The 72,089-nt window shown below is 35.0% G+C and overlaps 2 protein-coding genes and 1 non-coding gene across 3 annotated transcripts; 2 read left to right on the top strand and 1 right to left on the bottom strand.

Annotated features, from left to right (window-relative positions):
• Positions 1-23,976: 23,976 nt before the first annotated feature.
• LOC113698227 (uncharacterized) lies at positions 23,977-42,198 on the bottom strand. The gene is made up of 15 exons (XM_072056723.1): positions 41,933-42,198; positions 41,575-41,799; positions 38,055-38,594; positions 35,662-36,846; positions 35,225-35,552; positions 34,431-34,686; positions 34,125-34,341; positions 33,430-33,782; positions 32,798-33,334; positions 30,431-31,631; positions 29,783-30,136; positions 29,393-29,630; positions 25,493-28,236; positions 25,210-25,352; positions 23,977-24,517 (listed from the first exon to the last, which is right to left on the bottom strand). The coding sequence occupies exons 2-15, from the start codon at positions 41,692-41,694 to the stop codon at positions 24,202-24,204; spliced, it is 8,532 nt and encodes a 2,843-aa protein (XP_071912824.1). The 5' UTR covers positions 41,695-41,799; positions 41,933-42,198; the 3' UTR covers positions 23,977-24,201.
• Positions 42,199-48,494: 6,296 nt separating this feature from the next.
• On the top strand, positions 48,495-48,618 carry LOC113700284 (U6atac minor spliceosomal RNA). The gene has a single exon (XR_003450626.2). It is a non-coding gene; the product is annotated as a U6atac minor spliceosomal RNA (small nuclear RNA).
• Positions 48,619-63,667: 15,049 nt separating this feature from the next.
• On the top strand, positions 63,668-68,952 carry LOC113698614 (uncharacterized). The gene is made up of 2 exons (XM_027218493.2): positions 63,668-66,524; positions 68,442-68,952. The coding sequence occupies exons 1-2, from the start codon at positions 63,863-63,865 to the stop codon at positions 68,900-68,902; spliced, it is 3,123 nt and encodes a 1,040-aa protein (XP_027074294.1). The 5' UTR covers positions 63,668-63,862; the 3' UTR covers positions 68,903-68,952.
• Positions 68,953-72,089: the final 3,137 nt, after the last annotated feature.

The following is a 72,089-nucleotide window of genomic DNA, read 5'->3' as shown; positions in this document are numbered from 1 at the left end:
AATTGAGATAAAAACACAACTGAGAGCTTCAAGCATCCATGCTTAAAAAACTGAAATTTGAAGGAAGAACATAGCTTACAAAGCTCTGTAGGTGACGATTGATGGCGATGATGGTTGCTGATTCCCGCTAGTTCCAGCCTTGCTACCTTCTCGGTTCTCCACTCTCTCTAAAACCTCGTCGTCACTTTCTCAGCCTTTTTGCTCTCTGTTTTTCTGACTTTAGCCACAGATTTTCAGCCGTCCTTCCTCTGTTTCTTTTTCTCAATCTAGCCGTCAGCCTCTCAAGCTCTCCCTTTTCCTTTTCAGTTTTTCCCTTTTCCTCGGCAGATCTCTCTTTTCTCTTCATCAGCCGCTCCACTCTACCCCCTCCTCTTCGTAGCTTTCTATTTATACCCAAGCTCTACCTTAAACCCTCAACCATCTCCACTTATTTGCAGCTAAGGGGCTGCTCGGTCCTCCTTTGCAAAGCTGCAAAAAAATACAGCTTGCATGCCGCGACTTTTTTTTTTTTTTTAACTTAATTAAACAAAGTTGAAAATAATAAAAATAAATAACAAAAACAATTTAATTAACATTGGATGAAAAATAAATAAACTAGAAACAACAAAATGCAATTTCCATTTCCTTTTTTTTATTTTCCATTTTTATCGTTTTTCTCGTTTTTTCCTTTTTTTTTAAAATTTTTTCATTTTTTTTTATTTTCATTTTTAAATAATGAAACTAAATCTAAAACAACTAAAACATATTTTTTGAACGCTTTTCTTTTTCCTTTGAGAAACTCTACGCTAAAATGGCTAAAATAACTAAAATTAAAAGTAAATAAAACTAATTGTGACAAATAAAAATAGAACAAATAAAAAACGAATAGCACATAAATAAATAATAAAACACCAAAAATTTGGTGTCTACAGTTTGCCTCTCTTTGTCTGAGTTTTGAAAAAACTTGAGACAAAGAAGTAGACACCAAATACTTACCTGTGTTATTTGGCGGTGAAAACATCCAACGATAACTGCCCTTGAAACAAGGACTGACCTCTTTATCAAAATGTTGAAATGGGATTGACCCAAACAGAAAATTAAAACGGGACTGACCCGAACAGAAATTGAAACGGGACTGACCCGAATAGGAATTTAAAAACGGGACTGACCCGAACAGAAATGTAAAACGGGACTGACCCGAACAGGAATTTAAAACGGAACTGACCCGAACAAGAATTTCAAACGGGACTGACCCGAACAAGAAATTTAAATGGGATAGACCCAGACAGTAAATGGGATAGACCCGACTAAGCTTTTAATCATGGGACTGACCCGAATAAGCTTTTAATTATGGGACTGACCCGAATAAGTTTGAAATCATGGGACTGACCCGAATAAGCTTGAAATCATGGGACTGACCCGAATAAATCTTAAAATCATGGGACTGACCCGAATAAGCTTGAAATCATGGGACTGACCCGAATAAAGCTTAAAATCATGGGACTGACCCGAATAAAGCTTGAAATCATGGGACTGACCCGAATAAACTTGAAATCATGGGACTGACCCGAATAAAGTTTAAAATCATGGGACTGACCCGAATAAGCTTGAAATCATGGGACTGACCCGAATAAACTTGAAATCATGGGACTGACCCGAATAAGCTTAAAATCATGACTCCACTGGGGAAGTTTAAACAATGAATTGAGTTATTACCTCGGGGTAGTTCAAATTTTGTACCAAGAGGGAGATTTGATCTCTGTGGCTGAAATGATAGCTGATGTTGTTTCTTATGATCATGTTTTGCCAATAACATTATCACTACGTTTTTGCTTGTTGTGGAGCTTTTCTGACATCGATTTAGGTGTGGAAAGGAAAGTGGCTGCTTTTCTTTGTAAATGCAACGTTCCTGCAAGAAAAGAAGAAATAATGGACTTGCCACCATCATTTGATCCAATTTGCCTTGAGAATCGCATAAACATGAGTCTTGTGATGCTTTTGCCGACTTTTGCGGTGGCATCTGACTTGGTTGGATTTGTCACTTTCAAACTTTTCTGCTTTTCCCAAATTGACCGGGTATGCATTTTGCCATATTATGAAGCTTGTGTAACTGGCTTTGTTGAACCTTAACCCTTTTCAAAAAAAATGATTGAATCCAAGTATGCTTCGAATAAACCACAGGGATTGTTATTCACCAAAATTTAGTGACCAAGAATGAGGTATGCAAGGTAACTTCATATGTCATGCAGGAATGAATATGCACAAGAATACAAACGTAACCATTTGTGTTTTAAGCCTACAAAATGCCATGAATGCAAGCAATTTGGAAAAATGAGCTTCCTAAAAAATGTATTTTGCAAAAAAATATTTTACAAAAATGACACAGCTTTTGGCCAACAGATGTCATGTTCAAATCTCTGGACATCTTTATTCTGGAATCCAACATTGGTAGAAGGATGACAAAATGAGGAGAAATCCAAATGAACCAGGTCGCCAGCCGTTCCTCCTCGTACTCGCTTGCTGCAAAAACCCTACCTTGGTGCCCTTTCGGGTTTTCACCAAGGTTGCCCCCACTCTTTTCTATTTTGTTTTGTTGTTTTTTTTCTCTTTTTTTTCCGTGTTTTTCTCTTTTCTTTCTTTTCCTCCTTTTCTTTTGAGGTGTCCTTTCGGGTTTTCACCTAAGGAAGCAAATGGAAGAGCTCAACCATGATCGACTCAGAAATGTAAGTTGAAAAATTGCTGACATCAGTAAAATGCGCTTCCCTTATAGACTTAAACGAAGGCATCATGGACATCACTTGTCAGTTGATTAGCAAACTTCCCAATAGAAATACAACAAGTGACGAAAGCCAGGACTTTGGGCTTTTGTAATGAGGTCAGGTGGGGTGTTTTCAAGAAAAGTTGAGGCTTAAAAGCAATTTGTGCTTATGAGAGGTGAAATAACCTGAGAGTGCATCATTTTGAAATTATCCCCAATTTCTGAACAAAATCGAGGAAATTTGCCCCAGTCCGATTGGATATTTCTTTCTTTGCATTTTCATTGCATATTTCTCGCTTTTGCAGTTTTCTTCAAAACTAAATTTGCCCCAGTGTGGGGTTCCTTCTTTTCCATTTTTCCTTCTTCTTTTTTTTTTCAAAAATAAATTTGCCACAGTGTAGGGCTTTCCCTTTCTGATCATCTCTTTTCAAAATGAATTTGCCCCAGTGTGGGGTTTGCAATCCTCAGGAGCTGCCAAACGAAAAAATTATTGTTCTGATAGCTCAAAAGGGACGACTAGGGATGAAATATTTTGATTGGAAAGGAAGATGGCCTGACTTTTGCCTCGTCTCTTATATGATTTCCTAGAAGGAATTTGCATAATCAAATAAAGAATTTCTTACACATGTCTGAGTTGATAGGTTAAGAGAAGGTCTGTCTATCCATGAATGCTCCGCCAGGTAATACCTTTTGAACACCCAATGAGCTTTGCCAATTTGAAGCAAATTTGCCTTCGACTTCATCTTTCATTACTTTAGCCCTTTGTTCCCTTCTTCAGAAGATCGGTGGCGGCCCCTTTTATTATGAACACAGGCCATGCATTTTGACAAAATTGATCATGGTACATAGCATTCAACTGCTTTTCATTAATCAGAATCAATCGTTGATGACACTGCTTTAACCAATCAACTTTCAGCCTGGCCGGAAAGGGATTTTCTCAAATGAAGGGATTTCTCAAATGAAGGGATTTTTCAATGTATGGTTTCATCGGATTCCAGAACAATGATATTCAAAGGGTCACGTAATTTCATCTTTGGCCATCTTAAAGAATTAAAAAAAAATTCAGGACATTAATCAAATAAACAAATAAAACAAATTATGCATTTTGTGAAACTCCACACCAAAGACAAAACTCAATTGCAAAAGACGCTTTCATTAAGCTATTCACATATGCAAGAAAAAGTTTTCATGAACTTTAGTAAATAACAACCCTTAGATTTACTGAAACTCCCTTCGAGAGGGAAGATATTTGGCCATCCAAATTGTGCAAAGACCCTTCAGGATTTTCAAATTTCGTCATTGGAGGTGGATGCCTCGAAGGTATCCTGGTGCTTGGGAAAAGGGTTTGTACTTATACTCGGACCTTGTTCACCTTTTCCTCTTAGCACTATTTCCCCTGCCTCGATCATGTCTTGAACTTTGTGCTTAAGGGCTTTACAAGCAGCGGTTGAGTGACCAGGTGCTTCCGAATGATAGGCACAAGTAGACTGTGGATCGTATCCAGCTGGCATGCCATAAAGGTAAGATGGAGGGGGAATCATGCCTATTTTGCTGGCAGCCTTCAATTTCTCATACAATTGGTCCAAAGGCTTGCCTAGGTTGGTGAAGGTCCGAGTGCGGCTTTGATTGTAGGTTTCAGTGGATTGGGGATAGCTATAGGTAAGTCTATTTGGTGGGGGAAATTGTTGATTATAGGGAGGTCGGGGTCGAACTTGTTGGGAGTTAGGTTGGGATATTTGAAAAGGGACCATAAGCGAGTTGTTGTAGTTAGGGCGAGGTCGAGGGTGAGTAGTATTGGTATGGTAAACAGGACGAGAGCTTGAATAGTAAGGATAAGGGTTTGAGTAGGTAGGGTATTGTCGAGGTTTGAGTCTTGGAACAGGGTTTCGATTCCAGACAAAAGCAGTTTCCCCCTCTTGCTTTTTGAATTGTTGCTTTCTCCCATTACTACCTTGGCTTTGCAAGGCATCCAACTGGGATTTGAGAGCAGAGACATTAACAATTTTTTCAGCTTTCACGAAGTCATCGAACTCTTCAAGTTTATTGACAATTGCGGCAAATGAGCATCCAGTCATGCGGAAAATTTCTTCAAAGTACGGCGGATCATGTGCCTTAATGAAAGTGCGTATGATTTCGTCCTCCGTCATTGGTGACTCGACTTTTGCAAATATTTTCCTCCATCTTTTGGCATAAGTCTTGTGATCCTCGGAGGGTTTTCTCTTTATCCCTTCCAACGTGGTTCGTGTCGGAGCCAACTCGCAGTTATACTCGTATTGCCTTACAAACGCATTGGACAAGTCAAGCCAGGTCTTCGCTTCTTCGGGTTTCAGTTTGGAATACCAGTCGAGTGCATCCCCCTCCAGACTTTCTGGAAATAGCCTCAAAGGCAGATTTTCATCATCTGTTGGCCTACCCAACTTGTTGGCGAACAATCGGAGGTGTGTCTTGGGATTGCCTGTCCCATCATATTTGTTAAACTTCGGAGTTTTGAACCCCTCAGGCAATTGTACATTTGGGAAGAGACAAAGCTCATCATAGTCCAGCACTCCTTGTTTGTTCAAACCCTGACTCCTCCTCATAAACTCATCAAAACGGTCAAGACGTTTGAGCAGCTTTATATCAACGGGAGCGGAAGATTCCCCATTTCTGGCTTGGTTTGAACAATATGGTTGGGTAGGAATGGCTCAGCAGCAGTGTGATAAAAAGTACGTAGCTCTGGTGGTATGTTTGAAGTAGCTTGGGGTTGTGGGCCTTGTATGTGAGTAGGAAAAAATGAAGAATTAGGAGGGTAAGTGTATGGATATGTGAAAGTTCCTTCGGGTGGAATAAGGAAATGTGGCGTAACGGTGGTTTGAGTCGGAGGGATGACAAATGGCTCTGGCTCAGGCTGCCTGTCAGGTACAGGTTCAGGTTGAACTCCGCTGCTAATTAGCTCATCAATCAACTTCCTTTGGGTTGCCATCTCGGTAGCCATCTCACCGAACTTAGTAAGCATTTCAGTCAACTGAACCCCCAAACTCGTAGTCTCGGGTTGGGCGGTAGTAGTAGACCTATCTACTTGTTCCGGTTGTGAACTCATGTTTACACGACTCCTCTGAGCTTGACTACGGGATCGTGTTATGATGGGGCTTCGACGAGAAGTTATGTTTAAATATTACCTGAGAATTTTGAAAGGAATTGCCTTTAGATTTAACCCTCGTTTAGTTATTCCAAGAAAATAAAGAAAAGGAAAAGAAAAAGACAAGAGTTAGTAAATATCTAAAAAAAATCGGATGCATGTCCTATGGGTGAGCCCTTTTGTGCCAAGGGTAGGCCTAGCATGAAAATGCAATCCTCTAGGGTAGGCACTATACCATACCTGATGGATCCGATCAACTTATTGAGTGAAAAATAAATTGAAAAATTTGTCCCATTGGAATGAGAAGAGACATTGGTCAAAATGAGGACCTCGTCCGAAGGGATTGATCACTTTTGATCGATACAAGAATTTGCAAAAAACGTATGGGTTTGACCTTGACGAACTTCCTATCGAAGAGATTGGAATTCGTTGACAAATTTTCTCAGTGAAGCACGGGTCAAAACCCCAACTGATCAAATGTCTGGAGGATTTTCTCAAAATTGACTAGGTTTCCTCATTTGAAATTGACATTGAAATCCTAATTGGTCAAACGGGTTGAATGAAGTTGACAATTTATTTAAAATTGACCGAATTACCCTAAAAAAGGGAAACGGGTCAAATGAATTAAGTGAAATTTAAAAACTTAATCAAAATTGACCGAATCATCCTAAAAAAGGAACTTAATCGAATGCAATTGAGAATTTTATTCAAAATGGACCGGATCATCCTAAAAATGAAATCGGTCAAATGAATTGAATGAAATTGAGAATTTATTCAAAATTGACCAGATCGCCCTAAAAGGGTAAATTGGTCAAATGAATTGACGATTTATTCAAAATCGACCAGATGACCCTAAAAAGGATAAATTGGTCAAATGACCCTAAAAAGGGTAAATTGGTCAAATGAATTGACGATTTATCGAATGAATCGGCAAAATGGATTGGTTGAATCGTCCGACCATTGGTTAGTTCAAAATTATTGAAGTGCATTAGTCTATGACCTTCTAAAAATCAAATTTTGGCCTCAATTTATTTATCGTTTCAATAGGAGGAATCATTTGTGAATTTCTTCAAATTAATGTCCTTTACGCAAGGGATTTTACCAACTTTGATAAAATGGCCAAAAAGTGATTATTAGACGCTCATATTCCAAAAATCGCTCTTATGAAGACAATCGGATCCTACCTTACCTTGTGCACTACCCCTTTGGATGGTACAAAATGTAAACGTGCAAGTCTCCTTGGATTAAGTATCCGAGACACAAGGTGGCTTATTCCTAACACGGGATCCCCTAAATGGCATTCCCTTTCTAGGGTTTAATGCATGATGCCATTTATTAAAGCGATGTAAACATGTGACAAATATGGCCTAAAGGACATGAATGATGCATCGGGGGGAAAAGGTCTAAAATGAAATGTATTTATTGAAAATTAAGTGTACTGACTGAAATTGAAACATGTGAGTTATCTAGTGGGTAAGTCACTAAAAGAGTGCCAAAGAGACCTCTTATTTGCTAAGGCAGATGAATGCAAGCCAAGAAAACAAAAGAATGGTTAGTGCAATTGATAGTACACATAACATATTGGGAGCAATTAAGAAAAGAAAAGCAAATAAAAGGGGTGGAACCCCTTCCCTCGTGCCTAATGTGCTTAAAAGAGGGTGAGGCTGGCTCTAACCTAGGAAAATTCTAACATGGATGCATGAGGCTGGGGTTCACTAATGCGACTAGATTCGATAAGGTTTAAAAGGTCCCCAAGCCTTCAGACCCAAAAGCCAAGGGTCATCACTCCCAAGGCTTTCGATCGGTGGCTCAAGTGATCCCTTAGGTAGCGCTATGGGCGCAGTGCACACCATCCGCCTACCCAAGGCAATCAATCCTAATCCTACAAGGCGGTGTGGGGTAGTGCCCACGAAAAATAAAATAAAATGGGATAACAATAAGTAAACGTGCACGTATGAAGTGTTCCCTATTTTGAGGGAAAGGGTTGAGAACCATGCGAGGCTCTAAAGGTGACACACACCCCCCCAAATGCAATGCAAGCGCTAGATAAACAAATAAAAATACATCCAATCAACCAATCATACATGCGTGAGTGAGGGAGTAATTAATACGCGCGAAACGCAAAATCCTAAAAAGGAAAAATGCAACCCTAAAACACCCAAATGTGATATATGAAAAGGTTAAAAGAAGAAAAAGGTTGATTAAATCAAATTTGCTCGGACTCTCAAATTTCCCCAGTGGAGTCGCCAACTGTCGCGCCCCATTTTTAGATAAATAAATAAATGGTTTGAAAATGTATTTTTTGATTCAATTTGTGATTGGAAAATGAATTGTGATTTAAAAGAAAAATGGGTCTAAATGGGGGTTTGAGAATGTGACGATTTGACCCAAAATTATAGTTTAAAAAGGGTTTTTGAAATAAAAAAATCGGAGTCGCCACTTGGTAATGAGTTAAGGTGTACCAAGTCACCTAAAAATGAATTTTTTAAAGAAAAAATAGGTAAAAGTAGTAAGAAACCCCTTTTAAACGACTTCTAGTCCACGTAAACCAACGAAAAAGGTTCGGGAGTCACATTTGACGAAGGGGAAGGCAAGGATAAAAATCCAAGGCACCCCTTCGACCTAGCCAAGGCTAGTTGCGAGATTTAATCAAAGATTTTCTTGTTCTAACCAAAGAATTTATTACATTTGGATGTACTACATGAATGCAAACCCTAGACCTAGGGGTATTGGGGGAAATTTCTCTTCAAAGGTTGAGTGGTGCCAATCACATTAATTGTGAAGCCCAATAATGATCCTTTGGAGAGGTCACACATAATCCTAAATGACGTAAAAAATGAGTGGAATGCATGCCATGTGAAAATGTGAGTTTGTGTGAAGTGAGAAAAAGTAATAATAAAAATAATAGGATGTAAGTGGAGGTGTGCAAATGTATTTACAAGGTAAGGTGAGTAAAGAATGATGATGTGAAAATAACATAAAGTGCATGTGTGCGAGTGATATGGTATAAAATGTGAATAGTTAAGTGAAAACGTCCAAAAATAGTATGAAGTGAGAAGGTGGAAAAAGGGTTAGAATATAAAGTAGAAGTGTATGTGAATGAGTGAAATGCATGAATCCTATAGGAATGCATCAAGATGGGAACGGGGAGTCCTAACTTTGTGACTTTAATTTTCCTTTCGATTAGAAAGGAGAACTAGCGTGCTAAGGCTATTTTGTAGCCACACTCGCTCGTTTCCCTTATCGAAAGGAGACTCGTCAAGCAAATGTCCCTATAACTAGCATGAGATACAAAACCTAAAATGAAAGGGAAAGGGTTAGAGGAGCATGCCAAATGATAAAACTAAGAAAAAATGCATGAAATGAAGTGACACATGCAAATATGGACTCACGGGAGAAATCCCTAAGGGTCTAGCGTTGGACTAGCCCATTCTATAAATTCCTACTAGCGTTGGACTAGTGGAAACGTACATTCATCCATCACATTCATTCATAACTATGGAAAGCGAGTAGACATGTCCAACACTTATAAACACGTAGCACATAACACTTAGCATGCTCGACTAGATGCAAGAGCCTAATAAAGCAAATTAACACATAGTAACTAAGCATGCAAGACACATAAAGCAATTAAAGCCCTAACTATTACATTTGCTAGCTAGGCACATGTCTTCAACAGGTCTTCATCGAATGCTCCTCCAAGCCCTATCTATTACAAGTCAAGAGATGTACACATACCCCATAAAGAACAACTTAATGAAAACAAAAGTAAATGACATAAATAAAAGGAATTAAGGAAAAGCCAGGAAAGCAAATTGGACATGCAAATCTCACTTAGCACGTTGGATCACATAGGAGACACAAAAGGGATAAAAGAAATTATACCGTCCCCTTTGAATGGTGTCCAAATGAAAGAAAAATGGCTTCAAAATAATAAAAAGGTCACGGTACCTCAAATAGTAAAGTATAACAAAGTCACCAAAACTCTCTTAATTGCAATTTAAATGAAATCAAACTATACATAATTTCCAATAAAGGAATCCACCAAGGACCCAAATGCAAGCATTAATCAACCATTCAAAACCAAATGAAACATTTTAGAACTCAAGAGGTCCATGAGCATGAAAAAGTCAATTAATCAACTTATTTAGGGAAATTAAAGAAAATGGGTCACCACAAGTTCATTTAGTCACAAGGTTCACAAATCCATGCATTAAGCATCACCTTAGCAAAACATGGTAACCCATGAAGGCCAATAAGCAATTGAATTGAAACATTAATACTACCAAAGACTCAACTGTGAACACTAACCAAGCATTCAAGCTTAATCAAAACACTTTTAGGAACTTCAAGGGTCCAAGGGCAAAGGGAAAGGCAAATAATGGTTCGAATGCAAATATCTTAGGACCTAATTGCAAGAACATGGAATGTAATTGGGCCACAGTGCAACAAAGGGAGACTTGAGGGGTCAAAATGCAATTTTCAAGAGCATTTACATGCATGCTACGTAGAAGAACAATTTCTGCGAAACTGAAGCTTTCTACAACAGAAAAGAACGTCTACTGCAATTTCCTCCTCACTTTCAAATACTAAAAATCAGATTTGATCTCACACTTTAAACAAAAAACATGATCTTGGCATCTAAACAAACAGAATCATGAAAGAGAGATCATGCAAATACTGAAACAAACTTCATGCAAAAAGACTGGAGAAGCTTTTGATGACAAGAAAAACTGCTGCAACTTTCCAGCCGCAGCCCTCTATTCATTTCAGCATGTCAAACAGGTTTATTCATACCAAGATTCAACCTATCCATCATCCACTAAACATACAACTTCATCGTATGATTGAATCAAGAAAAGGGAGATGATCATCAAGGGTGGAAGGAAAACCAAACGGCAAAAGAAAGAAGAGGCTTGCTGTGACTGAAGGCTTCGGCAACTGATGAAGCCTTCAGCACGATTCTGCCGCATAATTTTCATGTACAAAGGTCTGCAATTTCAGCAAAATAGACACACACAACAGCTTTGAAGTTACTCCAATCAAACATGGCTGAAAATTCAAACAAACAAGGAACATAAAAAACCACTGATGCAAAATTCTGGGCAAGATGTTCATATGAAGAGATGATTTAGCAACCCGCAATTCGTTTTTGACATGGCTTATCAGCAAGTATTCAACATGATTCAAGCCTTTCAGCCCCCCCAAGCATGCAAACCTGACCCCCCTTATCCCATTCCTCTCAACCAGCACTCCAAAACCCAAAACGTGCAAACCCAACCTGCAAAAATGGATGACCGAAACTTTTGTCTTGCTGCAAAAAAGAAAACAGCAAAGAGAATGCAAAAGCTTTCTATTTTGCTGCAAAAATTGCAGCTCATACTCACGCAGATAGTGTTACGCAAAAATTCAACTAAATCCATCAACCACTGCTCGCATCAACCTCAAAAATAATTCGAGTTCATACACAAGGAAAAGTAAGAAGAAGAGAAACAGGAAGGATGCAAAACAAGCCCATCCGAACCTTTCAAAAACTCTGCTTTCTTCCATGAAAATCCACTATCTTGACAAAAATGAAACTTGCCGACCGTGTCATTTTTCTCACACGCAAAATGCAACAAAGTCATCTTTCAATTAGAATTCTTAGCGGGGCAGTCTATCAAACACGGCAAGTCCTCAAAAATTGTCAGGAAAAACTAGAAACTTCAACCCAATCAACAAATAAAGCATTAATCTTTCAGAAGAACGTAGGCAGTCCCCCAGAAAATTGAGATAAAAACACAACTGAGAGCTTCAAGCGTCCATGCTTAAAAAACTGAAATTTGAAGGAAGAACATAGCTTACAAAGCTCTGTAGGTGACGATTGATGGCGATGATGGTTGCTGATTCCCGCTAGTTCCAGCCTTGCTACCTTCTCGGTTCTCCACTCTCTCTAAAACCTTGTCGTCACTTTCTCAGCCTTTTTGCTCTCTGTTTTTCTGACTTTAGCCACAGATTTTCAGCCGTCCTTCCTCTGTTTCTTTTTCTCAATCTAGCCGTCAGCCTCTCAAGCTCTCTCTTTTCCTTTTCAGTTTTTCCCTTTTCCTCGGCAGATCTCTCTTTTCTCTTCATCAGCCGCCCCACTCTACCGCCTCCTCTTCGTAGCTTTCTATTTATACCCAAGCTCTACCTTAAACCCTCAACCATCTCCACTTATTTGCAGCTAAGGGGCTGCTCGGTCCTCCTTTGCAAAGCTGCAAAAAAATGCAGCCTGCATGCCGCGACTTTTTTTTTTTTTTAAACTTAATTAAACAAAATTGAAAATAATAAAAATAAATAACAAAAACAATTTAATTAACATTGGATGAAAAATAAATAAACTAGAAACAACAAAATACAATTTCCATTTCCTTTTTTTTTATTTTCCATTTTTATCATTTTTCTCGTTTTTTCCTTTTTTTAAAAAAAAATTTTTCATTTTTTTTCATTTTCATTTTTAAATAATGAAACTAAATCTAAAACAACTAAAACATATTTTTTGAACGCTTTTCTTTTTTCTTTGAGAAACTCTACGCTAAAATGGCTAAAATAACTAAAATTAAAAGTAAATAAAACTAATTGTGACAAATAAAAATAGAACAAATAAAAAACGAATAGCACATAAATAAATAATAAAACACCAAAAATTTGGTGTCTACAGTCACTTCGTTAGGGCATCAACTCAAGGGAGGTATAATTTCTTTTATCTTTTTTGACTCTCACCTATGTGATCCAACGTGCTAAGTGAAAATTGCATGTCTACTTCGCTTTCCTTGCCTTTTCTTAATTCCTTTCATTTATTTCATTTACTTTTGCTTTTATTTAAGTTATTCTGTATGGGGTATGTGTACACCTCTTGGCTTGTAATAGATAGGGTTTGGAGAGCATTTTTGTCTATTTTTCCCCTTCCCCTTTTGTTTTAGTTAGCAAGTGTAATAGGTTCATTAGATTGATTGCTTGCTTTTGTTGCTACGTGTTGATTTGCTTTATTAGGCTCTTGCATTTAGTCGAGCATGCTAAGTGTTATGTGCTACGTGTTTATAGGCGATTGGCATGTCTACTTGCTTTTTATAGTCATAGATGAATGTGATGGACGAATGCACGTCACCACACTAGTCCAACGCTAGTTGTGGCTCATTGTCCCGTTTTCCACTAGTCCAACGCTAGTAGGAATTCATAGATATGGGCTAGTCCAACGCTAGACCCTTAGGGATTTCCCTCGCTAGTTCATACTTGCATGTTTCACTACATTTCATGCATTTTTCTTAGTTTTCTAGCATTTGGCATGCTCCTCCAATCCTTTCCCCTTCATTTTAGGCTTTTACATCCTCATGCTAGTTATAGGGTACATTTGTTTGAGAGTCCCCTTTCAATAAGGGGAACGAGCGAGTGTGGCTACAAAATAGCCTTAGCACGCTAGTTCTTCCTTCTAATCAAAGGGAAAATTAAAGTCGTGAAATTAGGAGTCATTCCCATACCCGACTTGATGCATACCTCTAGATTCATATCACTTCCTCACTCTTTTATCCACATTTTCTCACAACTTATATTTTTCTCAATCCACATGCTATGTTTGCACATTTTTCTTCTTTTATCGTTTATTTTCGACCTCACAAATTGCACTCAATTGCACTTATATGCATTTGCTACTATTTATACCATATTTTCATCCACTTGCACACAAACACCTTTATTTTCTCAATTTGCACACAGTGCACCTTTCTTACATTTGCACACATTGCACCTTTCTTACATTCGCATACATGCACGTTTTTTTACATTTTCACACTTGCACTCATACTTGAGTCTTCATTTGCATCATTCGCGACCTCTATGAGGACTTTCCTTATTGGCCACCACAACTCATGTGGTTGGGACCAAAAAGCCTCATAAGAGACATTTTAGATTTAGGATTGCATTTTTCTTTTTTCTCGCATCCATTAGTCATATCCAACATGCAATACATACTTTGGGTAGAAGAATTAGGAAACGTGGGGCTAAATCGCGCAACTAGCTTTGGCTAGGGTAAGGGAGTGCCTTAGGCTTTGCCTTTGCCTTCTCCCTTATCAAATGTGACCCCGATCCCTTTCTTTGATTACGTAGACCTAAGAGTTCTTAAAAAGGGGTTTGTTTACTTTGCTTTTCAAAAAATTCATTTTTGGGTGACTTGGTACACCCTAACTCCATACCAAGTGGCGACTCCATTTTTCATGCAAAAAACCCTTTTTGAACTCTGTTTGGCCAAATCGTCGCATTTTCAAGTCCCACGGCCTTTTATTTTCATTTTTCACATACGTTCACATACACACTACTTTCACACACACCATATCAAAAAGTGGGGCGCGACAATTATAACATCACCTAATTGGAGTTTGCCATTCGAGTTGATTTGTGATGCTAGTGACTTTGCGGTAGGAGCATGTCTTGGACAAAAGCGAGAAGGGAGATTGCATGTTATCTATTATGCAAGAAGACTACTCTATGAAGTGCAACTCAATTATGTGACTATAGAATAAGAGATCTCGGTAGTTATTTTTACATTAGATAAACTTAGATCCTATCTAATGGGATCTAAAGTTATCATTTATACAGATCATGTAACTTTGAAATATTTAATGAGCAAGGAAGATGCAAAACCAAGGCAATTCATTGGATTTTATTATTGCAGGAATTTGACTTGGAGATCAAGGATAAGAAAGGATCGGAGAATCTAGTGGCAGACCATCTTTCTCGTCTTGAATATGTTTCACAGAAAGATCAAACTCCCATCAAAGAGGAGTTTCCAGATGAATTCTTGCTAGCAGTCAAAAAGTCACCTTGGTATGTCGATTTTGTTAACTATGTAGTTAGTGGAATAATACTGAGGGAATTGAGCTATCACCAAATGAAGAAATTCCTTCATGATGATAAGCATTACATCTAGGAAGAGCCATTCTTTTACAAATACTGTGCCAGTGGGATGATAAGAAGGTGTATTCCAAAGGAAGACGTACATGGTGTTTTATTGTATTGTCATAACCTTGAAACTGGAGGATACTTTAGCATATCTAAAATGGTGCCAAAGGTGTGGCAATGTGGATTTTATTGGCCTACTATGTATCAAGATGCTAGAAATTTTGTCAAAAGTTGTGATGAATGTCAAAGAACTGGCAATATTTCTAGAAAAAATAAAATGCCTTTGACTATCTCCATGGAAGTGGAAATATTTGATGTTTGGGGTATAAACTTTATAAGACCCTTTCCTATCTTTTATAATTATAAGTACATACTTGTAGCAGTGGATTATGTGTCTAAATGGGTAGAAGCTATTGCATCGCCCACTAATAATGCTAAAGTTGTACTTAAATTCCTTAAAAAGAGCATATTTTGTAGGTTTGGAGTTTCAAAGGCCATTATAAGCAACGAAGGTAAGGATTTTTATAACAACAATTTGACACTTTGTTGCTTAAATATGGTTGCAGGAATAAAACTTCACTTGCTTACCACTCTCAAGCAAATGGCCAAGTGGAGTTGGCCAACCCTGAGCTTAAACTTATCTTAGAGAAAATAGTGAATAAGTCAAGGAAGGAATGGATGAGAAAATTAGGTGATACATTATGGGCTTATAGGACGACTTTTAAGACTCCATTGGGAATGTCGCCGTATCAATTAATTTTTGAAAAAGCATGTCACTTACCTGTTGAGATCGAGTATAAGGCATATTGGGTTATTAAGGCCATTAATCTAGATTTTTGTCTTGCAGGTGAGAAGAGGTTAGTTGAATTGAGTGAATTGGAAGAACTTTGTTTAACTTCATATGAGAATGCCAAGATATACAAAGGAAAAGGTGAAGTTTTGGCATGACAAGCACATCCTTCATAAACAATTTGACGTTGGACAAAAAGTGCTACTGCATAATTCACGCCTTAGATTGGTTCCGAGCAAACTTAAATCTAGCTGGTCCGATCCATTTGAGGTCACTAGAGTTTTCCTTATAAAGCAATCGAAATTTCAAATGGTATAAGTGAACTATTTGAGATGAATGGGAAGTGCTTGAAAGCTTATTTGGTAGGTGAAAAAGTCCCAAAAAAGGGTAGCATACTCCTTGGGGACTCTCCTATTCATGTTATATGAATAGTGAAAAATTGAGCTTACCGACTGCAAACAAAGCGAGGCAACCCAACAATTTAGTATTTTTCTTGTGTTTTATGTGTTTATCATGTTTATATAGTATAATTTGTGTTTTATCTATTTTGTAGGTCACAATGTCAAGAAGAGTCGCAAACATGGCCAACATTGCATTTGTGCTCTTGGATGAAACATTGAGGGAGTTTCATGTTTATACTATGTATTTTAGGCATCGCATACATTATGATGCATTTGATGTTAATTCTAGTTTATAATGCACGTATATGTGTTTTGAACTCAAAATACGGTGAATGAAGTGTGTTTGTATTGTTAAGTGTTAAAATGATCTTATTTGAATAAGAGGAAGTTGATTTGGAGGATATTTTTTCTAGGTCATGAACACAAAAATTGATTTTGAGCCACTACCCACAATCCTTCAGAGAAACCCTCGAGGGATTCTTTCAGGGTTTTAGTAGGGCAACAAAAAAAAAATCTTCTCCAAAAGCACTGCCCACAACCCGTGGAAGTAACTGTAGGAAAATCGCGGACAGTTTGGCAGGGCAACAGAAAATATTTTTTTTTAGCTACTGGGCAGAAACCGTGGCAATAATTGTAGAATATCCGCCAGTGGGTTTCTGGTAGCGCAGTAGTTTTAAGAAGTGAAAATGCAGTTTTTCCTTCATTTTTCTCTTCCTTTTTCACAAACAAGTTCTGCTACTCAAACCCACTTCTTCTAATCTTTAGTTTCCACTGTTTAAACTCCTCAAATTCATCACACAATCACTCAAAAACACCTTGTGAACAACATTCTAGCATCATCAGTCATCGAAAACACCAATTTTTAGAAAATTGAGTCAAGAAAATTAGGGTTCTAGGTTGTCATTTCTTCAATTTGGCATTGCTTGGAGCTTAATTTTTAGGAATTCTTGCACTAATTGCTTTGCATTTCAGCACTCTAAATATCCCAAGTAAGTTTTTTATGTTATTTGGCTCATTCTAATTTCACCATGTTGAAATTTCTTGTATTTGTGAACGAATTTTGGTGAATTTTTGGTGAATCTTGTTGTTTATTTGATGTTTAGTTGAGCTTATTTAAATTACTTGAGCATGCTAAATTGCTTATGTTGGGTGGAATTGCTGCTATGAGATGAATTAAGAAAGGACATTTTCCTATATTCTTTGATGAATATGCAAATTCCATGAGGTGTTGGGTTAGTTTTATTGAAGTTGCTTGTTGTCTTTCGATAGTATATTTACAAGGTATAAGTGGCACTTTTCTTCAATCATTGAAGCTTGGGGTGATTGTTAAAATGATATAGGGGATGAATGCCATTACTTGGAAATTATTTGGCGATTCTCGTGATTTTCAGCAATTACTTGGCAACTTTAATTTTGTACTTAAATAGTTTATAGTCTTTAACTAATGTTGTTATGAAGTTGATGGCTAAAGGTATTACGAGTTTCCTAGGCAGGTATGGGTGATGTTAGGTGTTGTTATAAGATAATTCCCCACATATCTAGGGTCCTTGTATGCTCAACAATGATTTATTAAAAATTGATTACTAGGTACAACGGTCTGTTCTAAGAGTGTTGTTGGAAAATCAAACCCTCCTAAGCACAAAAATGTCGCTTCCGCTTCTACTTTCGGGTTGCTTGGACTAAAAAGAGAGCAAGACGACCACCACTTGTTGATGAACCAACTTCATCCGAGAAAGAAGAGGAACAACAACAAAAAAGGAGAAGGAGCAAGAGACGGGACCACCATACGATAAGGCTAGATTCACTTCTGCTGAGAATGAAGCATGGTACAATTACCGGCTCAAGGGTAAAGTGCTGATAGAGAAGAATATCACACCTAATGTTAAGAATCATTATCATATTAAGGCTCAGTTCACACGGCTTGGATGGGATGGTTGCTTCAATCTACCCAACTACTACTACAGAGAGGTTGTTCGAGAATTTTATGCCAATGTAGAAGACAAAACCAAGTTTCATTTAGTGCACCTGATACGATTCAAAGTTGGGCTCGATGCAAGACAATAATCCTTATGCGAACTGATCCTTTTGATTGGTTGAATGTGCATGATGAGGGGCCTGATTTTCAATTTAAGAAGGCATTTCAACCTTTGCAAAGTGATGAATGGAAAATTTCTGATGCACTTGCTCAATTGCATAATGAATATTCCACTACTTGAATGTCTTAGCGATTTTTTATTCTCACTTTATCATTTCAAGAAGAGCATCGACCTTTTCTTTACCTTTGTGTTTCTAACATTCTTCTGAAGTCAAGTGGGTTCAATAAAACTCGAGTGAGTGTTATTTATTTCCGAGATAAGATGGTCCATGGATTAGAAAATGTCCCGGGTTTGTCATTGGGGAGTATTATCATTAATCATATGTGGACAGTTGCCCGAAATAATGATTCTCAGCATGCCTTGCCGTATGCTCGTTACCTCACTTTGGCATTTGAGAAGAAAAGAATAGCTCTCACTAGTCTTCCTCAATCCTTGATGGATTCCACTAACATTTTTGGGAAGACTATTTGCTGAAAGTTAAAGATTAATACTGATTTTGGTCGAAGTTTAGTCCAGGGTGAGGGGTCTAGTGGCACGCAACATCAAGGTCAAGAGGGAATTTCTCAACAACCCTTAGCTAATTCTCACTCTACCTGACAGAAGATGTGGGATAAACTTCTTTGCATTGAAGCTAAAGTGGACCAAAGCATTTGGGAGAATCAACAAAATACTGAACGTCTTCGGAACATTGAACGACACCTTGGTATCCAAGAGTCTCTTTCACCACCGCCTCACCAAGGAGATGAAGCAACTTGACTGACATGCGCTTGATGGCTGTGCTTGTCTTTCTTCTTTTGATATTGTCTTTGCTTTGACATTTGACGTAGTTGTAGGATGCTTCAACATTACTTTTCTTTTGTTTTACTAATTACCATAGTTAAACATTGTTTCCTTTCATTTCTTTTCTTATGTGTTAAAGGCTAGGGAGGACATCATGATATGGTTTTGATCATCAATTGCTCGACGCAAGGGGAGTATTGCTTCCTCTTTGTAACGATCCAGCCAGATCCTAAGGCGAACCAAAGGGTTAACTGGACCGCCTGCCTGATTCTCACTAGGACTCACTAACTTCAGAGATAACATTTCACTAACTAAAGCCATTAGCAGTCCATCCTACTTAGATACATACCAAAACAAAAGAAAAGTTTTCTTAACCTACAATATTTAATATGTACAACCCTTAAAGATAACAAAGTTGGCAAAACTATAACATTATACACAAATAGATTTATCCAAGTACAATTCAAGTCTTGGGCTTAAATTTCTGGTTAATCTCCACACTCGTCCTTCACTCCTGTAAGGAAAACAACTAAAGGGGTTGAGTGAAACCTAGTGAGGTTCCACACAAGGAACAATCAATTAAATACTTAAACAAATAGCAAAATTAAACAAATAAGGAAACACTTCACTGAGTAATCACTGTTAAAAGGATACAATAGAGCCACTTCAATGCACTACACACTCCACCGAACTCCTTCTTATAACCTTCAAAACAGTAAACACTTCTCTCACTTAGATGGCCATATCAGTAATCTGCTCCTCCGTGGTAATACTCGAGCATACCAATACACTTAGTCAAAACTACCATTCTATCCAACCAATCCTTTTGCTGGCTCAAATAGTCCATTGAACAGAGGGTTTCGGTGCCCAGTTCAGCCGATGTGGTAAAGTACACACACAACCTACATTCATGCACACTTACAGTAACACTTGGTCAATTATCAACCTTCAAGTTCAAACTAAGTTGGGTGTGATAAAATACACTCCCGATTTAGAAGGCGAGGAACAATTGAAAACACTTCACAATACACTTTACAATGAATCACTAGTAATATTTCCATAGTAAACAATTTATCACATAACATCACTTAAGAAACACAAACAATTAACACACAAATATGGAAACACATAGGCAATTAGGTAATTTAAACACAGCAATGTCGAAACACTCACCTAAAATATTTTTTTGAGTTCACACTTCGGTACTTGGATCCTCCACCAAAACTCCCTTAGTCCCTGAGATATTTATAGACTTATTAATTTCCCCAAATGGTGAAATTAAGGTTTATATAATTATTTTGACTAAATTATATATATATATATATATATATCTATAAGATGTTTAAGGTGAGTATATGGTAATAAAAGTTGGGATTAAGGTTCTAAGGATCATTTAGAATCGAGGTACAAAGTTTTCTAGGATTTAGTAGTTTAGGGGTCTTATGAAGTTCCTTGAGTTTGCTCTAACTTTTTGGATAAGTTTATTAGATAAAACTTTTATAAGATACTTAGAGGAATTTGTTTGGTTTTGGTTCGTTTTTGCCTTAGTTATTTAAAGTTAAAACTAGAATCGAAGAATTAAGTTAAGATTGTTCATGTTCCACGTTTTTGGTCCAAAGTTCACCGTTTCCTTATAAATGGCAATAAACAACTTATTGGCCTGCTGAAAACTGGGAAGGGAAACAACCCGAATATAGCTACGTTGGTGGAAGACATACTTGCTCTTGCAAATCTGTTTCACGTGCTTTTTTGAAGAAGGAAAATCTACTAATATGGCTCTATGTAAAACAATTAGTTCTTATGCTTTAAGCATAGTTATGGATGAGGAGAGATTTGTTGTATCTCCTTAGTGTCATTGTACACTTTGTATAGGTAGTTGAGCCGTTGCTCAAATATTGTAAAGTCTTGGTTGTTATAAAATCCATCTATCGTTTCCGAAAAAAAAAAAAACAACTTGCATTTTACCATTATTCTTATAGGTTGTTCTTAGTTCAAATTTTTAATAAAAATCTCCTAAAACTTCTAGAAAACAGTTCGAACTCCCAAACTATCCTAAACTTGTTCAAAACAGGTTTATAGGCTCAACCAGCCCCAAATTTCTTTTCCAAAGCTGGACATTTCCTCTCAAATCAAAGTAGGTGTAATTTATAGAGCAAGACAGAGCACTGTAGGATAATCTTCGCAAATGTTCGTAAAAACTTTGGTTCACAAGATAGAAACTAAGCCCGAGGAATCACACCGGCATTCGATTCTTAAAACTGAAATTCCAGCCTTATATCTTCCATGATATTCATTCAATTTATGAAGCTATTAACCAAATCCAACATGCAATCAGATAAACTCTGAAATGAAAGCATGCAGCTTCAAGAATCTAGCAAAACTTTCCAAAACCTCTGCTTTAAAACAAGAATTGCAGCTGGACTTCCAATCGGGTAACTAACAATAGTCTCACAACCATACAATTCTTATATAGCCTCTCCAGCCCCATTAATGAATTTTCACCTAGGAAAACTAGCATGCAATATTAAATAAAGACTGTACTGAACATATCTCAAGAATTTCCTAGCTAATCTCTTGGAAATTGCGGATAAAAGGTTGCTAAATCAAACTTTCTTTTCTCTCGGCCAAAGCTGGAACTTCCAGCAAGAAACCAGCTTGAAAATTCAAATTTTCACCATCAAACTCACATGCATCAGCCTATAAACGTTATACAGGGCCTAAAACATGAATTCCAGTTACAATCTAACAAAGTTTTCAAAGAACAAGACCAAAGTTGCAGCGTTTCTTCATCCAGATTTGCTCTCTTGGAATTCCGGTTTTGGTGTTGCTTTAAAAGTTCATCTTTTCTTGCTTTTAACACTCCAAATCTCATGTGCATGATCCGATTAAGACCATGGATGTTGCTAAAAATAAATCTTAACTAGGTTCAACCAAAACCTCTTAACAAACCCATAACAAGAATGCCAGCCAACAGTTCATCATAATCTCATCTTAACATGCCTTATTTGACAGTGTAAACGGCACGCATGTCAAGATATGTGGCCAGAAAATGTATATAAAACATGCAACAAAAGACACAACTGGAAAATTGCAGCTTAGCTCATCAAGGAACATAACAGCTTCAAACGAACATTTCCAGCTTTGGCAACCTTTGTTTTCAAGAAAGTTTTCTTTTTACTTGGTTCTAACTCAGTCTAAAAGACTACTAGCTAAACGTAGAAGAAATGGAAAAGGAAGACAGTAGTTTACCTTTGGTTCTTACAGCTCTAAGCTAGGAAAATATGTTAGGTTCATGATTCTCTAAAATTGGGACACAACCCTTTACTCAAGAGCATAAAATAAGAGTTTTACTCTAATGATTCTTATATTTAGTAACCGGGAGTTTTCATCTAAAAATTTCAACTTTCACGTAAATAGGCACTTGAATTTGGAGTAGTTGAGTAACTTGATTGTGCGAGTGTTGAGCAACCGGGGGTCTTCACCTAAACGTGTTGATCTTCGCGTCAAAAGACACTTTCATAACTTAAGTATTCGTTGTAGTTGGTGTGAATAATTCCCTCTTTAAACTTATGTTTTGAGGAAAAGATAGTGGTAGGAGAGCATTAACTATCTTTTGATTGTATAAGTAGCTTATTTGTGGAGTTAGATTAGGGTGAGAGATTGAATTGAACATAATTAAATTCAAGTATACTTGTCTCTCCTTTACTAGATATTATGAGTATTTAGTGTAATTTGAATGATTGTATAATAGCTAATTACTGAGTTATTAGATTTGAATTTGAAAAAGCATGGTATTTGGCTAGGCACTTGGATCATTGGTTGTGTAGTTGTTGATATTGCTTGAAGACAAACAATGATTCAAGTGTGGGAGAATTGATAATGGTTAGATTTGTGATCTTTTTGAATGTGTTTCATATTCTCTTTGAGCCAATTTGTAAGATTAATTAGTATAAATTGTCCATTTTATGTCACTAGTTTACACTTTAAGTTGATAAATGAATTAGTTGTGATTTTTGTCATTTTACATGCAAAATCTCTTTGTTTTTGTAGGTAAAATGATCAAGCTTAATTGGAAGTGAAATGAGCGAGGATGAGAAGCTTGAGGAGTCACAACAATGGCTAAATGAAGTGGTGCAAGGAAAGGATGAAGCTAAAAAAAAAAAAAAGGGAAACCCTTGAGGAATCGACTTGCGGTTTCTCCCGTGGTTTGTGGCCAGTGAGCCATTTCACCGCAAATCCATTGTCCTACAAATTTAATGAATACCCTAAATGTCTTTATCTTATAAAGTTTAATTCATTCTTCTAAATAATTGTAAAGTAATTTGGCACAATTATAAAAGGGACGAGTTTCGAGTTTTTCATGTCAGTATTTGTTATTTAATGATCAACTATAACCATAAACCTTTTTGCTATAATAAGCTTTTTTTTATCATACCCTATTGAGAATATAGATTCTTTTTAAGATAGAGAAGAATGTATTATATTTTTTTTTAAGTTCATGGGCTATTTTTTTAATGGGTGGAACTTCTATAGTTTGGTAGTGATTTGGACCATTTGTTTTTAATTATGGTTGCTTTATTCTTGATTTTATTACAAAAAAAAGAGCCATAAAAAAATTGGATGATATTAGAAGTCCTCCAAAAAAATATTACTAGTTTAACGTCTGATTCGAATAAATATTAGTAACAACATTAATAGTTCTTCTATACTTTTAATAAAATATAAGAGAAATGAATAAGAAGAAAATATTATAAAATTATAAAATCTATCTTTTGTATAAACATGACAACAAGAGAGTTTTATTAAAATATCAAAATTAGTATTATCGTTTTAAATAGGTAAAGGTGATATGTGTAATTTTTTAAAACTTAAACGAACCAGGTGAAATTATCAAAAACCTCAGGGGAGGTCTCTGAAATTATTCCTAACCAATATGCGGCCTGTGTTTCGAAAAATATCGCCAGGACTTGGCTATAGAAGTTGCATACCGAAAATCAAATTATTGGTCCATACCAGGGCTTGGGAGTTGGTCATAATTTCAAATGCCTTGGTCCTTTAACCGATGCGAACCAAATGCACCAATTACTTGGCGCGATATCCAACTGCCCCATCAGTGCTTTCCCTAATGAGATTCAACTGTATGTATCCCATGATCTTGCTTTTTGCTATCACACCATTTCGAATTTACATAGTTTCGGTTTAAAACTGCTGCAACTGTTTACAACTCAACCTAATAATACTTCAGATACAGAACAATCACATTACATTTGGGACAGCTACCAGATTAAAATCCATAGACATGTTTAAAACTAGTAGCAAGCAACGAGAAAAGAAGCCCCTAAGATGTATACTCAGCTTATTATTGTTTATTTTCTTCTACCTCCGCTCTTTCTGTTCTTGTTTCTATTCTTTGCCTTTCCCTGGTTGCGTTCATTTTGCTTACACTGACCATTGCCTTGGGAACCAGAAGCAACAACAGTGGAAGGAAAATCATTTTGATTGCCAAGAATTGCCTCGTTACGGTCAACTGCTTCCGCAACTTGAGCAACAGAGCCTTGCTGAGTACCAGCTTTGAAAGGGACGATTAACTGGTTTAGGAAAGTCTCCAGCTTAGGCCTTCTTGACTGCAAACGCTTCAGAAGAATTCCCATTCTCGCCATGTTTTTGGCAGATAAGAAATCACTGTGAGATGAAAACCAAAATCTAAATTTCAGCAGTTCCAGAAGAAAAAAAAAAACTAAAGAATTTATCCGTGCGACAGAAGTAATGTAGCACAGAACAGCACAAAATCCAAGGTTTAAATTGAAAGTTTTCAAGTAAATAATAATTGAAACACTTTTGAGTAACTATAGCTTGTGGTAGTGAAAAAGATTAAAACTGTCTATATGTATGAACTGAAAAAAAAAAATCTGATATCTAATCCAAGATTCCACACAAATCACACGAATGAAGGAAACAATAAGACCAAAGTAGGCGACAAAATTAAGCATATATTGTATTCAAAAAAAGAAAGGCTTGACTAATGACATAAAACCCAGTAAGTAAAGTTGTAGGAGTTAAAATAGTAAACCGGTTTCACTGCAAAAGCGATAGCATTGCACACTGAACAAAATTGGGCTGCATTTTGCTTGAAATACTTAATGTCCCAGAATACAACATTTGCACTTTAACAAAACATCTTCCTATAAATTCCTGAATTTGATTTGAATAGATAACTAGTATTGGCAACTCATTAGGTACATCTCATCTACAGCAGCTCCACTATTAGCTAGAATGGTTTTATACATTTAGCTTTCTAAAGAAAGTTTGTATTTGCAACAACAAAAATTCTAATGAAAATGTCCCTCATTCTCATCCAATTATCAGTAAGTTACCTTGCATGAAAGAGAGACGAGAGTTCCTTGAGTTCCCAAAGCATGCTGCGTGCTTCACCAAAAATAATGTCATTTTCACTAAGATGAGAATTCTGAGCATTCAGTCCAGCAGCTAAGGTGTTTATGCTTTCCTGCAGGTCCACCTAAAAAGCGGACACGCGCGCACAAAATTATGAAATAAAGCATTAAAGCTATCCGTTACTGCTTCAAGTTTATGCTACATTGGTAATACCAGAAAGTTTCATGAAGATGGTGAAGATACAAAGTGGCCAATTAGCATTACCTTCATGTTGACAAACTCAGAAGAACCACTTGTTGAATTGCAATTTTTTTTTTTCTCTGTTGATAATACTACATCAAATATTTCTTGAAAAAGGTCCCAGTTCATCTCCAGGTTAATCGCATTTCCATTTCTGGAGCTCATGTTCAGATCTGGAGCTGGCAAGCAATTCTCATCACACAGTCCTTTGCAAAAATTAGGTGTATTTGCTCCAACAAAACTACTCTGTTCTCGGCAACTATTGGTTCTTGGGAAGAGTATTCCCATGATGTTGTCCTTATGAGGTGTTGTTCCAATGTCAACAAGAATAGCATCTGGACAGACAAATTTATGGATGTTTCCTTTTAAAATCACAATCACAACAGGGTTCCCAATCCTTCTGAAAGCTCCAGCAGTTGCATTTAGAAGGTTGACAAAATTATGCTTTCTTCCTCGCCTAAGTGCTTCAGTAAATTGTCTTGGGAGCTGCAAATTAATATGAGACTGACCCAGCAGACGAAAGAGAACATCAAAATATTTTCCAGAGTTCAAGCACACCAAGCACATAAGGACCACCAGTCTTAACATCAGCAAGGAATAGTACTGATTAAAATCGATATTGGATTTAACAATCCATTCCGCTGTCTCCTGAGTATTGCAGAGGAAGCTTTCAACCATCATAACAACAAAATCATATACATTTTCTGGAGATGACTCCATGTCAGATACTGCACTGGCACTTGGATACGTGTCTGCTTGGAGATGCATGAGCACTTCCAGGAAGGCGCTCTTTGTCGTGAAAAAGAAATCCTTAGAATGACATACCAAAATAAGAAGGCGTTCAACAAGGTATAAGAAACAATTAGGTGATACATAGTCATTAGCCCTCCTCCAATTGACAAGATAAGTATCTTTCAAAGCATGATGGAAGTTTTCAGTCAGTGAAAACTTCATTGGATCTTGAACTGGAATTTTTGATGCAGGATCCTGTGGGATTCCTGAATCCAAGCTACCATGGACAGGATCATTCGATAAATGCCTTTGAACTTTATCTATTTGTGTACACATCCCAGAATCTTCTGAAGAGGATTCAGCCAAAGATCCGGAAAACTTGTTCTCTCTAAGAATCTCAATGAATGCTTTCCAGGAAAAAAAATTTTCAAATCTTTCTGCAATTTTCTTGTACAGTTCACCTGATGGTTTTCCACATCCAAGACAAATCATCACCACCCTTCCAATTTGGCCATATGTAAGATCACCCCTCATGCTGATATTCTCCACAATTATGTTGTCAAGTAGAGTCCGGGAGAGCTCAGTTTTCCTTAGCAAGACCAAGTTTTCCTCCATTGATTTATTAGAGTCTAATGGGAACACATATTCAAAGTATTTGTTTGATAGCCGCAGAAAACTCTTCAGCTTCCTTGTAAGGCTATCAGGACACTTGAATGACTGAATCAAAAATTTTGACACCTGATAGATATGAACAAGGCATATGCTTTGACAAAATAGAGACAAGGACTTTGCTACGGACAATTCATAAAGTTCTTCGAGAATTTCCAGCACTTTCTGACTAACAGAAATTAGTTCTGCACGCCAGTAACTCCTAGCAGCAGTTGCAAATTGTCGAACATCAATAGAGATCAAATTCTTGCCACGGCTCATGGAATTATCACCAATCTTTTTCATCCATTCAGCACCTGGGTTCAGCACCATATATGTTGCATTCAAATTCTTAAACTGCCTCCTCACGCCGAAATAGTTCAAACAAAACTCACCTAAGCCCATGTATTTACTGAAATTTTGATTCTCCATACATTCAAGATATTGAAAGATATTCAAGATGTTCTCTTTCCACAGATTCCAAAAATACATGAGCGTACCAATGGACAACTGATTGAGTGAAATCCTGTTTTCAGAATGCTTTTTCACATCAATAGGTAATACATCTTCCCATCCATACTGCAAGGTTTTAGAATGGAAATGACAATCCAGAATCCTTCGGATTGATAACATCTCAATGCTAGGACTTTTAAATTGCTGTGAGTAACTCAGACACTGGTGCAACTCATACAAGTTAATATGCTCATGGGCCAAAACTTGAACCTCAGTGCAAACAAGTTCATAGAACTGATCTGATTCTTTCTTAGCAAATGACATGGCTCTCTTCAGAAGTACTTCTTTTTCTGCAAATGGCTTCAAGGGCCAACCTCCACCTCCAGCAGCCCATAGAGAGTTGGAAAGCACAAAAGAAAGGATGAGGGAGGATGCTTCCTTGATAACACCTGCCTTTCCCAGCAGATCTGCCTCAAGTAGAAGATCTCCTTTCAACTTAGCGATATCTGCAGCCTCCTGGAAGTTTCCTGCTTCTTCTTCCAACAACAGAAGCTCATCAAAACAGTCTACAGATTTCAGGAAGCTGCGTCTGAGATCCATAGAAGGGAAAGCTCTAACATATTTCATCATGGATTTATTGTCCTTGAGTTTATAATAAGTCAAAGCACAACTCTCCAGAAAGTCTTGCTCAACTCTGCCAATTTCTTCACCTATTGTAGTCCTGCCATTATGACATGAAGAACTGTATTTCCAGTGCTCAATATACTGCAAGCCGAGGTCAAATAGTTTTCCTTCGGTGCACACAGACAAACACTCTGAGAAATAGTTTCCCCTGGCATATACCGTTGCCGCAAGTTCATAACACTTGGCCTTAGTAAAACAGTCACCTGCTTTTCTTAGCTCAGATTCCCCGCATTTGTTCAAAAAAATTCTTCCTGCAGCAAGATACCATACATCAAACTTCAAAATGCTTTTTGAGTGAAATAATTACACAAATAGCAATCTGACAACCTAGATGAACAGTCATAGAAAAAAGACCAGTTTAACAGCTTTAAAACCAAAACCCATCTCCTTCTCCATGAAGCATTTAACTTTTTATTTCTCATATCCATTACTTAATTTTCACTTCAACTTAAAGTGATTACAGGCAATTGACATTCACTAATTCAGAGTATATCAAATATGATAAGATGTGGATAGCCAGAAAGGCTTAAGTAGGTCATGTAGAATCATAATAAATATTCTTCATTTGCTAGTCTTAGCAAGTTGTTTGATATGTTTGAATTCATAATTTGCTGGAGTAGCTTTTTCGAATTTGTTTGATATGTTTTGATTGATAAGCTGCTGGAGTAGGTTTTATGATCTGTTTTGCATAGCCTCGTAAACGTCTCGTGATCTTTGGCAATTTAGGGCATCATCAGGTACAGCAGACCCAGAAATAGTAGATTGTGTAATGTAGCAAAAACATTGAGATCATTGTCATCTAAGTCGTGTTCAACTCTCTTGGACTCACATAAACCTTAGAGGCTATTATCCTAAAAACTCTCATGACATCTCTTCCTCAGTCTACCAGCTTTGTGGCTTTTTGCTGGATTTCCAATATTTTTCTGCACCAGCAGGTGTCTCAGCTTAGTGATGGAAGAAATGGAGCAGCAGGAGAACATCTTTTTCAAATGAAAACCAGGAATCAGTGGAAAACATATACATGCATCTTTGACCCTTGAAAAGTGTCTGCCCAAATTTCACGATAAAATTGCGGGTACCGTTAGTCTTTGTTTATGCACAAGTTTCCCCCCATTCACACATTGAAGCAGAACAGAAAAAAAGGACTACCCAAGGGTAAGGAGCCAAAAGATTGGCAGATAAGAAATTTCAGCATACAAGAGAACTGATCGCTTTTTAATATTCAACAAAAATAAAGCCTTTTCACCACAAACTGCAAGCCTTCGACGATATGGTCTACCTAGACCAGCTCTATATCAGAGTTTTCTTGATATGTGCAGGGTGGAAATGGAATAAAGAAGTTACATGTATTTATATAATCATCTTGATTACAACAAAAACACCTTATGGGATAATTGAATAGCGTACCCGCTCTCTCATAGTCCCCCAAATCACAGAAGCATTCTGCGGCAGAATCTGCCAAACCAATGGAGTCGAATATTTCAGCAGCTTCTCGAAGGATTGTGCAAGCCTCTTTGGGATTCGAAATGCGCAATTGGTCTGCAGTTTCCCTCAGGCCAGCTGCCTTGGCCCTTTTCTCCCAATTTGTGTCTCCTGCTTTTTCAAAGCACATGGATGCCACCTGATACTTTTTCTCCCAATAGAGCTGCATGAGCAATTAAATGTCAATCTCGTGGGAACTACAAACTGCAATGAGAGGGTTAACAGATCCAAAAAGATGACAACATCAACAACAAGAAGTCAAAGCACAAATTAAATCAATGTTGTGGTAGAAGATATGGTGAAGGAAAGTCCAACCTTTATACCCCTTGATCTCCACTCAGCAGGACTGCTTGCCATTTGCATTGCTTGCGCAAACGAATCATCCACCTTCTTTGCTTGTACAAGGCACAACTTTTTCCAGAAGTCAAACATGGGCTTGGAAAACTCCTCTTTGTTTTCACAAATCCACAACCTCTGCCTTGTTCTAGTAATGGCAACATACAATTGTTTCAATTCAGAACACAAGATGCTATGTCTAGCATGATTGAAACTAGGAAAACTCCTTGGCAAACAAGAATCAAGCAAATCTTTAGTATTCATGAATTCATAGACAACTCTCCATTGATTTCTCAGAGGTGATGAACCAAAAAAGTTATACAACAGTACATCCTGCAATTGTGAAAAATCCAAGTCAAGAAACAGAAATCAAATTGTGAAAATGAATGAGGAAAAGCATCAGCCAGGAATTAAATGAGACAGTAAGACTGGAAGGAGTCTGAAGGGGAGGGGAGGTGTGGGTGGCACACAAATATTTATCCCCATGCCTTTCAAATTATAAATGAAAAAAACTGAAACTTCTGGCCCCTCCATTCCACTATTAGTACCTTTCAAATACTTTTGAGTACCCACTTGGAGAAAGAATTAAGAAGTAAATGAACAAAATATGAATCAAATTAGAATCACCTGAAACTCAAGGCCCTTGCATTCCACTATGGTAAGCACAAGAGCATGATTTCCAACATGATTAGAAACTTCTTCCCGTGCAGAATCATCACGCACAAGTATGACCTGTTCAGCACCAAAGCCTACTATTTTACCACCAGTACTTGCATTGTTTCCAAAAATAGTTACAATAGCATTCTCCTCACTGCCAGGTTCAAGTAGAACGGGAGCTTCACCATATATAAGACTAGTCTCGGGCTTCAAAATGTCAACAGATTGAGCGAAAAAATGGCAAAGAAGATCAATGACACTCTGTGCTAATCTAAGAACACCAGCATGAGTACGGAAGTTCTGGTACAAATTGAAAATTTCTGATAAATGTCCTTTCTCTTTCCTTTCAGGATTCCTTTCATGCATTGATTCCATGACAAATTCATTATAGAACAGAGATCGTATGTCTTCAAACCTAAAATCAATACCCCTTGCAATAGTCTGTGCTGTATCACCAGAAAACACAAAACCTTCATCAATGTTTGTGCAAATATATTTGAAAAGAGAAATCTGTCTCATGGTAAGATCTTGAACCTCATCAACATAAACAAAATCCATTTTATCTCCTCCCAGACTTCTATTCTTTAGTCTAACATGAAGGTTGATTACAAAGTCGGACAAATCAAATTCACGACGCTCCACTTTCATCTTCTCATAATCCTGGAAAATATCATAGATCATCTCTCTCTTCTGAGCACTCAAAGTTGATGCCCTACTTTCAGACATTGAAACATATTCCTGCCGGCTCAATTTACCATCAGAAGCTTCCCCCGCTAGCAAGCCTCCTTTTATATGAGAAATTATCTCAGTAAATGCTCTGGAAGGGTCAAGATTCTTTGTCAGCTGTGAGTTGAAATGTGGCCAGTAAAAGAAACAAAATCTGTCATAGTTCACCTCCTTGATGCGTAAAAAATTTTTTAGAGCAACAGATCTTAAATTTCGATTAGTATCATTCGAATATTCCCTTATCTCAGGAAATCTGTCAAAATATGAATCAGGCATTGTTCCATCAAGCATCATTAAGAACTTGTGAAACGTAATCACAAGAGGGTACTTTGCTGCAGGAATGCCAACAAATGAATCCGGTATGCCTTTAAAATGCTCTGCTCCATCCACATCTTCCATCTCAAGCAAACTCGTATCTGATGAGAAATTTCCACCATAGGCGAAGCTGCGCACAACACATTCAAAGTCAGAAGATTAGTGGGGTCCAAATATGCGTCCATACAGGTGGAGAGGTTAATCACTTTAAAACAACACCATTATGGTTAAAATCGTTCCTAATCATTTTCTCCAATGTCCAAATTGCGGCAAAAAATATAGATGGCCAAGTAGTATCATACAAATGGGCAGGATAACTAATAAACATTATTCATCAGATGCAGGTCACCATATTTATCTCCATCAGAAAACAGAGTTCTACGGCAATATTGCCAACCACGGCACTATTGCAGGGAAAAAAAGAGGATGGATAGTACCAGCAGTATTATTGACTTTTTTTGTTCTGGAAAATACCTATTTTCAGCTGTATTAAACATTTAAAGTTAATGAAGCATCTGAAAGATACTGTAGACAAATAATTGAATTGTTAAGAGGCTTGGGGTGCTTCAAATAGCATGTTGATCACATACTCAATCAGTATATCCTCAGTAGTAACTAATAAAAGAGTTCAAGAATGAAGTAGAAACAGTTAAATCTAATATTTCCATAAAGAAAAAAGAGTACATTAATTGTTGTCATCTCTTTAATCCATGAAGCAGAGGACAAATAGATTTTAATAAATAATATTCCAAAGAGAAGTTTCAGATCATAATTACATTTTTTTCTAACAGAAACTTAGTAAATTGTAGCAGAATCCATTGTTTAAGCTGAAACTTTATCCTGAGATTATAACAGTAAAGAAAGCATTGTCCAAATACATGTGTAATTGTCGCTTATGTAAAATAAGCAAGTATAATCAGGAAAGATCTGTCGTGTCTCTCAAATTTTCAAACTAAATTGAAAGATTACAGTAACATTGCTGTCGCAATTTGCAAATCTGGTTGAAGGATGACATTTTGTGTAGGGGCAATCCCCAAAATAAGTTGCAGAGAATGACGAAATTCATTCCCTTACTCTAGACGTCAACTTGGCATCCAATACCAATATCAAAAACGCATTCCTGAGAAAGGAGTACAATTGATTCATCATTCTACCCATCTTTAAAACTCGAGTAAATTGGCTTTGTTTACCACAATTACTAGAGCTCTAAAACCATCAATAACAGGGGGAACAGGCCCAAGCAGAGATCACACTAAAACGTATCAGAGAAATGTGTAGTTAATTCAATGTATATACCTTTTCAGCTGGGAAACATGATGCTTGACAGCATAACATAGTCTTGGGCTGACTGTTACAAAAAGTTGGTGTAAACAAGCTCTCCCTGTTTCTTCTGTCAGGTGATCAACCTTGGTTCTCATTGGAACACTGGATGATGTACTGTACTTGGCTGCTGCACATCCTTGTGAAGCTAAATGGTAGATTTGTTCCTTTTGGAATAACTTCATGGTCAAGACAGTAGTTTTCCCTGTACCTGAGCGACCAAGTATGAAGGTGCTTCTGCAGAATTGAATTATTTCCAACTCCTCATCTGTAACTTCAAATGGCAGATCCAGCTCTCCACCATCTCGTCCCGAAAGCAAATGATTCACAACCCCTGTTGATAAGGAGTAAAACTTCATCAACAACAAGCTTTCACTGACTCTGGAATTTTCCACATAACATCTTTGATCCAATGTACTATCTCTTGAATCACTATCAATGCTACTGTCGTTTAGATTCTTGTATCGGGTAATACTGGAAGAGGTAGGCCAACTTTTTGGAACTTCTAATTTCCTGAACAAAATTAGTAAGTTGAAATCAAATTCAGTTACATTAATGCCTTACTTAACCAAAATGCAAAAACTTTTAGTATACAAGAATACATTTACCCCTCCAGACATTTTTCTTTGCACCGACTGATGAAATCATCGGTATACATGTTAAAAATGCCATCAAGACGTTGTAGTAACTTGGATATCTCCTCCAGAGACAGTATATCCCAAACTTTTAAAACTTGTATGTAGTTGGATTCCTTAGTGATGTCAACTGAGCAGACAACAAACATCCCTTCAACCTTAAACTGTTTCACTATCTGTGAATAACTTTCGCCAACTGAGTCCACCTTCTTTTTCTTGGGTCGCCATCCACCAGCAAGCTTAAGTAACAGGTTTATAACTGACTTCTTCATGTAAGTGGACTTCAGTTTACCAAATGATTTCCGAAAGCTATCACTGAACATTACCTGTTATGATTCAATGGAAAAGTAACATTTTGAAGCATGAGGTAAAGTTTCATGAAACACAAAAGATTTGAACGCAGCATAATTGCAAAAGAAATGTCAAGGATGAAACAAGACAAAAATCTGAAGCAGTGCTTAAATGATCAAAGTAGCATCTTAATGACAACTTTTTTGCCTCATAAAAATGTAAAGCAAGATTCCAAAGCCAAATTCAGGCATTTAACACTATCATATCAATCATAAACGACGGACTTGCCTAGATGGACACTTGTGTCCGTCTTCAGAAATTTGCCATAAGAAAGAATTAACCTTACAGCAGTGAAAAAATCAACAGATTAATATTACCTTCCATCTCTGCCGGTTGAAAAGTAAGCTGTCCCCATTGAGCAAATCCTCTAGTTGATCAAGCTCTTTCTTCACATCCAGAATAGTTTTCGAAATATCACTGTCTTCGTCAGCAGTAAAGAAACATCCACGCTCCTGAGCATCACAAATTAGTTCGCTCCAAATAGAATTGCTATTTGTCAGCGTTCTTGAATTTCCCAAGATCCAAAGAGAGTGCCTGTGAAGAAACAAAAATGTCAAGAATCCTCCTGTTCACAAACGAAGAGCACACATGAATACAAGGCAAATATTCATCTGGTGTCATACCGAGCTCTAGTCAATGCAACGTTGCTTCTCAGAGGACTACACAGGAAACCAATGGACCCACCAAAATTGGATCTTACAGTTGATATTATAACAATATCCTCCTCTCCACCCTGAAATCCATCTACAGACTTCACCTTCACTACAAACTTCTCGAGTTTTTCATACTTCCGACAAAGTTTGTCTTGAAGCACTGCAACTTGAGCAGCATAGGGTGATATCACCCCGATGCTAAGGAAGGCATTGGAACACTTCCAGGCTGTCCAAAAAAAGATTAATCATAAACATGATAGAAAGGTTGTATCAATACTTACAATGGCCTAAAACAACAGTCTTGTTACCCTCTATAGGGCAGAAGCAAATTTCAGGATACCTCTTAAATTTAAAGCACATCTATAAGAATTCAAGAAATATAAATATGACAATTCTATTCTGTTCTGATGCTTCAAATCTTCTTTCTGTAAACTGTTTGTGTTTCATTTACTTACAAAGAAAACCATATGCAGATTCATAATTTATTTTAGCTGGCCCTTTTTACCTAGTTCCCTTCCTTCTGGACTTCGTTGTCTTTGTTCATTTTGAGAGTGGGGATGCAAAGCATTTTTAGGACATTATTCCTACTGGATTATATTAAATCCAAACATACATATTTATCACAATAAATAAAAGAGACAACTGCTTCCTGTGATTTCTCCGCAATAGCCCAAGGTCAAACCTGAAATACTGAAACTGCATTCCTCTTATATTGTGATCATAATATTGATTTCATCTGAAACAATGCAAAAGCTTTAACATACCTCTAAATAACCTCTGCACTATATTTACCACCACTGCTGCCTCAACCATATTTCTTAAGCTATGTCCATCCTCATCCTGTTCTTCTTTCCCACCAAGCACATTTATGAATGAATAGGGACCAAACATTCTCTCCGGAAGATAGTATTTTTCGTAACTTTTAGTCCTGACATTAGGTGCATCCAAGATCTTATTCTGATAGAATTTTGAATTTGGGAACACACTAATAGATGGATGCATTCTATACTGCATATTAAGCAGGTACTTAGAATGACCCAGAAAACTCAGTCTTTCAAATAAGCTTCTTCCAAAACCAGCTTCATCAGAAACCTGGCTTAGATATAAAGGCACATTATAAAAGAAAAAGACATCAGATGCCATTTTTGTGTGACATATTTAACTTGTCAATCATGAAATAATTTAATAGTAATACACATACCTTGCTTATAACTGTGGCTGGCAACTGACACTCATCACCAACAAGAATAGTGTGCCTCAGATCTGGAAGTTGAAGTGGTATTAGTGATTCACACTCCTTTAACTGGGATGCCTCATCAATGACCAACACGTTGAAAGGCTCTATATCTGTCAAGTGCAACCGATATGAACTAGAAGCAGTGCAAAATATCAAGGAAGCCATTTTGAAACAGAAATCCTTTATTGAATTATCATTCACCACAAGGGGAAGGCCCAGTTTTCCAAGCGATGACAGAAGAGCTTTTAAGACAGAACAGCACTGGCTTCTAATACACATCAGGCCTGATGTATGTGTGCATTCTTTGGAACAGTCATCCTTCGTTATATCAGAAGAATAAAGCTCCTCTAGTTGATCAGAATTCACATCATCTTGAAACAGCAACTCCTCCATATTTTCAAGAAGGCAAATCAGATTAACCATGTTTTGGAAATTTTGATCAAGAATAAAACTTCTTGGTACATGAGTACAGAATGTAATCACACATCTTCTCAAGGGTGCCAGAAGAACTTCAAACCGTGCTCTAGCAAACTCTAAAAGTGATTGCAGCTTGGTTTCCAAAACTTCATCTTCATTCCTCTGTTCTTTCATCTTGGATAACTCATTTTCAACATAGATACGGTAGTGCGAAACACAACTTTCAAGAAAATCAATCATAGAAAGCATACAATGTCTCCAACCAGTCAGAGGCGATAAGCACTCGACAAGTCTCTTCACACGATAGTTGAAATAGATCTCCTCAATATCTGAGCAAACTTTAAGGCGATCCTTATTTCCAAATAACAAAATATCACCCAATGGGCAGAGTACATCACCTTTTGCAGATTCAGCATCAAATGACTCTTTCGCCAGCTTTATTACTCGATATGCCACTTCTGTTACTGCTACATTAGTAGGGGCACAAGACAGAGTCCGATAATTCATTCTTAAGAGGGCAAAGAGCAAAACACTTATGGTCCTTGTTTTCCCTGTTCCAGGTGGACCCCAAATGAGTTCAACATAAGACTTGTGTTCACATTTCATCCTATGCAGAGAAGCCATGATTGCTTCAGTTTGAGATTCATTCAGCTGTGATAATAGACCTGATCCAAGATTTTCACATATTTTGGAATCGTGATTGATGGAACAGATATCACAATTCTCCTCAACCTGTTATTAACAATGACAGATATCAGCAGTAGAAATAAATAAATATGTTCCCAGACAGCAATGTTACGCGATTCTTGAAAGAGAAAGCTTTCAGCTTAACTTGAAATTCATGCACCATTTGTAAATCTGCATTTCATAGACGTCCATTCTATAAAAGTACAAGCCTATGGTGGGTTTTCATAACCTTTGTTGTCCTGTGATCTAAAAAGGCAGAAGTTGAAAAAGATCAATCCTTTTTAACTTTTGGAATTCAAGCAAACCAAACTTGTTAAGAAGTTTGAGAGCAAATAAAAACAGAACATGACAAGGACAAGGAATCTGAACCTTGTATACTCAACAACAGAGGAACAAGCAAACAACTGATTGAGATATGTGATGGCTGCTTGAAAAATAAAGAGGCACATTATACCATTTTAACAAAATAACAACAACAAAACAAAGGTTTTTCATATCTGAAAATCCCTTTAGATCCTAAGGCTCAATTACTGACTACATAGTTGGATTTCACTCTAGAGTATACAGTACCAATTTAGCATGACCTAGTGAATGAAAAAGAAGAAAACAAAGAAATGTATCAACCTGTCATCAGAGTTGCTTTCAAATCTTCAAACCATCTTTAATCAAATTTTATCTTTTACCTCTTTCATTCTACGTTTGGTCTGCGAATACTTAGTTATTTTACAAGAATAAAACAACGGTAAAAAAGTAACAATCCAGGTAGTCAGCTAAGAAACTGCAGCATGGCCTTCCAGATTAAACAAAATAATTGAAGTTCCAATGATATTTCAAGCAAGAAACAGATCAAAATTTTCTAAACAGTGTAAAGTGATGTTATATTGGACACAGACTTTATGGTAGATGTAGTGTAACTTTCAATTGACTCAAAAACCTCCTGGTTTTTCTCCTAAGTGGGGGAAGAGGACGATTCAGTCAAACTTTCTAATAATATCCAGTAGTATTTAAAAAAATTCAATAAAAGCTAGAGACTCGGGAAATGCAAACACTGCCACATGGAAAACCACAATTGCTATGTAGGCTCGTCTAGCTTAGGCAATGCGCAATTCAAACTAGAAGAAAAACAAATTGTTCGATTGAAGGATAGTCCAGGCATTCATTTCACAAAGGAGAAACCTGTAAAAACTCAACTTTCCAAGTACATAAACATAATACTGTCAAGTACCACCAACTGCTATTGTTTTTGTACTTACCATGGCACTAATGGAGAGAACTTTCTCAATAAAGTTTCGATTCTTAAGCATGTGTAGGGCATTCCATATCCTTTTGTTTGTGGTTATATTGATCAAGAAAACTACATAAAGTGACTTCTGTTCCCCACTATTGATATCTTTTGATGCCTTGACCTTAAATTTAGTTGATGATCTATCATCATCAATTTCATCCCCTTCGATGCCAGTTACCGATGCAAAAGTCCATGACCATTTCATCCGTTGGAGGTCAGAAGTGGTTTCAGGCTTTGAATTAGAGATAACAAGAATATCACCAGGCAACGTTTTGTAAAGCTCCCTGCCACGTTCAATTAGCCTATTTCTCCAACAATCAACTTTAACATCAAACAATAATGATCCATAGGGCTTCCCTTCATCAATAGTTACTACTTCAGCAAAAGGTGCCCGATGTATAATTTCCATGACTGAGGCAAGTTGTGCTCGTGTTTCTTCCAATAAAGGAAATATGTAAGAACTGAAATAATGGCCCAGTGATTGGAATGATTCAGGAATCATCTCAACCTAGACAGTATAGATAAAGGAGTTCAATGGTAAGTATAAGAAACTGTAGTAAAATTCAGTTAAAAGTCCAAAATGTGCGAGAAAACTCAAGAGTCAAATGTAAATAAAACTAGATTGCAGCAAACAATGACAAGCACAGCACATCAAGGAAAACATTCATCAGAAGCTCAACCAAAAGTGCCAGCTGCTTATCCAATTCTTATAGAAAATAGGTTAGAGGTAATTGGTTTACAGCTTCGGTAAAAGACAGGACTAAGTACACAAGCATCAAGGTTGAAAAGATTTGCCTTCTTGAAGAATACGATAAGGAAGCTGCAAAGCACCATGCCTGATCAGTTTAATAAAGAGATCTAGGAATAAAATACATTTTTTAGCACCAAGCTCAGCACTGATATATAGAGGCTGAAGCTTTGGCTTTGTTTGATGGTCTTAAGCATTTCTCAAAATCAAAATCAATGTGATATTGCTAACACCTCTACTGGCTCCCTTCCTTGGAATATCGAGCAACACATAGTAAGGATTATGGAGCACGACAGCAAAACCTTTTTCACCTTCAAACATCTCTCTCAAGAAACAAACTCAGCTAGCAGACAGCTGAGTAAATTTTTGGATTTTATGTTAGATGATTTTCGTGTTATACTTTTCTAACTCTGCCAAATAAAATTGAAGGCATAGTTCAACCACGTAGATTTCAACATCCTAATCTTCAGCCACGGATAAGGCCATATATCTCCTCATGGTACGCTTTCTATCTCTTCCTGAATAGCAACCTTTTAAATGCACAGTTCAATACATAAATCATATTATCAATCATCAGTATATTAGTGATGACATAAGTTCTAATCAAAAGATATCCTATTTACCCTTAGATTTACATGAAATCAATGCTGATCACTGCCATTTTAATGATCTTAAATTTAAAAACATTCATTTTATCTTCTTTGATAAGTCTGTCATTAACAGATCTGAATTCTATGTAAAACAAGCATACTAAGACCTATCATCATCAAGTTTGATTAATTTGAAGAACAAGCTCAATTTCACATTTCCAAATTGCTTGAGAAGATACTTAGAAAAAGGACCTTAAGGCAATAATTACAGTCTTCAACAGGTATAGTTTTTATATACGTCAAGACATTCAGGGTAAATCAACATGTTTCTGACGATTTATCATGCTTGATATGCTTTAATTATATGATGAGTTATCATATAATCGTCCTGGCATATTAATATAGCATTGAAGTATATCTGAAAGGCATTCACACACTCAAAAAACAAAAATTTGAAAGTAAAACTAAACTTTTCTGCTGCCGGTCAACTATTGAATGTTGGAAAACAAGGCCATAGTTGATAGCCTGAATTTAGGCATCCAAACAGTTACATTTAAATGATAATATGCTCTCTCGAGTTTCAGCAATTTCCTCCTCTTTAATTGATCAAAAAGCTCACCCTTCACATTTTTTTTTTCCCCTTATAGCTGAAAATCAACGCCAATATCAGTCCCACAAGCATAATACATCAAACTTGACAAGTATATAAATGCATATTTGTCGTTTGTGTCTCGTCCGGACGTAAAATAGACAGAGTCACCCAGCCTAAATGAGGGTAAGACAACTTCCGCGAAGACCACCTAGCCTTACTTCTCCTCCCTCCCACCCGACAGGACATAACAAGAATCAAAATTCCTGCAGTATATTATTTTTCTTTTACCGGTAACGAGAGTGAGGGCTGTAATAATTGAAGTAAAGATGATGCCATTAATTTCTTTATTTCGTTTGTATTAGAATAAAAACGCCAGCTTTAATATTTTCAAAAGTAAGAACGAATAATTGAATACCATATTCTACATTGACAATACATCAAAAAAATTGGAGACAATTTCAGTCCCCATCAGTATGTGCTTATATTAATGATGCAGAGGCTTATGAAAAGCACATATTTGGGCTTAAATAATCTGAACCCAGCTATATATAATAACGATGATGTTAGAAATAATGCCATCATAATTTTTAAAAAAAAATACTCCTACTTGAATGTACATCTTTTTCAATAAAAAAAAAAAAAAAAAGCAGTATTATTAAACCTGACCCAACTCGACAGTTCAACCGGTCAATCCAATGAACCAGCAACTGAATCGGATCGAGTCTTTTATTGGACCATTCAAGCAATTAAACCGTTGACTTGTCAACGGATCGACGATTCAATAAATCCGATGAACTAGCCGATTTTTCAATGAACCTAGTTCATATGTTGTTACAGGAAAACTTTTGTGCAAATGCTTCAACGAAGGTTCAAACATGGGACCTTCTACATAGAAGTAGAGAGCAATCACTGAGGGACCAACAATTCGTTTGTACTAAGTTTTGTTCTTTTTATATTATATATGATTTTTGTGTTATTTTTTCAAAACAAAATTTATTTCGAATCTTTTAATAATATTTTATTATTCTCCAAACTCTATAAATTATGAAATAGACTTAAAAAATAATATTTTATACAATTCATTTTAAAGGTAAATATTATTTTTAATAAATTTTTGCGCTTAAAATTCATAAATAAACTAGATAATTACACTTAAATAAAATTTTATACTTGAAATTTAATGAATTATTAATTAAATTTAGATTATTAATTATTTAATTATTATATAATAAATTAGACTAACTGAACATTTATTATGATATAATTTATTATAATTTTAATCATATTAAAAATTATGAAATATAATATTTAAATATATTTAGTGACTGATTGATTGAACCACTCACCCACTACTGAACCAGAAACTCCTTGACCCACTTCTTTCGACGGTCCTCCATGGCCAGGTTTAATAACCATGAAGAAAAGAGAAAAGCATGTATTGATTCAATAAAAAAATCTCTTGTAGAATAAATTTAATTCAACTCCCGAGGAGAAAAAAGGTGATGAAGCATGGAAGATGGATTTTATCTAGCAAAAATAAAAAAATAAAATACAAGACCTGATGTTTGTAGAGATTGTCATCAAAAATGTCATCCAGAGACCATGAGCAAACCAAATCACTGAAGTCATCTTTGGGTCTGGCTCTGTCCCTTGTTGAAAAATCCGCTCCTTCCATCATTTAAACCGTCCAACAGTCCCCACGAGGAATGAGATTCTCAACAGAGCAAAACTCCCATATGAGATCTTTTCCGAAGTTTTTCTTTATAGTTCTAAACAATATAATCTGCGTGCATGAACCATCATCAGCCTGCTGTATGCTTTTTTTTGTGCTTGTGTGTGAGAATGAAACACACATGAAGACGTGGGTTTTCTTTGTTATGAAGGAAACTGATCAGAAAACAAGAAATCAAACCAACCTTTTAGGGGAATCTATAGTAGTTCAAAAGCACTTTAGTAAAAGATAATCGTAATCATCAACTCCTTTCTTGCATCGCATTTTTCAATACCATTTAACACAAAGAAAAACTTGTTAAATTTTCCTTACACTCTGTACGAAAAAGGGGAAAGTGCAGAGGCCAAGCTTAGTACTACTCGTAGAGATGAAGAGAGAAACCTTAAACAGAACATCATAGTACTAAAAAGCAAAGGAAAAAGGGAGGAAGATGCCAACAACAAAGTAACCACGAGAGTGGGGTTAATAAAAGACAAAAGATGAAGTCGGTCTCTTCATTTTCCAGCTTGACTCGAAGTCTACTCCTTTGTGCCCGCTTTGATTAGCCTTGAAGTTTTCGAGATTATTTATGATGTGTTTAGACACTATAGTAATACTTTTTTAATATGATATGCATATATGTGTAAATATATATATATATATATATATATATATGTATATATCAGATAAAAAATAGTTATAAAATATATTAATGATATAAATAAATCAACTTCAAAATCAAAAACAACAAAGTAACCATGAAAGTGGGGTCCACAAAAGACAAAAAGATGAAGTCGGTCTCCTCATTTTCCAGCTTGACTCGAAGTCTACTCCTCTGTGCCTGCTTTGATTAGTCTTCAAATTTTTGAGATTATTTATATATGTGTTTAGATACTTAGATTAATATTTTTTTAATGTGATATATATATATATATATATATGTATGTATGTAATAAAAAAACATTTATAAATGTATTAACGATATAAATAAATTAACTTCAAAGTCGAACAAAAAAAAAATAACAACGCGCATGCCAAAAGCGATATCACTTCTGAATTAGGAGTGGTTGCTCCTAAATTAGGAGCAAATATTATGGACTCGCGTTTGTTGAAACTGAAAGTGAATGGTCAGGTCACCTCAAACTCAAACAGGAGGCCTACGGTATGCTAGGTAGCTTGGAAATTGAACGCCTACTCTCACCCCAAAGAGTGAAGACTTCCTCGGGAAGTTTCACTTTGTACTACGGATGATAGCAGCCGTAGGCTAGATTGGGCATTTAAAGTCCTTGGATTTAATAATCATCTGTTGTTGGCATAGTTGTTAAACCCAACCCGGGAAGGAACCGGCGAAGGGGGTGGGTCAACGGGTTATTGGTTCGACCGATGGGTGAGTGGTTGAACCGGTGGGTAACTAAATATATTTAAATATTATATTTCATAATTTTTTATATAAGATGTATGATATAAATTGTAATAAATAATGCCATAGTAAAAGCTCATTTAATTTAATTTGCTATAAAATAATTAATTCATATAAGAATCAATTAAATATAAAGTTATTTAGTAATACACCAAACTTCAAGTGTAAAATTTTATCTATATTTAGTGTAATAATGTAGCTTATTTATGAATTTTAAGTGTAAAAAATTATTAAATTAATATTTATCTTTGAAATGAATTATGTAATGTGTTATTTTTGAAATTCATTTTATAAATTATAGAGTTTGGAGGGTACTAATTTTTATTAAAAGATTTCAAATAAATTTATTTTAGAGAAAGAAAGATAGAATTGAAAAAACATATATATATTATAATAAAGACCTTTTATTAACAAATTTTGGAGTAGCCTAGTGGTAAGCATGCATTATTGATCGGTGGAGGTCCAAGGTTCGAGCCTTGACAAAGGCAATAAAATTTTTTCACCAAAAACGGGCCGGGAACGGTCCGTGGACAAACCCGGTCGGGTTTCCCCGGTTAGCCCGGTCCGATCGCCGGGCCGGCCGGTTTAATAACTATGCTTAAATTAGATCGTTTGGGCTACAGAACCGTTGACCGGCCCGTTTTTGGTGAAAAAATTTTATTGCCTTTGTCAAGGCTCGAACCTTGGACCTCCACCGATCAATAATGCATGCTTACCACTAGGCTACTCCAAAATTTGTTAATAAAAGGTCTTTATTATAATATATATATGTTTTTTCAATTCTATCTTTCTTTCTCTAAAATAAATTTATTTGAAATCTTTTAATAAAAATTAGTACCCTCCAAACTCTATAATTTATAAAATGAATTTCAAAAATAACACATTACATAATTCATTTCAAAGACAAATATTAATTTAATAATTTTTTACACTTAAAATTCATAAATAAGCTACATTATTACACTAAATATAGATAAAATTTTACACTTGAAGTTTGGTGTATTACTAAATAACTTTATATTTAATTGATTCTTATATGAATTAATTATTTTATAGCAAATTAAATTAAATGAGCTTTTACTATGGCATTATTTATTACAATTTATATCATATATCTTATATAAAAAATTATGAAATATAATATTTAAATATATTTAGTTACCCACCGGTTCAACCACTCACCCACCGGTCGAACCAGTAACCCGTTGATCCACCCCCTTCGCCGGGTTCCTTCCCGAGTTGGGTTTAATAACTATGAATTTAAGACTCGGGCCGGCCAATGGCCGGTTCACCGGTTTGACCGGTTCGACCGCCGGGCCGGGCCGGGTTTAATAACTATGGTTGTTGGTCTAATGGTGAGAGAGAGAGTCTTTGAAGTTCTCCTGTGCATCAGGTCGGAAATTTATGTCATTCCTAATAAATCAATAAGAAACTTCTTCTAGTACACTTATTTAATCTGATGATTTACCTTCCAATCCTATGCAACCCTTTTGGGCTTTCCTTTCCTCGCAGTGTAGATTAATGCAAAAGTACCCCACCAATCCCCCAAACAAAAAACTCTTTTGAACTCCTCCTTCGTCATAGTGTACAATAGTGCAAAAGTAGAATAAATTATTGTTGTTGTAGGATTTAATCCTTTGTCAGTTTACATTGTGCGTGTAACATTAATAATATTTTAAAAATAGTCATATGAGGAGAATTATGTACATTTATTCCAACTCCACCATTTTTTGATGTCCTATTTTGAATTTTCTATCAATTTGATTTAATAAAAGAGTGTGTTTTGATTGTTAGCTTCCACTAAAAAATGTTTGAAATATTGTACTGATACATTTTCTAACTATTTGTTTATCTCACTACTGTATATCTTTTTGCAAAATTTCTAAAAAATAACAATCCAAACGAGATCTAAATTATTTATGAAATGGCTTAAAAAGTTTGAGGGGTATTAAGTGCAACAATAATTGTTGGAATAGGAATTTTTTTCTAATTTTAATTTTTTGGCATAAATCATTGTTAGAATGACAAAGATATCTAATATAAGGTTGTTGCAGTATAACTAAAATAGTGAAGGAGAGAGATGGTTAAATACAAAAGTAATTGTTAATTGGCATATTTTATGGATTTCAATTTATTATCTTCAAATTTTGTTTACATAAAGAGTAGTTAGAATAACAAGGATAATTGAATATAAAGTTGACATAGGAGGTTTAAAAGTAGGGGTTGGGATGTTTAACTAAAGTAATAGTTTTTAGAATAGCCAATTCTTATGGATTTCAATTTTTTTTTTTTTGCCCATTTTTTTGGCATAAGGAATTGTTAGAATAGCGAAGGTAAATTAACATGAGTTTGGCCAAAAACGACAAGAGGTAGGGAGAAAGTGGGTGTTTAGCAATTTCCCCTTTTTTAGCTTGATTGAGGAGGAAATATAATTGTTAGAATACCGACTTTTATGGAATTTGATTTTATCTCTTCCATCGCTTTTTTTTTTTTCAAAAATAGTTACTATTAGAATAGCCAGGATTTTGGCATTTTCTCTTCCAAATTTTTTGCCCTAAATAAAAGTTAGAATATTAAGAGCGATTTGATATAAAATTGACATAGGACAACTATGAAATTTGGAGTTGAATAGCCATTATTTTATTTTTCTAAATAATTATTAGAATAGTAAAGATAATCTTGTACATAGTTGGCATAGGAGGAGTAAATAAGTGGCATGGTTTACGTGCAAAAAATTTTCTTAAATAGCCATTTTATTTTAGCAATTTCGATTTTCTCTTCCTTTTTTTATGGCGTAAAAAATTGTTAAAGTAGTGAATAATTTTGTCATTTATATGCTATGATGGTTAACAGTGGTCCTATCTCACTAGTAAGGAAGCTAATCTTTCTAAAACTTCAAAGGTGCTTATATCAATAGATTCTTTAATAGTTCATTTCAAACTTCTAGTTTGGCCTTCACCAGGCAAGGCTGTCAGCTAAGAAGAACCGTCTTCCCTTCCTCTACAAACAGTCCATCTCGTTCCAACTCCTCACAATAGGTTTATGAAATTATCCCTTTGAAAACTTTATAAATGAGGCATGAATTTATATTCAGAATTAAAATAATTATTAAATTTATTGCTAAATGACAAAATTTTTCTCGTAATGATGTGCAACTTATTGAATAATAAATGTGGACCATAATGAACAACAATGCACATTATTGTGAATATAGGTGTGCATCTGAACGTGCACATTTAGATTGATGTATATGCAAATATATAGTTGAATTACAACGATATGTATGTTAATATGTTTGGATAACAAATTTTTTTTTTTTTAAATTCGCTTGCATTATAAACACATTTTCCAATCCACATTTTTACATTTTCAACCATATTTTTATCTCACATACATCACATCACAAGAAGTGTTGCAGTAATTATTCCAAATAATTATTTGGAATAATACTCTATCCAAACAAAGACAAATTTTCTTAAAAATTTTTGAATAGTAACCCATACCCCATCTACAAATTTCTACTAAGCTTATGAATTTTGAACCTTCGTTTACTCTTCTTCCAAAATTTCTCAAAGTTATTTGGGAAAAATTTTCATTTATTGTAACAATTTTAGTAATGTAATATATGGGACTTAAAAAAAAGAGATTGGAAAACTAAAAGTGTAGTGGGAAAAAGGTTAGAGAATCTCCAACCAAAAAAAAAAAAAGATTTCCAAATATGGAAAGCTTGTATTTAGATAAAACTTTTTTTATTGCATCATAAATATGTTTGTAGATTACCTTTTTATCTCACATATATACCATCACAGAAAATATTATAACATTACTACAAAAGATTTTTTCAACTAGTTCTCTATCCAAACACTATTAGGAGTATGTTTGGATTGAAGACTATTTTGAAAACACTAAATTATTTATTGTATTTTTTTGTGATGTGGTGCACATGAGATATAAAGATGGTTTGAAAAATAAGAAAAAATATTTAAAAAATATTTTCAAAGAATTTTGAGAAAATATTTCTTCAAACAAATTGAATGAATATGGTTGGATAGAAGGGGTCTGTTCGGATTGAAAATTATTTAGATTTTTTTTTTAACAAGTTAGACATGCTAGGATTCCCTACCTAACTTGTCCAAATTGAGTTGAGACTTTTAAAGCAACTATTTAAATTTTTTCATAAGCAAATCTACTAAATAAAATAGTTATTCATCGCTATATTTGTACAACCAATTTTTCATGCTCTAGAGTTTTTATATTTTTTGAACGAAAATTGATAAAAAAGAACTAAGAAATACTATTTTATAAAATTTATCATACTAATTATAAGACAAATATTGAAATTAAATAGATTAAAAATAGTTATTTCATAACAGTTTAATAATTAGTTTTAATCAAGTCTTATCCCATGATCTATTATGCTTACTCTAATTAACAGTGATAAGTCAACCTATAAGCGAAGGAGATATATTAGGAAGAAAATGCAGCTAATATTTGATTCTTTCATGACTAAAAAAGAACTTTAAAAATCAAACTAATAGATAATGAATTTATTATTTCCTCAAATTATTAATAACTACAAAAAAAATTTTGGAAGAATTTTCACAACCTCGTGATGCCCCCCGAGTCTCCTGGGTTCCCGAGTGACAAACCATCTACATTAAGTTTGAGGGAACGTCGTAATTGAGGAAGACATGATTCAAAGATTCCTCATTCTGGCAGAAAAAATACTTTGAGGGAAGGTTGAAACCAAATTGCTGCAAAATATCCGGAAGTGGCAGCAAAGAGTTCAGCAATTTCCACATGAAAATTGAAAATTTTGGCATCTATGTATATGAATCTTTTGAATGCTAAGGGAAAAAAAATTATCTACGTGAGTATTTACGTGGCATACTTTATCCAAATTTTAGTAATAGTAATAAATGACCAAGTCAAAAATAGGAATAGAACATGTGATTGAAGAGCTCTGTTTGGATTGGTCATTTTATAGAAAACAAGTTTTTTATATACAATATTATAGTAATACACAAATAAAAACAACTTCGAAAACACCAAAAACAACTTCAAAAATACCAAAAACACAAAAAAAAAAAAAAGCAACCTCAAAAATACAAAATACAACTTCAAAAACACCAAAAACATTAAAAAAAAAAAACCTCAAAAACCACCAAAAAAACACAAAAAATAACCTAAAAAATAATCTCATGTACAGTAAAAGTTTTTCACCTACATTGCTACAGTAAAATATTTCAAAACTACCCCAAAAAAGATATGAGTCAATTGATAAAAAAAAAAAAAGAAGGTACAATTAGTTTTAACTTATATAAGATAGGTCATTAATAGATTGGTTGTGTTCGTAGAAAGGAGAGTTGATTGGCACCCCCCAATTGGGACAGGGAAAGCCTTCAAGCTTTGCCTGCTACCATCACATTCGATCAAGGCTACTCACTTTGGTGGGCCTATAAGCCCTATTAATAGATTCGTTAAAATTCACTACAAATAAAGAACTTCTAAAAAAGGACCGTGATCAATTGTTATAGAAAAACAAAGAGAAGAATAAAATCCATCGCAAAGAAACAAAAACACACATTTTTTTTTTTTGCAATTTTATTTTATCACATGGTTAAAATGACAGAACATGTAGTTAGCAGAAAATGGAAATGGCCAATTTAACAACCTACAAAAACTGAAACTGAACAATATTTTTTCACTTACATATAATACGATTGCAATGTTTGGCTGTACATGTCTTAGTATGTTTAGGAGCTATGTTTAGTGACTTTCCAAATATGTCTAACTTTCAATAACTTTGCCTAATTGAGATCCTTAAAAATGTAAAAATCTGAAAATTAGAGCTCGATCGAACCTAGAGCTTGATCTATAGGTTCGATGTCAAATATTCTAGTGCATGAGCAGAGTTGGAGAAAGCATTTGCACAGTTTTGAGTACAAATGTTCCATATTGAAAAATTTTAACTCAAATCTGCACAGATTTACTATACCTTCGGGACCCTTCTTCTCATCCCCAAGAATTTTTTGATGCACAATTGTGCAGAAAATGTTACATTGAAAAAAAAAAAAAAGTTAATCTTGATTTAGACATTGTAATTTCCCTAATTTTATTCTCTTATCATTTTTGTCAACTTTTTCTTATATTAAACGCCAATCATATCTGACGGGTGAGTTTGATTTTGATAATAAATAAAATTACAATGCATGGGAGGAGGACATAAAGGCCGTCCTCCTAATAAAATTTCAAGAAAAGAACTACTACTTGAATCTATGGCTACCAATAACAAGCCTGTCAATATCACAAGGGTTAAATACCGAAAATTTCCTTGTGGTTTGCCTAATGTTCACTTTACCTTTCTATAGTTTAGAAACCTACAATTTGACTCCCCGTCGTTTCAACTAAAGTGTATTTAACGGAATTTCTGTTAGATTTTCACTTTAGGTGATATGACAGGGAGTTAAATTGTATGTTTTAAAATCATAGGGAGGTAAATGGTACATTTGACAAATCACAGGGAGATTTTTGGTGCTTAACCCAAAACTCTTATAGAGAGGCAATTTTGATATTTTCCTTTCAGACGTTAGTTTAGATGGTTTCTGTCAGACTTTTACTTTAGTTGAAATTACAGGGAGTCAAATTGTAAGTTTTCAAACCATAGGGAGGTAAAGTGAAGATTAGGCAAATCACGAGAGGGGTTTTTTGGTATTTAACCCATATCACAAAGGCCCTTAACAGCTGAAGGCAACTCATGGACTGACTTAAAAACAATAAAATGTGATCCCAAACTCGCTATCGCAGCCAAAGAATCGGCAACAGCTAACTTGCTGATAACAATGAGAAAGAAAGTCACGGCTGAAGACAAATGGTGAAATCCATCAAATAATTGGGACGAAGCTTCGCTGGAATTGAACTCTTACCACAAACCGAGTCAATAAGCACCTTAGAATCCACTTCCACTACCACAGAGTCAGAATGCATCTTATAACATAATTCCAAACTTGTACACAACACACGAGTTTCTGCTTGCAAAGAGGTGACACCAGAATACGATTCGAAAAAAGCAAAAACAACTTCACCAGGCAAGTCGTTGATTGAAGCCAGCTTCTGCATGCTGAAATTGAATTCTGATGGTTATCAAGTTTTTCCAGCATGTTACAGGAGTTCCATTCGAAAGCAGGCAACTTACCCCAAAGTTGTTTCCTCTCAATAAGAGAGATTGTAGATTGCTGCATTTCCATAAAGATGCAAAAAGGTCCAAGTCTCCTGCAGGGTTGCTCCACAGAATGTTACCTCCAATACCTAGACACTGAAGATTGCGAAGATTTCCAAGATTAGTAGGAACTTGTCCTTTCAACTAGTTGGCAATAAGCTCAAGTTGTCCAAGCAAAGAAGCATGGGCAAGGGAATCTGGAATAGGTCCCTAGATTTAGGGAATCTGGAATCTAGATTTAGATCCTAGATTCCCCTGAAGTACACTACTTGAAGCAGAAGTGCCAGCCAGGATAGATGTGTTGTAGATAGAGGATGGTGTTATGACCCACGGCCATGATCATCATCATCAGGTCACGGTTGATCAAGTTTTAGTTGGAGCATCTGGAGTACTTCATTAGCATTAATGATTAGTGATAGTTACTAGATAGTTATTGTCAAGCTGGCAGTAGTAGTTAGGAGAAGGAATAATTCTATTGTATAAATAAGCAGCTAAATGTAGGAAAAAAGGGCTGAAGGTTGATTGTAAATCTCCTTTTCTGAATAATATTCTGCCTCTTCGTTCCTTTCCCAAAATCTCTCTCATTTCTGCTCTCTCTTCTTCTCCTTGTCTCAATTCTCTATCTGATTCTTCCTTTACTAGTTGCAGTCATTACAATTGGTATCAGAGCTTGCGGTCCTCAGATTGCAAGCTTTGATTACCCCAATTGATATCATTTTTTTTTAATCTTCTTTCTGTTCCTCTCTCATTTCTATTCATTTCTGCTTTTCCTTGTCCCTTCTTTTCCTATTCTTATCTCTATCTCCAACTCTTCTATTAATCTGCTTGCTTCCTTTACTTCCTTTCTCTTCTCTCTTTTCCTTCTTTTCAAATTGATTCTTGCTTAATCAAATGGAGACACAAGAATCTGAGTTTCACAGTTTAACGTAAGTAAATGCAGCTGAATGCAAATCTAGGCCTGACAAGATCGATTCCGAGTTAAGGAGTTGTATGATTTCATTTGCAACTACATTTAATGAATTCCTAAGAACCCTAATCAGAGAGGGGCGATTAAGGGAGGATTATCCAATTTTGGATGAAAATGAGTGGCTTTCAACTGTGTCTAATCAAGCCAAAGGGATGGAAGAAATTTTCAAGAATCAAATTCTTGAAGAAACAGAGGAATCAAATTCCAAGGAGGTCCCTCTTTCAAGAATCAAGAAGTGGACTGATGCACATTTGGCAACGGTAGAAACAGACAATTTTGAAGTCCTCTGTGGTGAAATGGAAGAACATTTGGAAGGTGACTATGGTTTTGCAATTGAAGAACACCACCTGTTTGGTGAAAGTTCAAAGCTTCCTTCTTCAGCCATTTCAGTTCAAGAGGAGTTGGAACGTTCAATGTTGAGCAATGAAAGAGAATTAGAATTCAAGAATCAACTTCTTGAAACTGAGATCAGTAATTTCAATCAAATGTTGATTGAGGAAAAAGTTGGTATGATTTCTTTCCCACAATTTTCAAGTACTGACTTGGTTATGTCTTCTGAGGAAAAATTCTAGAAAAGCTAGAAAATGTGATGAATCATATCTTGCTTGTCAAGTAACTGATAGTCAGATTTTGGTAAATGATGAAATGTCTGTAGAAGAGAATGGTGACTATGCTGGGCTCCAAGCCTCGGAGATGGTTCGTGGGAAAATAAATGGGACCAAGTTCTGTGATGATTTGTTTAGACAGGTCTTCTCTGAGTTAAAACATGGAAGAAATTTTATGCCGCAAGTGTTTAACTTTGATTCTTTGATGGCGTTTAATGATATGGTTGTACTCGGAGAACAGTTTATTCAAATTACCCCCAAGAAAGCCAGTAATGCAATGAAGTCTTGGTCCGTAATAGTATCTGGTTTTGAAGGTGGCACTAATGTTGAAGAAGACAGCAAGTTCCCACACAAAATTTTATCAAGCAACATTCTTCAAGCTGTGATTTGGGATATGGATACAGTAATTCTTCATAAGCCATTAGGGAAATCTGGAAGAAAGAATAGTTCTGATGACATATTTGCTGCAAGTTTCATTCTTGAATTGACTGATTCATGTAGAAACAAAGCTGATATGAGAAAGTTTAAGCCTTTTGGCTTTTGTCGATGTGGATTTCAGAGGGATTGTTCTTGAGGATGGAAAAAGGGCTGCCTGCATGAAGTATCAAAATTCAGAGCAAATGGCTGGTGAATCTGATCATTTCATGGAGGAGATTAATATGATGCTAATTGTATTGAAGCCTAGTAATATCCTCAGAGTTCATGAATTTGTTGTAATTCAAGATAAGATTCTTGGGTTGGCAACTAAGAATGCAACAAATGGTGGGAGATTTTGGAGCAAAGTTACGTCTGGATTCAAAGGAGGCACTCCAACAGGAAGTGTTTGTCATGAAGACCATACCCAAGTTACTCAAAAGTCATTTTTTTGAAGTGGAAGTACTGGGAATGATTGTTGTTTTTCTAATAAATGGCACCAGCTTGGTTATTCGTCTAGGAAACATGAAGTCAGGAGCTGTATTTTCTTATTATACACTCATGTTTGAGCAGTCCAACAAAATTAAGCAGGCTGATGACATAATCTGCAAAGCCCTGCATATTCATTTTTGCAAGATGCATGTTACAAGCTATCAAAGGAACAACCAGAGCTCTGTTTTGATGGCCTGAAGTTGGCCTGAAAAAGGTTCAAAAGATTTTTGTGACAAGGATTCTTTTAATTTCAAAGCTCAATCCTTGAGGACAAGGATTCTTTTAAGGGGAGAGTATTGTTATGACCCACGGCCATGATCATCATCATCAGGTCATCATTGATCAAGTTTTAGTTGGAGCATCTGGAGTACTTCATTAGCATTAATGATTAGTGGTAGTTACTAGATAGTTATTGTCAAGCTGGCGGTAGTAGTTAGGAGAAGGAATAATTCTATTGTATAAATAAGCAGCTGAATGTAGGAAAAAAGGGGCTGAAGATTGATTGTAAATCTCCTTTTCTGAATATTCTGCCTCTTCGTCCCTTTCCCAAAATCTCTCTCATTTCTGCTCTCTCTTCTTCATCTTGTCTCAATTCTCTATCTGATTCTTCCTTTACTAGTTGCAGTCATTACAGATGGAAGCGTACCTGATAAATAATTGGCATCAACATCAATGGAATATAAGCTTGTAAATTGGCCTAATTCTTGTGGTATAGGACCCTTCAAATTATTGTAGGACAAATAGATTCGTCTCAGGGATATAAGAGTCCCAAAGGACTGAGGAATCTCTCCTGTCAAATTGTTTTTACCAAATGAAAGTCCTTCAAGATTCTTTAGTGAGCCAAGCTCAAATGCAATTCTTCCTACTAGTCTATTCAGTAATGCATCAATGACCTTCAGCGGTATGCAATGGCTGAGGTTTACTGGAATTTCTCCCGCAAATGAATTATTTGTGAGATTAAGATATCTTGACAGTGATAATTGTCCAACTTCTTGGGGAATTTCACTGTAATACCTGCTCTGCCTAAGCTTAATGAACTTCAGGAAGGCTAAGTTACCTATATGAGAAGATAAATATCCAAACAAGCCCTGTCCGTGTACATTCAAGCCTTAAACTCTTTGGTGTTTGCCGTCACAAGTGAGTCCTTGCCATTTGGGAATTATTCCATGAGGTCAGGACTCCATTTGAATCTTGTGATATTTTTATCCATGAAGTCCAGAAGTGCAAGGAGATCGGTCTCATTTCCTAAATGTCTTGCAGCTGAAGTGCCTTGTGACTGGTTCAACACAAGTATCAGAATCATGAAACTAGTACTTGATGGCCATGACCGCATTGCTTCTGCTTTGATGTCCCATTTTAGTTTTTTCTGCAGCTAGTTTGATTGTGCAGTTCAGAGAGGATTGGCCCAGGCCTAAATGAATTGCTGCTGCAACATTATTTGTGCTGGTCCTGCAAGATTTTCTTGAGTGCACATTTGATTTCAATTCTATAGGTCACAGTTGATGTGGATTTTGGATTTTATTATTCAAGTTCAGATTGGATCTATACTAGATGTTTAGTGTTGTGAATGTGAAAACTGCTTTAGTAGCAATCTGTACAACTGATTGGATTTTTTATTCTTATTTTTTTTTTTGGTTTAGTCTTATAATTTTGTCCCAGTCAATAACTGGTATTTTGCCTGATATTCTATCTGTGCCAATGGTAGGGAAATTAGTTCCATTGTGAATGTGAAACTGCTTTAGTCGTAACTTGTACAACATTTTTTTTTTTTTTTTTGGGTGCTGGGGGTGGGGGTGCTTGGTGGGGTTTTTAGGCTTATATTTTTTCCAGTCAACTGGCAGATATTTTGTCTCATATATTATGTGTCAACGTTAGGGAAGTAAGTCAAGAAGCTCACAAAACGATCAAAATAGTCTCTCAACTATTCTACTAAAGTCGAATTGTCCCTCATCTATAATTTTGGCTGATTAGCCTGAAACTATTTTTCTGTGGCTAATTTAGTCCTTATATGGTGGAACCACAAAAAGTTCAAGTTTTCTTCACCAAAGATTTGGTAGTCTGCAAGGCAGCTTGGTCAATCGAGGGGCAAAAATGAAAACCAATTTTCCAGTGCAAGTTAAATGCACTAAAACAACACTTAAAATAGACTAGTAAGGCCTGGCTGTACTAGGCACAACCAATGCCCACCCTAAAGGGTTTTAAGGGTAACAAAATTTGAATGATTATTTATGTATTGAGTGTCATGTGTAAATATATTATAAAGAGTATCTTAATACATTGCTGCTGGTTAATAAAGGGCAAAAATTCGTTGTAATAAAAAGCAAGTATTAATGCATAAATAAAATAAAATAGATAGGAAAAATGTATATTATGTTTGGTAACAATTCCAGTTGGTTTATATAGGTTTAACTAGTGCTAAATAAAATAAGTGAAGTGACTAACCTAGACTAAAGTGATAGGCAAAGCAAAAATCTTGAGTACTGAAAGTAATGCTGCAAAAGGAAAACACAAAACACGTAAAAGAAAGTATATGTTACTATAGTAATATATAAATGCATAGATTTGTTGAAATAAAAAGTAAGAAAAATTGTATTACCAAGCGTGAGAAAACAAGAAAGTGAAGGAAGCTTTCTCTCTGCTATGTGAGAACGAGAAGGAAATAAAATTGGAAGGAAATGAAGCACAATAAAGGTTGATAGTGTATGTAAGGGTGTGTACTTTATTATTCAACGTTAGTTTGTTGATAATAATTTCATCTAAAAAGATAGTCTATGTAACGTAAATTAAGCTAGTAGCTTGTCTTTCAATCTAATGGTTATAAACGATGAAATACAATTGATAATTCATCAAAAGGTTGATTTTCTTGTAAAAGACAACCTAACTCTAAAGAAAAATGTAAGTATCTAATCTAGTTAAATAATTGAGAAAAAGTTGAGTGGTTGAAGAGCATTATTTTACTTATGATTTATTACAAGCAAAGCAAAGGAAAAATAAGAGAACCAAGCAATCTGTAAGCTGGCTTGTTGAATAATCTAATAATGCAATAAGGTTGGAAAAACATTTTTTTCTCCGAATTAGAACTTATAATAAATAAACTTTATTGAATAATTTAATAATCTGACAGCACAAAAAAAAAGAAAAAATGCAAATCTAATGATTACCATGAAAACAACAACAAAGAGCATTTTAATGAAATATAATAGAGATACACATATTTTTGTCATTAAGACGTTAATGCGTTCGTCAACTAAAAATAGAGTATAAATGAAGTATAAAATAGACGTTAATGCATTCATATTTATATTAAGGTATGAATGAATTAAAATAGAGTTGATAATAAAAATATATGAACATAAAGTCAAATGCTACCAAATATCTTAATATGAACAAATTAAAATAAATTTGAAACAGAAAAATGCACATTACATTAAGTAGTGGTAATAATATTTTTCTTTATAATAAGATGAAATTAGTTTTATCTAATCTTTTTTGTTACATTAAAAATAACAAAATGTCAAAAAATATAACAATTTGAAAAATCCATGCAATTCGACGAATTTTAACAAATGCAACTGAATTTGTCAAATATAACTTTAAATGATAATTCATATTGAAATAAATATAATATAAATTCAAATAAGAATGATAATAACGTTGTAATCCAATTAAAACTTAAGTTAATTTGTCAAATATAAGTTGAAATGATCATGTAAATGATACTCCAATTGAATTATATTTCTCCAAAATCTAGAGTTTGAAAAATCTATTAAAAATATTTCAAACTTATAACCGTAGACAGAGGACTTATTCCCCTAATCAACCTTATAAAGCAATGCCAAGTCCACAAGGCAATTCTAAGTCCATAGAGAAAGCAAAAGAGAAAACTCAAAATTCACCCATAATGCCACGTGTCAGCAAGGGAAGTTGCTATAGTAATTTTGGACCTTTGCTTATATTATAGTAAGATTTTTAGTGTGTTTAAGTTGGGCAAAATTCATTTGGATTAGTTATATTTGGGAGTGTTTTTGAAATATTTTACTGTAGCAGTGTATATAAAGAACGTTATTGTAGATATGCTTTTTGTGATATTTTTAGAGGAGTTTTTGGAATATATTTCGAGGTAACGTTTAAAATTAAAATACTTTATGGTACTTTTTAAAAATTAATACAACCACCCACAACCATCACTGCTACCATCTCTACCCACCCTCTCTCTCCTCCTCACTCTTTCTCCTCCCTTGTCCCCTTCCCTCTTCCTCCTCTCCTTCCCTTCGCCTCACCCCCCGGCCCTCTCCTCCCTCCTCACTCTAATCTCGACCAAACCAAAAGGGGGAGGAAAGGGTTGGGAGTGGAGGGGATGGGGAGGGGAGGAGAAAGAGGGAAGGGGAACATGGGAGGAGGAAGAGGGAAGGCGAGTGAGGAGGAAGAGGGAGGGGGTGGTGGGTGGTGGTGGTGGTGGTGGGTGGTAGTGATAGGTGATAGGTGAAAAATATTATACAATTTATTTTTTTTCACAATTTTTTTGTGTATATTTGCAAGTTATTTTTGATATATTGTATGGTTGATATGTTTTTCAAATTATTTTTGTTTGTGTATTATTATAACATTGTATTTGAAAAACTAATTTTTGGAAAAATAGTCTAATCCAAACGGAGCTGTTTTTAGTTTGTTTAAGTTCGGCACTAAAACACATTTAAAGACGAGGGACTATTTTAGTCAGTTTAACAAGCTCGATGATATGCTTTAATACATTTCTTGTAAAATGTGCATTCAACTTCAAGTTAACATTTACCTCCACCAAATCTATTCTACCTGGTGCTACAGAATTAATTAACAAACACTGAATCTTAAAAGAAAAAGAAAAGTGGTTGGTACAATATTATTCCCCTTTGCTCAATATCCTCCAATTAATTCCTTTGTAGTTTTAAATAAAGTAGAAAATCAAAGAAAAGCAAATTCACACCATTGAGGCAAAACACTTTTATATAGGTTTTGATAAGAAACTTATATTTATTCTTGGATAATTTAATTCAAGGCAGTTGGTGTGAAAATCCACCTAGCTACTTGTCTTTTAACTATGTTTTTACTCTCGGAAACCAAATATAGGAAACTAAGTTTTTTTTTCTCAAGTCCCATCTCTCAATTTACCTTCTTCATTTTGAAACCATCTCGTGAGGTACTTGATTTCTTTCTTAGCTTCTAATTATGGTGAACAAACCTTCACAAAATATTTTTTCAGACCACTTTTCTGCAAATTCGTATTACATATTCAATGAAGTAAAAAAAAAAGTCAATATCATGATTCATTTTGAAGAATCTTGGGTAATGCATTAAAAAAATTGATCTTGAACAAGTAGACGTTTCAAGATCAGGAAACACGTGCCAACCAGAATTGTTAAGGTATAAGTGACAAAGAAAACACGCATTATTTATTTATTTTTTTCCTTAACAAAATATAGAGCTTTAAATATACTAGAACAAAGAAAACGTGTAAACTATTTTCCAAGAATTAATTTTCCCTTTGCTTCATTTTATGCTCAGTGTTCTCTTTCAAACCCATCATTTAAACTCGATAACTGAAAATCTCTAAAAATAACCTGTCTTACAAGCTATGGATGTAGAATTTCGAGTATTGTCTTTCATTTTTTCTTTTATAAGAGAATATTTTCTTTAGAGGGGAATGGTTTATCCAGTTAAATCAAGATGCATCGTTAGAAAATTGAAATATTATTTGAATTAATTACTGTAGTGCTTTTGTAATGTATTGTATGTGAGATAAAAAGGTGATTGGAAATATAAAAATGTGGATTGAAAAATGTGTTTATAATACAATTATTTGAAAAAATTTACTATCGAAACAAACTCTTTAATTTCCTGCTGCAACATGAGGCATCATGGACTTTGGTAAGTACGATTATTGTTTGTTGCAATCTGTTTATAAGATTACGATACACGCATAAGAATTTAAATTCATATAATAAAATACAATTAATAGAATTTGGGACATGTATAATACAAAATATTATATGCACATGTATTGTATATATATATATATATATATATTTTATCAAAAGTATGTTCAAAAATTCAGCAGAAAAATACATGTTTGGCAAAATTTTGCATATAAGCTCATATGTAAATAGTACGAATATATTTGAATGTTATTGAATTAAAAATATGATTATAATTACTATATATATATATATATGTGTATTTTAAAGAGAATGTTACATTTATACCAATTTTATCTCTTATCCTTGCATGACATTAAATTTATTAAAATTTTATCATTTTATTACCTATATATATATCTATCTACCAAATTATGTTATACGTCGTGGTAATTTTTGTATAACTAGAAAAATAAGTTAGTGTTCTTACTCAAATTTTAATTTTTTCAAAAAATAAAGTCCAATTCGTGAAGTATAATACGTAAATGTTTATTACGTTTTATACAGTTAACTTTTTAAAAATCATTTGAGATTGCATGGCTTCTGCTGTTGCTCTTATACAGTCAACATTTTAGATTCCAAGTATGAACTTGATTTAATACAATTATTTTGAGTTGGGTTGATTACTAGGACAAAAGTCTACAGACGACTTCAGATTTATTTTTGTCATTTCAAGATGAAAGCTACATGAAGTAAAACTTGTAGCACTGCACGTCTTTTCAGCCGGCCGTGTCAACGTCGAAGGCGTGAAAGCTTGAAAAGCAGTTGCATTTACTCGGAAACATAATTGATGATCCACGCGATAATACAGCGGCAAAGAATGATTAAGAGAGCAAAAAAAATTAGAACCATAACTAGTCTAATTTGGCGGGTGTTATAAGTCCAAGAACATCATACAAAATTGAATTCCAACTTCCCAATTTTCAACTTTTTTATCTGTACCTTGTTTATCCTAGACTAGGACCCTGTTTTGGCTAAGTGAGTTTTTGTCAAATTTGTCATCAGTTACAATAATTTTAAAAAACTTTACAAATTTTTTAAACTACATATTTCAAAATACCTAAAACATACACAAATCTTTTTTCCCTTCCTATTTTTTTCTTCCACCTCAACCCACCACCACCTCGGTCGCCAATCAAGATCGGAGCCTACCACCTTTTTGTTTTCTTTCTCTTCTTCCTCTCCTCCTTCCGCCTTTAAACAAGTTATTGAATATTGAATTTGCAGGAGGTGGTGGTGGAGGCAAAGGTGGTGATGCAGTGCTGGAAAGGGAATATAGAAGTTTGTTTTTGCTACTTTTCTCGAAAAGATTTTGAAAGACCCGAGAAGAAGGAAGTGGTAGCGGCGGCATTGGTGGTGGAACATCTATTGTTATTTCCTTGGCCATTCCGTTTTAACTTCGCTGGAGCTTCTGCTCTAGAATTTGCTCAAACTCCAGAGGTGGTGGTGTTGACGACAAAGGAGGAAGGAGAGGGGGAAGGTAGTGCTGTTAATCGAGTCGAGTCGAATCGAGTATTTGACTGCCGAGCTCAACTCATGTTTAGCTCGAGTCAAGCTCGAACTTGCTCCACTAATCGGACCAGCCTTGAAGTGTGTTCGAATTCAACTCGCCAAATGGGACATGTGACTCATGCTCGAGCTCGAACTCGACTCGTTTATCACAAACGAGTTGAACTCGAGCTCGTGCGAATTGATCACAATAAAATTATGTAATTTTCAATTTTATTCTTTTGACTTATGAAATGACATATATACCCTTCCTTATCGAGCCCAAGTGAGCTATTGAAACAACAAACGATTAGATCTTATTTGGCTCGTTAATTAATCGAGTAAATTTCTAGTTCAAACTCGACTCGTTGACTAAAATTGATAAGTTGAATTCGAGTTTTATCGAATTGAATTCAATCGAGTTTTTTCGAATTGCTTGTTTTGTTTAATAGCTCTAGGAAGGGGGAAGGGGAGAAGAGGAGGAGAGGGGAGGAGAGGGGGAGGGAGAGAGGGAGAAAGAAAATAGGGGGAGAGAGAAAAAAAAATTGTTTCTGTTGTTGCTTGTTTCGGCTGGGAGGGAGATGGAGAAGAGGGGGAGAGAGAGAAAAGCAAAAAAAAATTTTGTTTCTGCTGTTGCTTGTTTCGGTTGGGAGGGAGAGGTGGAGAGGGGGGGAGAGAGGGAACGGAGAAGGGAGAAGAAGAAGAAAGATTGCGAGAAGAATAGTGAGATTCATCAAATAGATGGTGTAGAGAGGGGAATAAAGAAAACAAGGACAGAGACTATTATACTTTAATATTTTTTTAAATGAAAAAATTTGAATTTAAAACCTCCTACTTACAGGCACTTTCACCTTACCATCCAATCTTACTCTCTTAATCATATAGTCGTAGTGTTGTAATTAATAATTTTTTTTAAACTAATTTATCTTTCATATCATGTTGCTCACCTAATGCATAACAATGACAACAGCATGACATGCACCTCACAGCGGCTAATTTCTTAGATTATACATTAAAAAAAAAATAATCCGTCAAATGTATTTCTGACAAGGGTGTTTTCTCAAACTATAGCGGCCGTGCTTACTCAGCACGGCCGCAGATTTTTTTAAAAAGTCAGCAGGTCAAAAAAGCCTGTTGCAGCCGTGCTCACTGGACACGGCTGCAGACTGGCTTTTTGAAAAAAAAGAGTCAGGCGCCTGACATTTGACTGTCAGGTGCCTGACAAAGGCCGACAAGGCCATGTGACAATACCACGGGATTATTGAAAGGCTGCGAATTTATTGGGCTATGAAGAATTGATATAGATGAAGAATTCCTGTACGTAGGACTTTTGTAAGATATCATTTATAATACATTTATAAATATTTAGAAATAAATATATTTATATATTTATATAAAAATATATAAATGTATTATATTATCTATAATACATAATTTAAATATATTTATAAATGTATAAGTGTATATTATTTAAGTGTATATTATTATAAATGTATAAATTATAAATGAATATTATATAAATGTATAAATTAATATATTATAAATATATATTAATATTATGTTAAAAAGTATTAATATAATTAATATAAATATATAAATGTATTAATTTTATGAATAAATGTAAAATTAATATTATGTATATTAATATAAATGTATAAATGTATTATATTATACATAATACATAATATAAATGTATATTATATATATACATTAATATATATATTTTTTAAATATAATAAAATATTTTTTAAATATAATAAAATATTTTTTAAATATAATAAAATATTTATAAAATGTATAAATAAATATAAAAATATATAATATATAAGTATTTAATGTATATAATATACATTAATATTAATTATAAATATTATAATATTATAAATATGATGTTTATATAATATTTCAATTTGTAATATTTATTGTATATTTCATTATATAAATATTTATATATTTATAATTTATAAATATATTTCATTATATTAATTCCTGCTTATTAGAATGCATGAATCTTTCTTTAATTAACAACTATTATGCATTTGATAATGATTTAATAATAATAAAAAATTTAAGTAAAAAATCATGTTGTATTATCAATACAAAGGCATCTAGGAACATGAATAATGAGGTTAGGTTAATGTATTTATTTTAAAAAGTAATAAATTGAAGTATATTTAGGATTATGGTTAAAATTTAGTTTAATCAGGTTATTTTGAAAATTAAAGTAATGAAATTTATTTAGGATAGCTGTGAAATTCTAGTTTACTAAGATTATTATAAAAACTATATAAGCGACTATTTTTTTAAGATTATACATAAATGAATAAAGATATAATTAATTTACTCGTTGCTTGTGATAATAATTACCAGTTATATTTGGTAATTATATTTAAATATTTTACGATAACCAAGCATGTAAATATATATGTTCATTAAAAAGTTTATAACACCTTGTTACTTATGTGTAAATTAGGCTTAATATGTCGAGCGATAACTGTATGGTACTACAACAATATTGTGTGACGGAGTCTGTCTTGTGTGACACCTCAACAAGAATTTCCCACTATTTAACAGACCACTTAAATCCAATATATGGAAATTCAAAGAATATACTCTGCTGCTATTCTGGAGTAATTGTTAGACGTTTAAACTTCCTTCTTAGAATTAACATGCGAAGTAGTTAAAAAATTCATAACTTCAATGACAAGCCCCTGTCCTTACCTTTTGGCCAGAATTTGGTGCGAGAAACAGAAGGTTTTAAATTATACAATGATGAAGAATTTCTTTATTTGAGTAAGAATATGATTGGATTAGCAACTTTTGTCTTGTGTGACACCTCAACCAGTTTCTGTCTGCCAGGGACGTGCCTAGTCAGCACGTCCCCGGCCGGCTGACAAATGCCCAAATGAGTCATTTTTTGTCAGATCGGGACGTGCCCAGTCAGCACGTCCCCATCTGACACCTACTGTGACGGAGGCAGTTTTCAGTCAGCCAGGGACGTGTCCAGTCAGCACGTCCCGTCTGACACTTACTGTGCAACACTGAATTTTTTGCAGAGAAAATTTGGTCCAATTTTTAGTCACGGGCCCCAGCACGGCCGGTATACAATTAGAAATATCCCATGTTAGAGGTGCATTTGACGGTTGTTTTTTTAAAATCCAAATAATTTGAGAAATTAGCCCCTCACAGCTATTGGTGTGTAAATTATGGATTAGCCCTCACAAGTTGCAATTCAAATCAGTTTACCCCTAAGGTGTAAATAGGCAAAGATACCGTGTAAATAAATTTGGACAGGATATAAACTAGTAGTATTGTGGTGGAACTTGTCCTCAATTGGTCTCAAATGTAACTTGTGAGACCTGCAATCCATAAATTATCATGAGCATTTAGATAGCAAGACTCCAACAGGAACCAACGTCCTAGTTATTCTCAGTTGGGTCGGCTGCTGCTTTCATAGTTTAAATAGTTTTGGACTATTCAGAGTCTATAGATTAGGGATTTGCTGCCAACAGATATTTGGTTGAATGGGATTATTATCAATCTAAGAGTAAAATACGAGTGATCAGAATATTTGGTTAAATGGAGTTTCTGTCATCAATGGTTTCCTTCTTGCTTCTGATACAGGTTTTTAATCTGATAATTCCAGCTGCAAGTTTGTCTGGCAATGAAACTGATTTGCTTGCGCTCCTGGATTTCAAGAATCAGATTTCTGATGATCCAAATGGAATCCTGAAGTCATGGAATGCTTCTAAACATCACTGCCAATGGTTTGGAGTGACCTGTGGCCAAAATCAGAGAGTTATTGGCTTGAATCTATTTGGACAGAGCTTGGTCGGATCAATATCTCCTCATGTAGGAAATCTCACCTTCATGAACTTCATTAACCTCAGAAACAACAGATTTTTTGGTGAAATTCCCAAAGAAGTTGGTCGCCTGTTTCAGCTAACATATCTCAATCTCACAAATAATTCACTCGGAGGAGAAATACCGGTCACTCTCAGCAACTGCTCACAGCTGAAGACGATAGATATTTTAAGGAACAGACTAGTGGGCAATATTCCATTTGAACTTGGCTCTCTGAAGAAGCTCAAGAGCCTTTTCCTTGGTAGAAACAATTTGACTGGAGAAATTCCAAAATCAATTGGGAACCTTACGTCCCTGACTCAAATCTATTTGTCATACAACAATTTGGAGGGACATTTACCAGAGGAGTTGGGGCAATTAACAAGCTTATATTCGATAGGCATCGATGTAAATTTCCTTTCAGGTACCATCCCTGCCTCTCTTTACAATGTCTCTTCTGTTGCTGGCATATCACTTTCATCAAATTCACTTGAGGGGCAGATTCCGGATAACATGGGGCTTACACTACCAAACATTCAGGAGTTCTTGATTGGTGGAAACCAATTCAAGGGGACTATTCCAGTTTCCCTTGCCAATGCTTCTCTGCTTGCCAAACTTGACCTTGTTAGCAACAAATTCAGAGGACAAGTACCAACTAATCTTGGAAAGCTACCAAATCTTTATTGGCTAAATTTTGCTGGTAATTTTCTAGGCAGCAATTCTACTGGGGACATGGATTTCATTGCATCTCTATCCAACTGCAGTAACCTACAATCTCTTTTATTTAGTCAAAATAATTTTGGTGGCACTTTGCCTGATTCCATTGGAAATCTCTCTCATAATCTCCAGCAAATAGATCTTGCATTGAATCAAATTTCAGGGGAAATTCCAACAGGGCTTGGAAATCTGGCTAACTTATACTTGTTAGGCATGGATCACAACCTCTTTTTAGGTTCTGTACCAAGTTTTCTTGGTAAGTTTCGCATGTTGCAGAAGTTGTTCCTAAATAACAATCAGCTCTCGAGCCAGATACCGCCTTCCCTTTTCAACATGACCTCTCTGTATGGTCTGTATTTATCTGAAAACAGATTGGAAGGCAATCTGCCATCACTTATAGGAAATTCTCAATCCTTACGAGAAATGATCCTTTCAAAGAATAACCTGAATGGCAGCATACCTTTAGAGACATTCAGTTTCTTGTCCTCATTAACATTACTCAACTTGACACACAACCTTTTTTCGGGGTCTCTTCCTTCTGAAATTGGGAAATTAACGAATATCTATTTTTTGGACATTTCCTATAACCAATTTTCTGGAGAAATCCCAGAAACAATAGCTGACTGTACAAGCCTAGAGTACATTTACATGCAAGGTAATTCTTTCCAAGGAGAAATCCCACAAAGTCTGGCTTCTGTAAAAGGCATTCGAGTTTTGGATCTTGCACAAAACAACTTAACGGGGCAAATACCTAAAGATCTAGATATGCTTCCCTTTGTCCAACTGATGAACTTGTCTTTTAATGCCCTTGAAGGTGAGGTACCGACGGTAGGATTTTTTGCCAATGCAAGCTCATTATCATTGACAGGAAATAGTAAACTTTGTGGTGGCATACCTGAACTGAAGCTGCCATTATGCCCTGAAGAAATAAAGAAGAGAAGAAAGCCTCTTGCACCAGGATTTATTGTTTTGATTGTTGTCTTCAGCTTCCTTGTTGTAGCATCAGCCACTTTTTGCCTAATATATGTCAGAAGAAAAAGAAGAACATCCTTCGTTGAAACAGATAACTTTTCAGGGATCTCTTATCATGAGCTTCATGAAGCAACAAAAGGATTTTCAACTGCAAACTTGATAGGTTCCGGAAGCTTTGGATCTGTATATAAAGGAAAACTACCATTACAGGGAGAAAGGTCAGTTGCAGTTAAAGTCCTTGACCTGCAGAAGAATGGAGCTTGCAAGAGCTTTTTGGCTGAGTGCATAGCATTAAGAAACATTAGACACCGAAATTTGGTTAAAGTCTTAACTTGCTGCTCCGGTTATGATTTTAATGGAAGGGAATTCAAAGCTCTAGTCTACGAGTTCATGTCAAAAGGGGATTTAGATATGTGGCTACATCAGAGCTCAGATGAGATGAATAATTCCAACAGGGCTTTGAGTTTGCTTCAGAGGTTAAATATTGCAATTGATGTAGCTTTTGCTCTGGATTATCTTCACAACCAATGTGAAATTCCAGTTGTTCACTGTGACCTGAAGCCGTGTAATGTCCTTCTTGATGATGATTTAACTGCTCATGTGGGAGATTTTGGATTGGCAAGACTTCTGTATGAAAACACAAGCAATCCTTCTCAACAGCCAACTAGTTCCATTGGCATCAAGGGATCACTAGGCTATGCAGCACCAGGTAACAACAAATTTTCAATGCATTCTGAATTCTTAATACACCCCAACCTTTTTTTTTTTAATTTTAATTTTTAAATTTATCATTATTATTATTATTTTTTGGGCCAGGGAGGTTGATATGCCTTGTATTAGTGATATAATTAAGATGAATAGGTATTTCAATGGGTAGAGATTGGGTTGAATTCCTTTGATTTAGATCCATATCCATTAAATTTAGTTTGACCCACACCTAAACCCAAATCTTTTATGTGTTTGAAAAAGTAAACTCAAACCTGGACCTTCATAAGTTTGGGTATCCATTGAATATCCGTGAATATTTTATTGAACATATAATATACTCGTTGTTTCGAAATCACTTCTTACCGTTTCACCCACCACCCAACTTCAACTCTAATGACCTTAAAGTAATCATAATATTTGATTCTTCTTAATTTTCTTGATTTTTTTGTCTCCTCTCTTCCATTTTTTTCTTTTTCTTGGTTTTAATAAGAGTGAAAACAAAAATTAGAAAAACTCTTTTACATTTATTTTCTTGGTACTCTTATTGTGAAAAAAGGAGAACAACCGTTTCAAAATTTTTATTTTTTTAATTATATATAAGAAAAGGTTATTTCCATCCAAAAAATTTTAGCATGCTGAGATGGGTTAATAATGGGGTAAAATGCCTATAGACTAGGGGGAACTTGTAGTAGCTTTATTGTTTAAGGAGTAAAATGATAATAATAATATACTTGTGCTACAAGAGAGGAGAATTTTTGTTGAAAATTTCTCAATCATGCTAGCTTGGCATCATGTTGGGGGTAAAGTCACTAAAAAAAATAACATAACCAAATAACATAACCTATAGTTTAAGGAAGTAAAATGGATGACCCTTTTTAAAAAATCAAAATCAGAATCCAAAAAATAGATATCTTGTAACTTCTAATTTTTGGTTTTTCAGTTTTTAAAAGCCTAAAGATGAAAGAATTGAAAGCATCACACATAATTTTAAATTTGAAGTTAAAATCAAGCCTAAAAAGTTACAGTACTAAAAGCTGGTGAATTTTCTTGAAAGCTGGCGGATACCATCGAGAACATGGATTTTCAAGTTGATATCATGTTACTAAGATTTGGTGATAGAGTCCGATGGATCTGACTCCCGTCGGAACAAAAATTCTCGAATTTATTTTTTCTTTTTTTTAAGAGCAAAGTCAAGTGACCAACTTAACCAGTTGGGAGTTTTGTCGATAAACAACCATATCAAGTTTTAAAACAATAAAAACTACACTAGAGGGGGACTTGCAATACAAAAGGAATTGGCTATAAAACAAAAGTTTCTTGTTTTTATCTGTTTCCAACCATTAAAGTTAATATATTTTATTTATAAATATAAAAAATATGTATATAATTAATAAAGCTTCCTGGCATGTTTATGTAGTAATATTTCATCTTGGAAATAATGACTAGAAGGGCTAATTGTACTTGTCAGAAGGCTACTGTCAAGTTCCTTGAACTTTGAAACATTCATTCTATTGTATAACGAACAAATCTATTCCTGTAATTAATTAGTAGAAACAGACACTTATAGATGTTTTTGCAGCAAGAAAAAAATTTATTCTAATTTATCATGTTGTTCTCACCCAATTCTATGTACAAAGTGTTGACATATTATATAACTACATTATCTCATTCATAGTGTACATCTAAAAGGTTAATTTTAAATGTACTGACAGTATATATACTAGTGAATATGAATTCATACCATCTACTTTTAATTTGAATTCAGACTTCGATTTTTGTATATATGACATATATGTATCTTTATTAGTATATACATTGTTAGTATTTACAGCATTAATCCGCATGTAAATAGTACATCTACGTTTATTGGGTTTGTCAATTAATTATTTCACTTATCGTGATATTGACAATGCTGTAGAATATGGGATGGGAAGTCAAGCATCAACCCTTGGTGATGTATACAGTTATGGAATCCTTTTGCTAGAGCTCTTGACAGGACGGAGACCAACCGATCAACTTTTCATAGACGGGCTTAATCTCCATGAATATGTTAAGCAAACATTCCCACAAATATGGGATATTGTGGATCCAGTTCTTTTTACCAAAGAAGAAGAAGAAGAAGGAGGAGGAGATGCAGAAGAAGATGATCAACCTGAAATTACAGAAAATAACAAAAGCACAGCAATAGAGAAAGAAGTTGAAGAAAATACAAGAAGCCCGGAAATAGAAGGTGAAAAGCTTAAATGCCTTCGATCATTGTTTGCCATTGGACTTTCATGCTCTTCAAAATTACCTAGAGAGCGAATGGATATGAAAGATGTTGTTAAAGAATTAATTATCATCAAGAATGTTCTTGTACGGAACAAAATAACAAGTTGAACTTGATTATATGGCATAATTAAAGGTGTATCATACAGAAATTTACTTCACTTTCAAGTTATTTTTTCAAGAGATTAGGAGCTTATAAATTCTAAGAAACTTATTAGGTGTATGGTATTGAAAAATTAGTTCAAATGCTATCTACAATATATTTTGTTATTGTTTATGATCAATAGCTTATAACAGTATATTCGTGCAGTGCTGAATCTTATTTATTGTTTGATTATGAAAAAGAATTTTTTAGAGTGCGACAACAATGCAATTAAAATGTGAACAATTTGATGAGAATATGAGTCCACTCCTTGTTCTCCTATGTGTTTTTTCATTACCCTCATTTCATCGTAAAGAAATCTCAAAATTTCCACGTCTAATTCAGCCGTGCTACTTGATTAATTTGGCTTATCATATCGTGGATAATATCTCGTGCTCTGACAACAATTTGTGATGATTCGCATCCCCTATACACTTTTACCAATTTGCTATTTGTTAACAAAGTCTAGTGGATAACAATGCACTTTTAGATGACACATGAGATTGAGACATATGCTGTGCAACCAAAAGAAAAGCCACCACATGCATGGAAACACTTGCGCAACCAATTCTAAAATTTTCCCTTAATGTTATAGACTTATTTTGTATGGTTAAAGTGCGAAATACTGGACATTTTAGGGGCTAAATTATCATACACTGAAAGTCATTTGTTTTCAATAGGAAATAGCAATGAAACTTCTTTAAGATGAAATTAAAATTTTACCCGTACCTTAACACAGTCTTTTTTATTTATTTATTGTGAATTTATACAGATATGAATAATTTAAATATAAAAATTAACAACAGTTCTGTATGTTCATTCATATTAATTTTAAAAAATTAATGTATTTTAAATGTTCAATTATTTACTAATTTTTAAAAATTTGTTTACATACTTTCACCATAATATAATAGTATATATCAAATAATACACCCCATATCCAAACATGGTAGATATTCTTTTAGATAATTTAAATTTTTATAATGACCATAAATCTAGAATTATATATTCATACTTAATTAAGTAGAAAAGATCCATTAATCCTTTTTTCTTCATCAATAAATATTCAATTTCCAATAATATTGGTAAATTTATTGGTCTAACAGTTAATTCTCTTTTTGACACTAAGTTAATTCAAAATTAATAAGAGATGATGAATAATTTGAATACTAATCAATGATATGGTAGTGAAAGGAAGTAATTTATGGGATATATAAGATTTCAATAATTGTGATTTAAAAAGGTTTTACTATACTTCTATGTAATAATTTGATAGAAAGCAGATATCATTAAGATAATATTAGTTATTTTTAAAAGTTATTTTAAAATTAAAGATTTTTAAACATATAATATAATCATTGTAATAATTTGATAGAAAGCAGATATCGTTAAGATAAGATTATTATTTTTTAAAGTTATTTTAAAATTAGAGATAATTTTTAAACACATAATATAATCCAAATAGAATTCAGTATGAGTAAAAGTTAAGTGACCCATAACTTGTTAATTCTCTTCAATTAGGTATGCCATATAAGAGTGAGAAACACTGCAATTAATATAGCTACTTTCATATATATATATATATATATATATATCAAGTAACCCATAACTCGTTAATTCTTTTCAATTAGGCATGCCACATAAAAGTGAGAAACACTCCGATTAAAATAGCTACTTTCATATATATATATATATATATGAATCATATTTGGATTATATTATGTGTTTAAAAATTATTATACCCGCAGCAAGGATGGGAAATAACAAAAGTTGGGAATAGGTTCTTCCAAAACATGTTGTCGCGCCCCATTTTTTGATAAATAAATAAATTGGTTTAAAAAATGTATTTTTTGATTCAATTTGTGATTGGAAAATGAATTGTGATTTACAAGAAAAATGGGTCTAAATGGGGGTTTGAGAATGCGACGATTTGACCCAAAATTTATAGTTTAAAAAGGGTTTTTGAAATAAAAAAAAATCGGAGTCGCCACTTGGTAATGAGTTAAGGTGTACCAAGTTACCTAAAAATGAATTTTTAAAGGAAAAATAGGAAAAAGTAGTAAGAAACCCCTTTTAAACGACTCCTAGTCTACGTAAATCAACGAAAAAGGTTCGGGAGTCACATTTGACGAAGGGGAAGGCAAGGATAAAAATCCAAGGCACCCCTTCGACCTAGCCAAGGCTAGTTGCGTGATTTAATCAAAGATTTTCTTGTTTTAACCAAAGAATTTATTACATTTGGATGTGCTACATGAATGCCAACCCTAGACCTAGGGGTATTGGGGAAAATTTCTCTTCAAAGGTTGAGTGGTGCCAATCACATTAATTGTGAAGTCCAATAACGATCCTTTGAAGAAGTCACGAATGATGCGAGTGGGATGCAAATGAATAGAATGCATGTATGCAATATGAGGATATGAGTTTGAAAAAGTAATAAAAGACAATAAATATGTAAATGAAAATGTGCACGTGAGTGGGCAAGGTACGGTATGTGAAATGATAATATGAAGTGTATGTGTGCAAGTGATGATAAAAGTGTTCGTGTGCAAGTGAAGAAACATAAAGGTGCACGTGTGTAAAATGGGAGGAAAAATGAAAGTGTGGTGAGGGTATAAAATGGTAGAGTGGATTTAAAAATGCATGAGCCTAGGGAATTCATGCATATTGGGTACGGGGAGACCTAAATCGTGACTCAATTTGCCCTTTTATAGAGGGAATACAAGCGTGCTAAGGCTTAGAAAAAGCCACACTCGTCTATATCTCATATTTAAGGGGACTCTCAAGCAAATGAACCCTATAACTAGTATGAAATGCAAAAATCCTAAAATGGAGGGAAAAGGGATTCGAGGGGCATGCAAAATGATAAAACTAAAAAAAATGCATGACATGTAATAAACATGCAAACATGTACTAACGAAGGGAAATCCCTAAGGGTCTAGCGTTGGACTAGCCCATTCTATGAATTCCGACTAGCGTTGGACTAGCGGAAACGTACATTCATCCATCACATTCATTCATGGCTATGGAAAGCGAGTAGACATGCCAAACACTCATAAACACATAGCACATAACATTTAGCATGCTCGACTAGATGCAAGGCCCTAACAAAGCAAATTAACACGTAGCAACTAAGCATGCAAGACACATAAGACAATT

Source organism: Coffea arabica, chromosome 7c (assembly GCF_036785885.1).
Source record: "Coffea arabica cultivar ET-39 chromosome 7c, Coffea Arabica ET-39 HiFi, whole genome shotgun sequence".
NCBI classification, from domain to species: Eukaryota; Viridiplantae; Streptophyta; class Magnoliopsida; order Gentianales; family Rubiaceae; genus Coffea; species Coffea arabica.
Note: the sequence above shows the minus strand (reverse complement) of the source record. Positions and strands in the feature narration are given on the sequence as shown.

Excerpts from the sequence above, each read along its gene's own strand:
- LOC113698227 (XM_072056723.1), bottom strand. The coding sequence starts at position 41,694 with ATGATGGAAGGAGCGGATTTTTCAACAAGGGACAGAGCCAGACCCAAA. Across the intron at positions 34,342-34,430 it reads GTTGCATTGACTAGAGCTCG|GCACTCTCTTTGGATCTTGG; the intron begins GTATGACACCAG and ends GTTTCTTCACAG. Across the intron at positions 24,518-25,209 it reads TCGTCTCTCTTTCATGCAAG|TGATTTCTTATCTGCCAAAA; the intron begins GTAACTTACTGA and ends TTCATCTCACAG.
- LOC113698614 (XM_027218493.2), top strand. The coding sequence starts at position 63,863 with ATGGAGTTTCTGTCATCAATGGTTTCCTTCTTGCTTCTGATACAGGTT. Across the intron at positions 66,525-68,441 it reads ACTAGGCTATGCAGCACCAG|AATATGGGATGGGAAGTCAA; the intron begins GTAACAACAAAT and ends ACAATGCTGTAG.